The 60,993-nt window shown below is 36.8% G+C and overlaps 5 protein-coding genes and 1 long non-coding RNA gene across 8 annotated transcripts in view; 3 read left to right on the top strand and 3 right to left on the bottom strand.

The window, feature by feature from the left end:
- Positions 1-1,785: 1,785 nt before the first annotated feature.
- On the top strand, positions 1,786-5,530 carry LOC109061765. Its single transcript, XR_006160065.1, has 4 exons — positions 1,786-1,924; positions 2,616-2,670; positions 3,348-3,428; positions 5,399-5,530. It is a non-coding gene; the product is annotated as an uncharacterized LOC109061765 (long non-coding RNA).
- On the bottom strand, positions 5,114-19,263 carry LOC109061764 (gap junction delta-2 protein-like). Of its 2 annotated transcripts, XM_019078854.2 has the most exons (3): positions 19,042-19,263; positions 18,372-18,643; positions 5,114-6,307 (listed from the first exon to the last, which is right to left on the bottom strand). In XM_019078854.2, exons 2-3 carry the CDS (start codon positions 18,440-18,442, stop codon positions 5,479-5,481), a joined length of 900 nt encoding a protein of 299 aa, XP_018934399.1. In that variant the 5' UTR covers positions 18,443-18,643; positions 19,042-19,263; the 3' UTR covers positions 5,114-5,478. The 2 variants fall into 2 exon arrangements, with proteins under 2 accessions (XP_018934399.1, XP_018934397.1); XM_019078852.2 differs by having other exon boundaries at positions 18,372-19,263.
- Positions 19,264-34,489: 15,226 nt separating this feature from the next.
- LOC109085901 (histone H3.3A) lies at positions 34,490-37,779 on the top strand. Its single transcript, XM_019100394.2, has 4 exons — positions 34,490-34,640; positions 35,543-35,686; positions 35,768-35,921; positions 36,370-37,779. Exons 2-4 carry the CDS (start codon positions 35,559-35,561, stop codon positions 36,496-36,498), a joined length of 411 nt encoding a protein of 136 aa, XP_018955939.1. The 5' UTR covers positions 34,490-34,640; positions 35,543-35,558; the 3' UTR covers positions 36,499-37,779.
- Positions 37,780-41,585: 3,806 nt separating this feature from the next.
- LOC109080574 (homeobox protein otx5-like) lies at positions 41,586-45,071 on the bottom strand. Its single transcript, XM_042756424.1, has 3 exons — positions 44,539-45,071; positions 43,335-43,486; positions 41,586-42,919 (listed from the first exon to the last, which is right to left on the bottom strand). Exons 1-3 carry the CDS (start codon positions 44,633-44,635, stop codon positions 42,323-42,325), a joined length of 846 nt encoding a protein of 281 aa, XP_042612358.1. The 5' UTR covers positions 44,636-45,071; the 3' UTR covers positions 41,586-42,322.
- A 6,152-nt stretch (positions 45,072-51,223) lies between these two features.
- LOC109085939 (KICSTOR complex protein kaptin-like) lies at positions 51,224-56,013 on the top strand. The gene is made up of 12 exons (XM_019100428.2): positions 51,224-51,536; positions 51,620-51,702; positions 51,936-52,020; positions 52,211-52,265; positions 52,369-52,447; positions 52,567-52,640; positions 52,713-52,819; positions 52,908-53,030; positions 53,610-53,673; positions 53,760-53,895; positions 54,027-54,200; positions 54,294-56,013. The coding sequence occupies exons 1-12, from the start codon at positions 51,326-51,328 to the stop codon at positions 54,447-54,449; spliced, it is 1,347 nt and encodes a 448-aa protein (XP_018955973.1). The 5' UTR covers positions 51,224-51,325; the 3' UTR covers positions 54,450-56,013.
- Positions 56,014-56,812: 799 nt separating this feature from the next.
- LOC109085950 (heterogeneous nuclear ribonucleoprotein L) overlaps positions 56,813-60,993 on the bottom strand; it is a 12,650-nt gene continuing 8,469 nt past the window's right edge. The window contains exons 7-14 of one of the 2 annotated variants that reach the window (XM_042756419.1): positions 60,328-60,363; positions 60,004-60,072; positions 59,648-59,919; positions 58,886-59,007; positions 58,444-58,645; positions 57,479-57,536; positions 57,250-57,357; positions 56,813-57,141 (exon numbers count right to left, since the gene is read on the bottom strand). In XM_042756419.1, the coding sequence (XP_042612353.1) occupies positions 57,083-57,141; positions 57,250-57,357; positions 57,479-57,536; positions 58,444-58,645; positions 58,886-59,007; positions 59,648-59,919; positions 60,004-60,072; positions 60,328-60,363 (926 nt within the window). In that variant the 3' untranslated portion in view covers positions 56,813-57,082. The remainder of the gene's footprint in view (positions 57,142-57,249; positions 57,358-57,478; positions 57,537-58,443; positions 58,646-58,885; positions 59,008-59,647; positions 59,920-60,003; positions 60,073-60,327; positions 60,364-60,993) is intronic. The other variant, XM_042756420.1, reaches the window with a different exon arrangement.

Raw genomic sequence — 60,993 nt, 5'->3', positions numbered from 1 at the left:
AGTACACAGAATCTCGTAGATTACAATTTGCAACTAGACAGATGTACTGTTACTTCCTCTACAGTCAAAAATCTGGGTGTTATATTAGACAGCAACTTGTCTTTTGAAAATCATATTTCCCATGTTACAAAAACAGCATTCTTCCATCTTAGAAACATTGCAGAAACATTACAGTCTCTGCACTGGCTACCTATTAAGCTCCGTATCAGTTACAAAATATTATTACTTACCTATAAGGTCCTTAATGGTTTAGCTCCTGCGTACCTAACTAATCTTCTACCATGCTACAATTCATCACGCTACCTAAGGTCACAAAATGCTGGACTTTTGGTAGTACCTAGGATAGCAAAGGAGGTAGAGCTTTTTTGCATTTGGCTCCCAAACTCTGGAATAGCCTTCCTGATAATGTTCGGGGTTCAGAGACACTCTCTCTGTTTAAATCTAGATTAAAAACACACCTCTTTGGCCAAGCATTCAAATAATGCATCTCATAATTTTGGACTGCAGTTATATCTGATCAAATGCGCATTATTATTCTTTAGCTTGGGTTAAACTAATTAATTTTACTTGGTTGGAACAGCAGCTACGCTAATTATGTCTCTATTTGTTTCTCTGTTTTGCCACAAGCTCCAATCTGGATCCAGAACACCTGAGAAGAGATGATCCCAACCCCTCAGAGGACCTCAGATGATGCTAACCCTGAGACAACATACATCGTAAAAAGCGCTATACAAATATATACTTGAATTACTATTATTAATGTTTTTGAAAGAAGTATCTTATGCTCATCAAGCTTGCATTTATTTAATCAAAAATACAGAAAAACAGTAATAGTGTGAAATATAATTAAAATGTAAAATAATGGTTTTCTATTTTACTATACTTTAAAACATAATCTATTTCCGTGATGCAAAGCTTAATATCCATCATTCCTTATTCTGTCGTCAGTGTCACATGATCCTTCAGAAATCATTCTAATATGCTGATTTATTATCAATGTTAGAAACGGTTATGCTCCTTTTTATTTATTTTATAACCTGAAATACTTTTTTCAGGATTTTTGATGATTAAAAAGTTGTTTAAAAATGAATATAATTAATAAATAAATAAATATATATATAATATATATATAATATATATATATATAACAATTTAATCATTACTATCACTTTTTACCAATCTAAAAATTTAAACAATTTAAAAAAAAAAATTAACCAAACTATATACAACAAATCAATTTACATTTAAACCCAATTTATTTATTAGAATTAACCCCTTGAGATGTAACATCTCGTTTTCGAGGGGGTCCCATATTTTTAAACTAAGGTAATCTCTTGTTTGTTAAAGATGTTATTATTATTGTTATTATTATTATTTTAATGCCATAATTTGTTCTGTAATTTACCCACAAAAATAATAAAGTGGAAATTTAAGAGACGATCACTACTAAGCAGAAAAGAAGTTAATTTCTAGTTAGTTGAAACAGAAATGAAGCGTTAGAGCAGTAATGTAATCATCAGCAGCATTTAGCAGATACATACATCTGAGGTCCTTTTTTAAACATTAAAAATGTTCTAGAGTGTTTGCTTTTTGTCTTTGAATACAAACTTTTACTTTTGTAGCTATTTTAGTCAGCTCCTAACGCAATGTCATTCATTGTACGCGCAATTTCAAACGGCGCTTGCGCTCTTTTAAACTCGTAATAGACCGGTGAATGATCTGTGCAGAAATGACGCTGATCGACAGAACAAGTTTATACAATGCAATCTCTCCAAAATAGATGACGACAACGCACACACCTGCATTTGGAGTTGTACTTCTTTGCCTGCCTAGCCTACATTACTTGAAGGATGTGTTAGTCACGACATACATTCAGAAGGCGGTACCCACTTTGAAAAGGCAGCATTAATTGGTTTAATTGCAGGTGAGTGACAATTCAACTACATCCACTGAACAATGAGGCTAGTATTTGGCTGCCTGTCTTGAATGGTGTACTAGCATACAGTGAATGTTGCGTTAGGAGGCCTCTCCTCAAACAGCTTAAAATTAATTTAATAACTATTTCTATAAAAGGTTTTCTTCACTGACTATACACATTGCAGGGTTTACAAGTGGGATCCATTTGGATGTATTGTACAGCTAAACAAAAACTGCATTTCTAAAGAGTTTTGTTAGAATAATTGTGCGTAGCCTATGTGTGTTTGGATCCGTTTTTGCCTAAACACATTGTGGGGACCAAAGGAGGAAAACAACTCAATAAGCACAATAAATAATGTCTAAAGAAAATGAATAAAAATGCAGAAAGTTTCAAGTTTGTTAGATTTAGGTGGAGTGGAAAGACTGGAAAAAAAATGTTTGACTCAATATAAAAACAACATATATCAATGTAAAGTCCACACTATTCTTCCCGTAAGAGCGGGGGTGCCATTCGTAATTTTTATGGGTTTGGCTTCATGGTCTCATCCACGTCCAGCTATTTTTAGCTGTACAAAACATTAAATATGTCATTAAATAGGTCTTACCATATTATTTTAATTATCCTTATTATGAACACACTGGTTTGTAGTGCAAACAGTCTTACAGTTTACTGCATGTTGTTATTCTTCTCGTTATAGCGGCTAATGAACTGGAAGTCTCGGCCATAGGCTTACTTATGCGTTGAAGAATAAGGTGAATATTTGTCTTTTAAAATTCAGAGAATTTAATTTGAATTCTGATGGCTTGCGATACAAGTAAACTATAAATATTAGAAGACCTATTTCCAAGCAATTATTTAACAATATTAATTATTTAAAGTAACTTTGAAGACGACACTTATCTGAATAAAACATAGTTGCAATACAGGATCATTTATATTCCATATGAAGAGACATGCCAGCAGCACAGACAATAGGAGCTATACTTAGCTTGTGTAACAGCTCTGACTCATTCCTCATTAGTTAGCAACCATTACATTGTCTTATCTACACTTATTTTCATTTCATTTCTAATGTCTTAATATAGCAGCTTCTCTCTTTACTGGTAATGTTTTAGGCAAGATCAGAAATTAATTTGGCTATTCATGCCTCACACTCACTAACCATTTTTTATGCAAATTCTCAATTAAGAAATCCTATAAAAGCTTGATATTTGCATGAACTCCCAAAATGTGTGGTTGTATACTGAGGTGGATGTTCTCAAAAAATCACATTAAATTGATGGAAACATTTGAATGACATTTAGACTATTTGGGCATGTGATTGTGCTCATACTCGCAACAAAGCTGGCAAGTGAGAAGCTTCTTCAAGTAATCTGTATAGTTGATAAAAACACATAATGTTGCACATTCTCTTTTGCTTCATTTTCAGAAATTCACCTGAAAATGTCAAACATTTGGATGGAAACCTAGCGTCAACCTATTAAGTGAATGCTTTTCCAACTGGGTCAAGGTAAAACACACACACACTTTATCCCTATCATTCAGAGAACATCTATGCAGGTGATCCAGTGCTGTGTATTGGTTTGATAGAGTCTTTGATTTATGTTTTCACTGCCGTCATCCCTGCAATTGCATTCTGGACAAAAAAACCCTCCAGCACAGCATGCCCGCTTAGATGGAAATACACATCTGCACACGCATGCACAGAAACAAGTGACAAGGGAATCTTTACACCATTATATTTCATTTATTTCTTTAATAGTTTATTAATTTATTTTTTATGACATATGTTTATTTATAATTTATATATATCTTTATATTTTATTGCTGCATTGGAGCCTTACTCAGTATAGACTCTTTCTGCCATTCCCATAGAGCTATAGATCTCCTCCCGCATGCTTCAGAATACACCTCAAAAAATACTTGGTGCAAAAAAGAAACAGTCTGATTCTATACACAGCTCGTAACACTATCTAGCCATTCTAATGATGCATCATAACATGCCTTAGTATGGAAATGCCCATAGTATAAAATCACAATTTTTCCTGTGTACATTACACAACAAATGCAGATAAACAACTACATTTTTTTTCCTTCTTTTTTCTTTTTGGCAATCAATGTGTACGTCTTTTTTAAATAATGGCAAAAGCTACACTTCGGTATGCGAAATACATGTATGCTGCAATATCGATATTCTAAGATATGTACAGTAATGAAAGGGAGGAGGAGGGGGGTGGGGGGTACAGAGGAATTCCGGGATTTGGACTGGGGACTGTGGTGTGTCAATGTTGATTTTTGCACGAAGATAGAGTCTCTTATGGCCCAACAGCAAATGTGGGGGAGGTTTATCAGAAGATGAATGTTCATTTTCTCTTCTAGCCTTGTATACTTAATAGCTACATCTATAAAACTATGCAGAAAGAGACAGAGAAAACTAAAGAAAGAAAATGGGGGAGAGGCATAGAGGAGTCTGTGCTGAGGTGCAGTTTTATTCTCTTTTGTTTGTCCTCCTTTTTTTTCTCTTTCTGGTTGTTCAAAACATGAGGGATGTCTCAGCATTGACCCTGGAGAACATTTTTCATATTTTACAATGTTTCTGAGTCACATGCTGAGCTGCTCTCTAGCTTTATCCCTCCATCTTTCAGTCTCTTTTGACATCAAGCAACTTAAATCAGTTTTGTTTCTTAAATGTCTCTTTTTCTGTTGGAAGACTTTTGTTGTTAAGCGAGGCTCAGGAATATCAGTATGTGTGTGAGTGTGTGTGTGGTGTATACGTGTATATTAAAGGGATAGTTCACCCAAAAATTGTATGTTTATCTGCTTACCCCTAGGGCATCCAAGATGTAGGTGACTTTGTTTCTTCAGTAGAACACAAAGATTTTTAACTCAAACCGTTGCAGTCTGTCAGTCTTATAATGTAAGTGAATGGGAATCATGGCTTTGAGAGTCAAAAAAATCGCAGACTTATAAGTGCATAACTGCCACCTATCTCTCAAATGGACCATTGACACCCCTAATTGAGATTGTAGATAGAGTGTCAATGGTCCATTTGAGAGATAGGTGGTGGTAATGCACTTTTAAGTCTGTGATCCGCCGTAAAGCAAGAAGAAGATGCATCACCCGCTGGCTGTTTTTTTTGACTCTCAAAGCTGTGATCCCCACTCACTTCAATTATATGACTGACAGACTGCAACGGTTTGAGTTAAAAATCTTTGTTTGTGTTCTTCTGAAGAAACAAAGTCACCTACATCTCGGATGCCCTGGGGGTAAGCAGATAAACATCGAATTAAAATTTTTTGGTGAACTATCCCTTTAAGTATGAGTCCCATTCTGTTCCCCAGCGCTCACCATTAAAGTCTGAAAAAGCAGATTTATTCTCCATAAAGTTTAGAATGCCAAATCTGATTTACTCCATTCCTCCCTTTTTTGTTTTCACCCTACCCCTCTCTCACCTGTCCAAACTATGCAAAAAATATGCAGTGTCAAGTCTGCAGCACAGGGCGTGGCCGTCGCCTCATCAGCCACTCCCAACCTCGTCTAAGCCCCTCCCCTATTCGCTGTCAGACATAGGCCGATTCGCTAGACTGGGTGCGGCCCAGGTTGGGCACTGAGGAAAGGTGGGACACATCCTTTTTCCGGATCTCACAAATGGACTTTCTGCGAGCCTGGACACCACGGATGGCCGTCTTAATCTTCCGCCAGCCCAGATGGTTGACCTCAGCCAAATTTAGCACCACACAGATCCCGCTAACTGCGAACATGAACACGAGGAAAACTGTCTTCTCCGTGGGACGTGACACGTAGCATTCGACCTCCTTCACGCAAGGGTAGCGGTCACACTCAAACATGGCAGGAACGTTGAATCCATACAGAAAGTACTGACCGGCAAGAAAGCCGATTTCCAGAACATTTCGAAACACCACTTGTATGACATAGAAACGGGAGATGCCCTCCTGCTGACGGATCTTGGCACTTTTGGAGTATGTGGCCCCCGGTGGAATGTTGGGAATGTCTTTCAAATCCAGACAGTCGCTGTCATGTTTGCTTTCTGGGTGCACCAGGATGCCGTTGATGTTACGGAGCTTGCGGCTCGGCCCGTGTCCGTGGTCGATGTACGGGCCGTGCAGGAGGGTGTAACTGCGATCTTTGTGCTTGGCAGACTGGTGCACTGAGTAAGTGATAAAACAGAGGCTGGGTGTACACACCAAGATGATCTGGAAAACCCAGTAACGGATATGGGAGATGGGGAAGGCTTTATCGTAGCAGGCCTGGTTGCAACCTGGTTGCAGCGTGTTGCATATAAACATAATCTGTTCATCCTCATACACCTTCTCTCCCACTATACCCACGATCAGGATCCGGAATATCACCACCACTGTCAGCAGGATCCTTTGGGGTAGAGAAAAGAAGAGACAGAAAGAATCAAGGAAAGGCAGAGATAGAGACGGGATTGAAGAGGGGAAGGAAGAAAAAAAGAATAAAAAAGGATCAGATTTCTTTTTTCATTCAACAGCACAGAGCTATTTTGCATTTCTAACTCCCTCTATCTTACAAATGCAGACACGTGTGCAAAACACAATAAAATACTGAGTAATTACTGTAAGAAGCGGAAGTAAAGCAGGCATTTAACATTTCTAAATTACCTGCTACTCATTTTAAGCTTAAATTTGTAATTTGTTTTTAAAACATTTTTGTAAAAAAATATATATATTTCAGTTTAATATGAAAAAAAAAGTAAGCGAATCCTGTTTTCCCTACATTCCTTATTTTCCCATTTTTTGTTTCATTTTGACCAGCCTGACTCTGGTTCAACCAATGATGTGAATTTGTAGGCGGAGCTATCGATTTGTATGAATAAATGGCAGATGGGTAGCCTGTTTGAAAAAGAATAATCAAGTGTGTTCAACTTAATGTGATGCTGCACAGACATGTTTTTATGACAGTAAACATTCTTTTCATGTAATAAAAATGTTATATAGAGTACATAATAAAAAAATAATAGTAAAATAAAATTTGTAATTGTGATGTTCAAAAACAGCACTCTTGCTCATATGATAAAGCTAAAATATATAATACAAATCATTGAAGAAAATGAGTACTGAATGAAAAAGTGGTTTTGTTGCTTCAAACAGTCACATTTGTAATTGTGATTATTTGACAAAAGGCCATATGGAGCATGTTTGCCCTCATATCTGGAATGCTGGGCCATATAACAGCGATATTGCTAAAGTATATCATATAAGACAAAAGGCCATATGGAGCATGTTTGCCCTCATATCTGGAATGCTGGGCCATATAACAGCATTCTAGGCTACATCACACAGTTAGTCATTGTCTTGAATCATGTTCGTCAGCAACTGCATGCAACATAAGATGACATACAGGGCTGGGCTGGGCTGGGTGTGTTAAATACCTTCATTATAACGTGTTGTTTTTTTCTGAATTAACATGTTATATTGATAGCCCTACTGTTTATTTGACAAATATTGCATCTAATCCATTTCATCTGCGTTAAAGAAAGGAAATCCATCCAAGGGTCACTACGAGAAGCAAAAAGTATTTGACTTGACTCAGTTTGACAAATCTTTCCAAACTGTAAGCTTTGTCAAAGTTGAAGTCAAAAACACCCAATATTTTGGCTAATGTATGGAGCCCTGGATATGACATGCTGTTGAAAAGATATTGTGGCCCCAAATTAAGAATTCATTCAAATGACTTAATTCATTTGTTTTAGTCAAATCACGTTGTACTACTAATTGCTCCTTTGTTTTAATTAGGGTAAATTGTGTCAATGATTTAACTAAAACAAAGGACAGAATTAATACATTGTGAGAATGAATTAAGACAATGTGGCCACAATTTAAGTAAAATTACTAATGCGAGTGGCACCGCAATTACAAACTTCATCTTTATTAATGTACTGAAATATTGAAAATATCTGTGTAGGCCATTCAGGAGCACCTTTCATGTTTTAACATTCATTCACATGTGGGTATGTGTGCGGGCATATGTTCCCTGCTGATGATAACTGGGGCATACTGCATCAAGGCCATCAGAGTTTGTGTTGGGACGACTGTCTGTATATGTGTATCACTATCTCTGCTCTCTTATCAGTTCTTTGTGAACTTGCAAACTTTAATATGTACACTGTGGACAATTAAATAAAGAAACATACACACACGGAAATCCAGACACTAGCACAGACTCAGACACATCTGATCACAGTGACAGATAAGAACAGAGGAGATGAGAGATCACACATGCAGCATACTAATATGACATACAACACACAATATGAGTGTCCTGATGAGAACACCTTGAAGTTTTACACATGGGACTCACGTGAGTGTGCCATTTAGAGCGAAACATCTCCACCCTTCTGCCTCACACACACTGTCTCTCTCAACAGATGCAGCCTGAGCACACAAATCTTCCTCAGTCTGTCTAGTTCTGTTTCTCACACACATCAACACACACAGATCCACACACACTGTTGTGCTAAGACCGACCTTCACTCACAGTAACCTTGCTGTAGAACTAGCCATGACGTTATTTTATTGCAGGCTGGTGTTGATGCATGATCACATTCTCTCTCTCTCTCTCTCTGTCTCTCTCACACACACACACACACATACACACACATAGTGTGAGCTATATAGTACATATACAGTATTTTTCATTTCAGTATTGTATGAAACTTGTAATCATAAAGTACTTAATTTAGGCACTTTTGACCCTGTTAAGCTACTAACTCTGCAACAATGATATTTTCTGTTTATCCTTAAAGAATGATTCATATAGCCCTCAGTCCAAGTCCCTCTGCTTATTTTTAGCATATTGGGTATGTAAGCTTAGTAGCTTAAGATCTGGGTTGGTAACAAAAAGGTTGCATGAGGAGATGCTTGAAATATAACTAGTATGTGCCCTTGAGCACAGAACATAACCTTAGGTTTCTCTACAGAGACTGTTCTTGTAACTTAACATAGTGGCATTATACAGTAAACTTTCATAAATTTGTAGAAACACTGAGCAACAGCCCTGGATGTGTGGCGATAAATAATGAAACAATTATTCTATTTTATATTTTACATTGTTGTGATTCAGTTGGCATACTAAATGTACAAGATATAAACACTAATGTTCAAAAGTTTAGGGAAGTATGTAAGTAATATTTTTGTATTGTCTTTGGAAATGTCTTCACTGTCCTTTGATCAGTTTAATGCACTCAATCTGAAACTGATAAATGAAAGTATTAATTAAAAAAAAATCATATGAACCCAAACTTTTGAAAAGTAGTGTATATTACAGGATAGAGAGTAATAAGGACAAACGGTTTGCTTTCTAATGGTGGAGAGTCACAAGAGCAGTTTCCACCTCCCAGAATTAATGAAAGTGAATGAGTTGAAGTGATGAAGGCAATCCTGATGAATTTTCAGAGTGACTTTAGCAACTGTTTATACAATATTAGGGAAGTGTTGGGCAGTCAATGCATAGAGCTGTTTTGATATTTGTGCATATTTGTATTCTGAAAGTTAATTTTATGAAAAGTGAGTAATTTAATGATTTTAAATTCAACAATTCAAACAAAACATATTCCCACAAAAAAAAAAAAAAGAAAAAAAAAAAATACAAATACACAGCCTTTTACCTTTTTCTCTTTTCATTCTTTTTCTTCCAAACAGGGTTTACAATGTTGTGGTTCATTTGGCAGCAGGTTGATTTGGTTCACGACAAAGAATTCTTCATTAAAGAAAGACATTTTTGAAATTGCTATAGAGAAAATTAATGTGAAAAGAATAATGGGATATAATTTGTACTCTGAATCAGAAGCTATGTTAGCTCATTGCTGTCTAGGATGGTTAGCACTGGTTTTGATGGACATATGGTGAACATTTGTGCTGAGCTAAGTAGGACAGTTATGACTCTTGCTCAACTACACTTTATTGTAGTATAACAGCAAGAGATGTTTCTTGGTTTTAACAGTGTAACCTTTATATAACACTTAATAATAATTACTGTAGGATATGAAAAAAAAAAACTAACATTAGCTCTTTGCACTGTATCAATGGCCAAAGGCCCTGGTTGGTCTTTAAATTAGCAGCACATCCCCCCACTCCCTGCTGCCATTACTATAGCAACCACATAGTGAACCACTCAGCACTCTGCACTATACCAGAGAGAGAGAGCGAGAGAGAGAGAGAGAGCAAAAAGGAGGGAGAAATGATTGATGGAATATTGGGAAAGAGAGGAAAGAGTAGAGCCTGGAATGAGAGAGAAAGAGAGCAAGTGGGCGTACCAAGGGCACAGGAAGGAACAAACCTACATACCAGGAGTGTGGAAATGGGGGATGATGAAAAACACATAGGGACTGAGAAAGAGAGACATCTCAAGGTGAACTAAAGAGAGAGAAAGAAAGAGCTTGAAAATGACAAGAAAAGGAAGGAGGCAAAAGGAGACAAATAGATGGACAGAGGCAGACTAGAGGAGCAACAAGACAAATAGACAGATACAGAGAGACAGATGGAGGGAGATGACTGGGTGCAAGTACCGAGAAACAGCATATTCAGGAAATAAAACATACTGAAGGACTCCTTTTAAAGCACCTAGTGTGTGTGCAGTAACACGCATATTGTGTTGAGCGTCTCAGTTTGCAGCAGTGTAATTTACAGTGAATGGAGCATGTGTGATGGTGGGCTTTGTGTGTGTGTGTGTGTGTGTGTGTGTGTGTGTGTGTGTGTGTGTGTGCGCATGCGTGTGTGTGTGTGTGTGTGTGTGCGTGCGTGTGTGTGTGTGAGAGAGAGAGCAAACAGCTGGAAATGTGTACAGTACACTGACTCTCTCCATGTTTGGACATAAGACTGTCAAGATCTCTGCGCTTTTGTTGTCTCTAAAGTCAGGTTAACCTTTAAACACATTATTTTTTATGTAAGATGTGTGTCTACCTTTCACCCTCCAATCACAAAAAGTGATTTTCTTACGTGTTTTTTTTATTTATTTTTTTTTTTTTTACTAAAGGTTTCTTAAATCAAATTAAGTGTTTAAGCTTAAAAGAAGAAAACAATATCTGCCAAAAAATAAATTTGTCTTCTGTTTCAGTTTAGTTTTTTACACTCAAACAAAAAAAAAAAAAAAAATAAAGAAAAATGCTTTTTTTTCAACCATGTAAAACCATGCTTTTTTTTCACTTTTGGAGCGAAATAACGCTCCAAAAGTGTTGTATTTATTTTTACATACCAGAAAGAATAAGGAAAGTTTACTAGAACTAACTACCAGAAAGAACAAGCAAAATGTATTTATTTTTACATACCAGAAAGAATAAGGAAAGTTTACTAGAACTAACAGCATGTTCTCGCAGGCTATATCAATTATTCATGAACTTTGAGAGTTTTTCTGAGATTTTCAACTCACATTCTCTGTCTCTCTCTCCATCTTCTCTCTTTCTCCACATCAAAACACACTTGTTCTTCAAATAAACAATGTTCCTGGTAAGAAAGCAATTCTTTGCCATGCATTTATATCCTGACCAATTCTCATCTCATTTTGTACAGCTGACCTGACCTGTAACCTGTCATGTGTCCTGGTGCCCCTCTGACTTTCCACAGAAGCACCTAATTATGTCAATGTAGAACCTATGCATTTGATGTGGATGTTTACTGGGCTATCAAAATGAGGACATCACAGACCACTTTTGTTTTTATAAAAAAGCTAATTATAATGACTTTTTTTTTTTTTGCATTTTTAGGATTAAAAAAACATTATGATTTGATTCTCCAAATGAGGGCGTCCTCAAAGAGAGGTTTTTATCATATTTAAATAACTCCTGTAGACACACTTGTCTCCAAAGGATAGCTAAATAAACCCCAAAACATACACACACACACGCACGCACTTATTCAAACATGGGAAACGAGGACACTGGGACGATATGTGTTTGCAAATGACTATCACTCTAGAGATGTACCTCACATGCTCTCTTCCCTCTTCCACTACTCACTCGCTCTCTTTTCTCTTTCTCTGTGTCCTCCTCTGTGTTCAGTAAAGACTACTTCAAACAAGATACAACCAGTAATGCCCTACATCCTATGTGAAAAAAGAAAGAAGACAAGAAAAAAAAATTCCCTAGAGACAAACCAACTAAGTAGATAAAAGGTTGAGATGTAATGTTAGTTGCATGCACCATGACTACAAAAAAAAAAAATAGTTTGATCTACACACGGTGTATGTGTGTGTGTGGGTGTGGTATGATAAGAAAGAATGAAGGGCTGTGATAGCTTTTCTTTTAAATAGAGTTCCTGTAGCTCTGTCTGTAGAGCATGGTGCTCAAAGCTTCCAGAATTTTAATTAAGTCTTTAATGCTCACAAAGGCTGCATTTATTTTATCAAAATAAAGTAAAAACTATTTAAAACTTTATTTCTATTTTAATATATTTTAAAAAAATTAATTTATTTCTGTGATGGCAGCCATGCCACTTAATTTTCTTTAGTGTCACGTGATCCATTGAAATCAGTCTAATAGTGATCAAGTGCTTAAGATCCACTTTCTTATTTATTAGTGAAGTTGAAAGTCATTCGAATACAGTATGTGCTGATACATATTTTTAGAACACATTGTTTGTGTTGAAATTTTGTTGTAACATTGTTAATGTCTTTAGTGTCGCTTTTGATCAATTTAATGAATCCTTGCTGAATAAAAGTATAAAAGTAAATAAAGTATTGTGACCCCAAGCTTTTGAATGGTATTGTATATGTACAAATACTAAAAGTTTTCTTTTAGGAATGGGGTAAGCGATAAATTGCTATAGTATAGGAGGTAATTATTAAGGTTGGAGACTTCTTAATTGTAACACTTAAACAAGCATTTTCTGTAAATTGCTTTTTGAAAAAAATATTTATTTAAAACATGCTATATGGATACTTGCATTGAATTGAATATGGGGCTTGTTTTTTATTTCACTCTCCTTTGTTCTGGAGTGCAATAAATGCTGAGTGAATATATGAGCAACATTACTCTCTCTGCTCACATCTCACAGGTGTCGCTATTAATCATCTGCATTTGCACAGTAGGTGTGTGGATGTGGGTGTGTGTGTTGCAAGAGATTATGAAAGAGAGTGAGAATGATGATTTCTTTCTATATTTAATCTGTTGAAAGAATATCAGTAGTATATGGACGTGTTATAGTTATGAAATGAGTGTATGTGTGTGTTTGTTCTGCTGACCCATATGTTGTCCCCAGACCAAACATTAAATGGAAGAAGGGTATAGATTACAGTGTTGTGACCAATTCAAAACAATGGCAGAAAGAATATTGACTGGAAAACTATGATTGATTTCTGGTCGAAACTTCACAGATCAGCTTTCAGTTGCCACAGTGCGCACACAGCGCCGCACATGCAAGTCGTTTGCATGTGCTTTTGTTCGGATCATTTTTAGTAAAGACAGATCAAACTGCTCTGAACATATTTAGACTCTCTCCCAGCGAGGAAAGAGAACAGAGACTGTGAGTGTGTGTGTTTCAATACAAAAAAACCTGGGACTGAAAGTGGCTGGGCTGCAGTGTGTGTTGTGTGTCTATATGTGTTCTGAGAGAGGGAGGGAGGAGGGATTGCAGCAGCTGATGAATGATAGTAGAGGCTTTTTCTTCATCTGTTCTTCATTTATTCATTCTGTTCATATCATTCCGCCTCAAGTGCTTGATCAGACCTCAAAGGAACAGAGAGAAGAACACACTGATTACCTCACATTTCACCACATTAGCAGAAACCATGTTTCAAACAAAGCAAAACTGCCCCTGCAAAATTTCCACAAAAAATAAAATAAAATAATAAGTTGGAAAATAAGTTTTTTTGTGTGTGTCTTTGCATCAATCTATAATGTGTGTATGTGGGTCCTGATGATTGTGTGGATCAAATGTCTCTACATGTTTAGTAAGAACTGAAATCATCTTCCTCTTATAAAAAGAGCCAATAGTCTCAGCCAATGAAAACAACTTCATAAACCCACTAAATAATGTATTTATAAAAATTTTAACATGCAAAAAGGTGTCTATAAGGGCGCACATAACATTAGCTAATTTAGCAGAATCAATAGAAAGTTCCACCTTAGAATAACAAATGTATGTGGTGCATTTCCCTCATATATAGTGTTTACATAATGTTATGGGAAATAGTTAGCAAACCTCAGAGAACCCCACATAAGGATTCATGAAACGATGGCAGGTCTGCTTCCTATTATGTGTCAGATGATTCGTGATCGATTGTGGTAACCGATTGACTGCTTGTTTAAGCAGTGCTGGACGTGATGAGAAGTTTATTACAATCAGCGATGGTGAAATCAGTATTTCCTTAAGGCTGAAGATTCATTAGATGAAAAAACACTTAAAGACATATCTCTTGTGAGGCCTGTTTGACAACAAATACTGAGTCGGGAAGCACCAAAATTTGGACCTCACGCTGTAAATTTCCCTCCTAAAACTATTAATCAACTGAAAAATATGTTTGTTAATGCATCATTGTTTGTATATTGCTGTTCGTTCTTTCCTGTCTGTTTTGTGTAATGTTTTGTTTGTTAACACATCATTATTCATGAACTTTGAGAGTTTTTCTGAGATTTTCAACTCACATTCTCTGTCTCTCTCTCCATCTTCTCTCTTTCTCCACATCAAAACACACTTGTTCTTCAAATAAACAATGTTCCTGGTAAGAAAGCAATTCTTTGCCATGCATTTATATCTGACCATCTCATCTCATTTTGTACAGCTGACCTGACCTGTAACCTGTCATGTGTCCTGGTGCCCCTCTGACTTTCCACAGAAGCACCTAATATGTCAATGTAGAACCTATGCATTTGATGTGGATGTTTACTGTGCTATCAAAATGAGGACATCACAGACCACTTTTGTTTTTATAAAAAAGCTAATTATAATGACTTTTTTTTTTTTTGCATTTTTTTGCATTTTTAGGATTAAAAAAACATTATGATTTAAATCTCTAAATGAGGGCGTCCTCAAAGAGAGGTTTTTATCATATTTAAATAACTCCTGTAGACACACTTGTCTCCAAAGGATAGCTAAATAAACCCCAAAACATACACACACACACGCACGCACTTATTCAAACATGGAAACGAGGACACTGGGACAGATATGTGTTTGCAAATGACTATCACTCTAGAGATTTACCTCACATGCTCTCTTCCTCTTCCACTAACTCACTCGCTCTCTTTCTCTTTCTCTGTGTCTCCTCTGTGTCAGTAAAGACTACTTCAAACAAGATACAACCAGTAATGCCCTACATCCTATGTGAAAAAAGAAAGAAGACAAGAAAAAAAAATTCCCTAGAGACAAACCAACTAAGTAGATAAAAGGTTGAGATGTAATGTTAGTTGCATGCACCATGAATGAAAAAAAAATAGTTTGATCTACACACGGTGTATGTGTGTGTGTGGGTGTGGTATGATAAGAAAGAATGAAGGGCTGTGATAGCTTTTTCTTTTAAATAGAGTTCCTGTAGCTCTGTCTGTAGAGCATGGTGCTCAACTTCCAGAATTTTAATTAAGTCTTTAATGCTCACAAAGGCTGCATTTATTTTTTTAATATATTTTAAAAAAATTAATTTATTTCTGTGATGGCAGCCATCAGCCATTACTGTCTTTAGTGTCACGTGATCCTTCTGGCTGAACTGCATAATATTTTTAGAACACATTTTGTTTGAAATTTTGTTGTAACATTGTTAATGTCTTTAGTGTCGCTTTTGATCAATTTAATGAATCCTTGCTGAATAAAAGTAGTAAAAATAAATAAACCAATCTTACCAAAAGCATTTTAAATGTACAAAAAAAATACAAATACTAAAAGTTTTCTTTTAGGAATGGGGTAAGCGATAAATTGCTATAGTATAGGAGGTAATTATTAAGGTTGGAGACTTCTTAATTGTAACACTTAAACAAGCATTTTCTGTAAATCTGCTTTGAAAAAAATATTTATTTAAAACATGCTATATGGATACTTGCATTGAATTGAATATGGGGCTTGTTTATTTCACTCTCCCTTTCTAGGAGTGCAATAAATGCTGAGTGAAATATGAGCACATTACTCTCTCTGCTCACATCTCACAGGTGTCGCTATTAATCATCTGCATTTGCACAGTAGGTGTGTGCATGTGGGTGTGTGTGTTGCAAGAGATTATGAAAGAGAGTGAGAATGATGATTCTTTCTATATTTAATCTGTGAAAGAATATCAGTAGTTATAGGGACGTGTTATAGTTATGAAATGAGTGTCTGTGTGTGTTTGTTCTGCTGACCCATATGTTGTCCAGACCAAACATTAAATGGAGAAGGGTATAGATTACAGTGTTGTGACCATTCAAAACAATGGCAGAAAGAAAATATTGACTGGTCGAAACTACAGATCAGCTTTCAGTTGCCAGTGCGCACACAGCCGCACATGCAAGTGTTTGCATGTGCTTTTGTTAGGATCATTTTAGTAAAGACAGATCAAACTGCTCTGAACCATTTAGACTCTCTCCCAGCGAGGAAGAGAACAGAGACTGTGAGTGTGTGTGTTTCAATACAAATAAAGCCTGGGACTGAAAGTGGCTGGGCTGCAGTGTGTGTTTGTCTCTATATGTGTTCTGAGAGAGGGAGGGAGGGAGGGATTGCAGCAGCTGATGAATGATAGTAGAGGCTTTATTCATCTGTTCATTCATTTATTCATTCTGTTCATATCATTCCAGCCTCAAGTGCTTGATCAGACCTCAAAGGAACAGAGAGAAGAACACACTGATTACCTCACATTTCACACATTAGCAGAAACATGTTTTCAACAAAGCAAAACTGCCCTGCAAAATTCCACAAAAAAAAAATAAATAAATAAGTTGGAAAATAAGTTATTTTGTGTGTGTCTTTGCATCAATCTATATGTGTGTATGTGGGTCTGATGATTGTGTGGATCAAATGTCTCTACATGTATAGTAAGAACTGAAATCATCTTCCTCTTAAAAAAGAGCCAATAGTCTCAGCCATGAAAACAACTTCATAAACCCACTAAATAATGTATTTATAAAAATTTTAACATGCAAAAAGGTGTCTATAAGTGGCATAACATTAGCTAATTTAGCAGAATCAATAGAAAGTGGTAGAATAACAAATGTATGTGTGCATTTCCCTCATATATAGTGTTACATAATGTATGAAATAGTTAGCAAACCTCAGAGAACCCCACATTAAGGATTCATGAAACGATGGCAGGTCTGCTTCCTATTATGTGTCAGATGATTCGTGATCGATTGATGGTAACCGATTGACTGCTTGTTTAAGCAGTGCTGGACTGATGGAAGTTTATTACATCAGCGATGGTGAAATCAGTATTCCTTAACAGGCTGAAGATTCATTAGATGAAAAAACACTTAAAGACATCTCTTGTGAGGCATGTTTGACAACAAATACTGAGTAGGGAAGCACAAAATTTGACTCAAGCTATAAAATTTCCCTCCTAAAACTATTAATCAACTGAAAAATAAAAAGTTAATACATAAAATAAGTGAATAGATGGTGACAATGAGATGTTGACAATGAATTGTCATTGCAGTGTGGAAAGTGTCTGTTTATGTATACTTGACTAGATTATATGAACACGTCTTTTTTTTTTCTTTTTCAGAACCGTCACTTAAAATGTTGTTTTCAATTTGTCTGTATAGAAATGAAATGCATAAACTTAAGCATCCTGCTCATACACACACACTTACATGCCCTCTGTGCCACAACCCACACACACACACACAACCTCTCACAGACATGGGAGAAGGACGTACCCTTGATGTGGGGCTACCTGCAGTTAAGGTTAATGAGCACAGCAGAGAGTAGTGCTTACTCAAGTCTGACACACACACATACACAAATGTGCAGCTCCCAATCAGAAAATGCCTTTGTGACACACATGGTTAGTGTGGGTGGGTGTGTATTTATGTGGTAATGGGAGTGTAATATTCTTCCGTGATGTTGTCAATATGCTTTATATCAACTATTCATTTTCAGCAGCCATATTTATAATCTCTATATTAATAGTAAATCTCTGGGTCCCAGTCTTTAAAGCCCATAATGCAGCCTTTTTTTTATTTTGCATTAAAGAGAGAAACTAAGTGCAATTTATCCAGTTTTAAAATGACCAAGAACATATTTCAAAAAATAATTTGTAAATGTTTTTGAAAGAAGTATCTTATGCTCACCAAGACTGGATTTAATTGATCAAAAATACAGTTAAAACAGCAATATTGTGAAATGTTATTACAGTTCAGAATATCTGTTTTAAATTTTAATATATTTTAAAATGTAATTGCAATTGCATCCAAGTTAAATAAAAGATTTATAGATTTTAATATATTAGATTGCACACTCCCCACTCATACATAGGAACAGTCCTTGTGTGAGGTATGTGTATATTGCACTATAGCTCTTACCTGCCGATCATAGTAGAGTGCTGCTGCACTGCAGCCTCCAGCAATCTCTCCAATATAGTCCACTCGCCCATGATGCCGCGCTTATGGCTCTCACTCCTCCTCTGACCTTCAGCCTGAGCTGTCACAACCTCTGCCCTCAGCAACTCTTCCAGTGTCCCTCTGTTGACCTTTGATGGGATTCTTGGGGCTTCTCTTGAAAGCCGCAGCTGTGTGCGTCTGAGCGTGTGTGTGTCACGGTAGCGCTCTAGTGCGGAGATGAGCTAGTGTAGCATCTGCAGCAGAAAATCTGATGATGCTGAGGCACAGAGACTGCATCTCTCAGTCTCACACACACACTGTCTACCTTCACTGTTTTATCTCTCTCAGGGTGTAGGACACGCTGCTTGCTCTTGCATTGTACCCTGTGCTACAAATGCACACTCTCTACGCCTATCTAAGCTTTTTCAACCCTTTCCTCAACGTGCACACTCAACTCAAGCTCACACACACTCAGTCACTTGACGGTCACTGCAGGCTCTTTTTTCCCATTAGTTGAGCAGAATGCTAAAGGAACACACATGCAAGAACACACGGATAATGATGTGGCTCTCTGAATCTCATAGCAATGCCTGAGCGCACCCTCACACACACATACACACAGTATTGGCTGTGCACTAGTGTGTGGCAGTACCAGCAGCAGACGAGGATCGTCAAGGTTACGTCCAGCTGAGTGATGAGCCTGTGGTCATGTATGTGGCAAAGGGCTCAGTCTTCTTCAAACCTCAGCCTCTCTTCTCTCTCTCACTCCCTCTCTTGCTCTCTCTCTCCACACCTTCCCCGTTCTTTTCGCCTTTGTGCTGCACTGCTGTTGCTGCTGATGATACCTTTCCCTCTGCTCCTCCTCCTCTCTCTCTCTCTCTCTTTCCCTCTGTCACATGCCGTAAGCCTGCCACCCACCCTCCCTTCCTCCCTCCCTCTATCCCAGACCTGCTCTCATCTCCCCTCCCCTATTCTTTCGCTCATTCTCCTCTGCTCTGCTGACTGTTTTACTTGTGCTGCAGGAGCGAAACAGGTGTTAACCTTGTGCATGTATCAGGTCATCTATATCTGATCCTCAGTGTGTGCCACACACCTCTTTGGAATAAAAGCTAAAAAAAAAAATATGGCTATTTCTGCAGAAATGATTTTAGCTGAAAATATTTCATAATTTCACTTGTATGTTGTCTTAAGTTCCATATATATATATATATATATATATATATATATATATATATATATATATATATATATATATATATATATTAAAGTATACAAAACAATTGGATGAGCAACAAGATAAACATTGCAACAATATTAACAGCAATATTTACGAAAGGTCCTCTAAGGTTATTTTCTCTACAGTCAAAAACAGAGATGAAAAATGGAGGCAATTACGTTTGTAGGAAAAAAAAGGTGATGTGATACAGGAGACGTAGGAAACGTAGTACCTTTTCAGTTACCCGGAAGAGTGGTTCATAGCATTGCCATAGATGATGCTAAATTTTAGGAAATATCTGACCAATATGTTGGGATTGACCAGTCAGAATAGAGCATTGCAATAAACCAGTCCCAGCGCCAGGACAGTCATGACAGGTGGGCAAATGCATAAAATGCATAAGAATAACACAAACTCTGTCTAGATGGTCTGTCCTCGCTGATCCTTAAGAGGCGTTTTAGCTTCTTGCACCCACAACTTTACATGGTTGTAGCAAATTAGCTCAAAAGGGAAATGTATATAAATAATTACAATTAATTATATGTAATTACAATTATTTACCTCAGCTGCCTGTAGTAACTGTAGCAGAATTAATATTACCATCAATTAATCTGTTCACCCAGTGAACATTTGATTTAATTTCATATCAACTCTAAGAAAGGATATTTTCGTGGCCACAGAAAATAACTTTCTTACCTTACTAATGCATTAGAGCATGTTGCTATAGATTGGATTGTAAAAGGGACACTGTTCACAAGCAATGACAGAACCAGAAACACAATGTTTATACTACTGAACCTCTGTTTTATTTAGTTAAATGTACAATACTTGCATTGCCTTGGCCGTTGAACGAGCGACCGGATGCACTCTTGGATGAAAGTCTTGATGGTTTAAAGGTTTGGTGGTGTTGGAAATGCAATCAAGTTCTTCTGGGTTTAAAGAGTGATGAACTCCAAAAGATTTTATTCTGACTCGGTGGTGGTCAGGGGAGTTTTTCTACTAGACGGAAAGTGATGAGAGAAGAGCGCAGAGCTAGAGAGACATCAGCTGAGATCCGAGGATCTTTGGTGAATGGAAAGACAAGGCCGCAGCCTGGCACAAATGTATGGCTCCTTGGTAGATGTCCAGCACAGGATCCTCATCTTCTCAGAATCTAAAAGAACTGCCCTGATCTGCTGATCATTGATCTTTAAAGTGTGAGGATGTCACACACTCAGGATTTGAGCGAGCCAATGAGGAATGGTACATTTGGGGAGAAATTTTACAATCCTTTGTCTCTACTATGATGTTTTGCATATGAAACTCGACTGGGTGTTCAAGAGAAGAATCTTCAAGATTCTTATAATACTAATATGTCACAAAGTTAGCAAAATGTCATATAAATTAGGAAATGTAAGTGGAGCTCATAGATACCAAACATGTTATGGGTGAGGTTATATTAACTAGTGATCTATCATAACACATGCATAAAACAGTATACCATCAAAAAACACTGTTGTAGGTTTGGGATTGAGAACACTATTGGGATTGTAGGTGAGGGGAGTGAATATCCAGCGCTCTCTCCACCTTCAACACAATGACTGAGGTGAGACCCTTGACCAAGGCACCGAACCCCCAACTGCTCCCCGGGTGCCACAGCATTGGCTGCCCACTGCTCTCCAAAACAGTAATTATACTGTGTGTGTGTGTGTGTGTGTCATTGCTGTGTGTGTGCACTTGAATGGGTTAAATGCAGAGCACAAATTCCAAGTATGGGACGCGTCCTTTCCTTCCTTCCTTTCCAAAACAGTAATTATACACACAATGTTCACTCCATGTGCATGATCATTTACAGAATGTTTTTGCTATGAATTAATGAAAGAAGTCATTTCATTAAACAGTATGTGTCTGTTTTAGAGGGAATTATGTAGGTGAGATTCTCTCTACATACTTTAAAGTCGTAAAGTTTATCAGGTGTGGCAGTGGTGTCTTGGTTACCATGGTAACCAGGGGCCTGGGGGTCAATCACAGACGTCACCCAGTCTGGTTGTTGGGTGAGGGATGTTGGATTATTTGTTAAATATAATGAATAATTGTGTGTCTGATTTGTCTAGGCACTACACTGTGTTGTTTTTAACCAATTTTGTATGTCCATCTGTACTTGATAAATGTTTTAAACAAAAGACTGCAAGGGAAGCACATGTCTCACTCGTCACATGTGAATGAGTTCAGTGAATATTAGTCAAACCAGGTAATTGATCGAAATACTGATTGGTTAAAAACACTGATCCTATGATGTATTTTACCATATATTAGTTAAAATTGCAGGGTATTGCCTTTTTACAGTGTAAAAGTCACAGCTATTATGTTATATTACTTTCTAAATACAGATATTATCCAGTTACTAGAGCTTGCACCCACATATTTTAAAGGTTGGCACTTATATTTTATTCAGTTAATTTTCTCCCATGTCTCTTTCTTTTCTTTTTTCTCTCACTGTCCATCACTGCGGCCATATGATTCTGAGTGCTGCATTTGTTTGATTAATATTTCGGGTTGATTCCCTCCCCCTTCCCTCTTCCTGCACATTCCCTCATTTCACCTCCGCCATGTGACTCAGAGACTAGGGGTGTGAAGAAGGAAATAGGAAAGAAAATTATTCAAACAACATTTAAAGGCTGGATGCCCAATCATTTTGATAGAACATCTACTTGAACTGTAATTTACATGAATGCGTATTTGTATGGGTATCTGTAGCTGCTGTATGATGACTGATACAGCTCAACTGTGTTCAGGCACGTGTGTGTGTTTGTGTGTGTGTGTGTGTGTGTGTGTGTGTGTGTGTGTGTGTGTGTGTGTGTGTGTGTGTGTGTGTGTCGGTGTCATGGTAACACTGTGTATAATTACATTAGTCTTGTACTGCACAGAGAGAGGAGAGGAGTTCACTATCCACATAAACAAGTAATCATTAACCTTTCTCACACTCTCACTGCCTGAGTGACTCTGAAATGAAATAGTTCATCACAGAGCAGCAATGTCATTGTGGGGGGGGGGGGCATTATGGGTAACAACACGGCAACATGCTGACTTTGGCTATGTCAGGTGTTTTTTACTCTCATATTGCACACACGCATGTACACTCAAGATGTTAACGGTGTGGAGGTGGAGGAGGGAGGGTTTTCTTCATGGTCCAACTGTCAGGACTGCTGTTTCAGGGGATGAACAGTTTCGAAAATTATGGGCTGTCATGTTTTGGGCGGCTGTGTACTTGAAGGCAAGAGACACAGGTGTGTCATCTGTGACCTACAACAGCTATTTCTCTTTTTCTCTCTCACACACATATGATCAAATTACATAAACATGAGTGAACAAGGGGGTTTCAATGTGTATTTGTATCTATCTATCTATCTATCTATCTATCTATCTATCTATCTATCTATCTATCTCGTTATATAGTTATCTAAAAAAAAATCCCATTTCCCAGTTTACACAAAACATTATACAGCACCACAATTGTTTTCATCACTGATAATGATAAGAAATGTTTCTTGAGCACTTAATCAGCACAGAATATTAAAACAGAACAGTAATTTGAAATTGTAATAATATTTCATAGTATTATTACATACATAGTATTTTTACCGTACCCAAACTTTTGAACAGTTGTGTATGTGTTTATGGTGAATATCTTTTTGCATGACTCCATTGTGAAATAACATAATCATTAAGTTTCACTGCGTCCTGTCCATTTTTAGGTCTCATTAAATACATACAGTTGAACATAGAGTAGAAGCAAAGGTGGAAAGTAACGAATTACATTTAATCGCGTTACTGTAATTGAGTAGCTTTTTTGTGTACTTCTACTTTTTAAAGTAATTTTTAAAATCTGTAATTTTACTTTTACTTAAGTATATTTTGTTTGAAGTATTGTACTTAGCTACATTTTAAAACACATTAATTACTGAGTGAAAAAAAAAAAAATCGTTCCCTGGAAACTACGGCAGTAATTAATGGGCAGGAGTGCAAACTGGCGCTAAAATCACAAGAAAGATGCAGACGGACAAAACATACTTAAGCTTTACAAACACTGCTGAAAACGAAACTCGAAGGAAATGAAGTGAACCCCTGGCCATATTTATGCTTTATTATGCAGTGCAAGCTGTGCTTACCTAGGGAGACCAAACTAGCATCTTATAAAATCTCAACAAGACATCAACCCTTTGCAAGATGTAGAGGTAAGCTAAATAATTGCATCGTTGCATTGGTGGTTAAAATGAAGCTTTGACATTTTAGCAAGAGGTTTTGCACAAATTAGCCAAAAAGACAGTGGTGCGGAGTGTGCGATATATATCGTCTGCGATAATATCATAATTGTTTTAATTATGTGCGCGCATAGTGCGTTCTTTCACTGTGTGATTCAGTCTGCTAAAATGCATTTAGAATGGTCACAAAATTGAAGATATAGGGGCAGAAAGTTTACATATATCATTTCATATAGTAAATCAAAATCACACAAAGAATGCCGTCTTTTTTTCCAAAAATCCTCATGATTAAATAAAAGTTTTTTTTTTTTTTTCATTTTTTTTTTTTTTTTTTTTTTACAACAGGTCATTAAACAAGTTAATTAAGAGACTTGCGTTTTAGACACCACATTGATTGTTTTTGTTCTATTTCCTCAACAAAAAGTAATTCCAAACACAGCCACCATAGCACAGTTTTGCGTCTCTGAGCAACATGACGGTGTTTTGTTCCTGAATGAATCAATCCGTTAAAATGATTCGGTTCAATCGCAATGACTCACTTATTAACAGTGACTTGCTGACACATACTGGCCATTTTAATTTCACATTTAAAGTATATTTTGATTTTTTTTTAAATAATTTCTTATAATTTCAAATGAGTATTCAACATTTTATGTCTTGTATATCAAAACATTATACATGCATTTGTAACTGCAGGGTAAATGGATTCTTGTTCTGCACTAAACAGTGTGTAAATACATCTAAATGCCACTTCTGATGAAGCTTTTGCATTGAAAAGATGAGTTTGTTGATACTGATTTGCCTGGTAACAGCCCAAATGTCTTATTATTCTAAATAACTGATTCCTTTAATTAAAAACAACTAGTTTGAGAATAATAGGCCTATCCCAGGGGTGTCAGACTCAGTTCTTGTAGGGCCGTAGGCCCATAGCCCTGCAGAGTTTAGTTCTAACCCTGCTCCAGCACACATATCATGTAGTTTTCAAATAATCCTAAATGATTAGATTAGCTAGATCAGGTGTGTTTAATTAGGGTTATATCTAAACTGTGCAGGACTGTGGCCCTCCAGGAACTGAGTTCGACACCCTTGGTCACATTTTTGCCTCCCTCCCACTGTTAAAATGTAACTTTTTACTCTGAGTAAATTGTAAATGAGCTACTTTTTACTTTTACTTGAGTAGAATTTTAGACTGGTACTTTTACTTGTACTTAAGTAAAATTTCATTCATGTAATGGTACTTTTACTTGAGTAGAATATTTTTGTACTCTTTGCACCTCTGAGTAGAAGCCACTTATCTGCTGGGAGTTTTCAGGGATGCCCTAAATTTCATGCTGGGAATGTTCCAAAAGTTGCAGCTAACACTTACATGGCCCTCTGAAAACAACAGTACCTTTATATCATTAGCACTCAACAATGGTACATATACCCACCCACACAAATTTATCTAAAATTACTCTGCTGTGCTTGTTTTTACTTTTATTTTCTCATATTTGGAGCATATGAATAATAATGAGGACCAAAGTCATGTTAGTTTAAGTTAATACAGAAAAGGATTAGGGCCAAGCAATAATAAAAAAATAAAACCATCTCGAGATTAAAGTCATTATAATGTGAGATTAAACTTGTTAAATTAAAAATAAATTTCTTAATAAAATGTTGAGAGTAAAATCATTAAATTTTGAGAATAAAGTCATTGTGTTTTGAGAAAAAAGCCGAAATAAGATTTTTAGAATAAAGTCATTAAATTATGAGAAAAAAGTGTTTCGAGAAAATAATAAAGTTGAGTTAAAATGCTGAGAATAAACACACTGGTGTCGTGTTCATTTGATCTCGTTGGACACAGTGTTAGTCAGCATCTGCAGTGGTGGAGGTCGTAGAGAGTAATGCTCGTGAATGAAGCATATAATGCGGTCGAACAGAGTTCGCTTCCACCTTTTGATGAACTCTCTCTTTTTCATCACATATCACATCGGAAAAGTGGTAATCAATTGCCTAACGAGTGTTTAACAATGATGTATTAATTGGGTAGGTTTATAGGGAGGGCTTTGTTGTACCAATAAGGCAGCATCTATTTAATAATTTTAATAAATAAAATAATTTACACTCTATGTTATTATTATATCCTGTTAATGTACAACACTGAGGTGTAAATAGTATCTGTCACTGTTTATAAGTATAAATAGCATCTAATTACTATTTACACTTATTGCAACGATCTGCTACTTTTACATAACTTAAATAGAATTGCTATATTCACTTAGTGTAAATAGCACATCGCTAAAAAAGCTGCTGTTGTCATAGTGTAAATACAATATATGACTATTTTCACTTAGTGTAAAATAGCATTTAATTTTACTTAGTTTAGATATCATCCGATGTGATATGTAATGAAAAAAGAAAGAAGAGAGGGTTCGGCAAAAGGCAAATTCGAACTCTGGTCGATCACATCACATGCTTCATCCACGAGCTTCACTCTTTACAACCTGCGCCAAAGCAGACGCAGACAAACTTACGTACTCTTCCGTAAGTTAATGTATTTGAAATAAAAATACAATAATTTTAAATTTTACAACACAGACATTTCTTAAGGTACTGAGATTGAATGGTACATATTCTGACTGCAGTTGTTCTCCTATAGCCATTGTACTAATTAAATTACATATATGGATTTTCACAGAAACACAATCTAAAAGGAGGATCAATTGGGATGTATGCTGAGTTAGCATGTGCAAATCTATTGCTTACTTTTTTGGTATCTGCAAATGAGATTCACCTATAGCCTGCCACAGAGGTTACAGTAATGTGAAGTTAAATATAGAGCAAAATTACTCTGCTGGGGTACCAAATCAGGCCATTGGCAGAAACGGGGTTGGAAGGAAGTGGACCCGTGTGCAGAACACTAAAAAGGGACGAACATCATGTGGATGAGATTTTTATGATTTTATAGTATTAATAATATCACTTGTATTTAATCATGTCCTGAATCATTTTAGCCTATAAAAGGCAATCTCTTGAGAATGTCATGAGGATTATAAGTCAGGCTAGAATGCTAAATTCCATTAACAAAGTTGATTTAGCATAAAGAAATTTAATGACTCTAATTATTTCTGTTGCATGTGTGTGTAACCGTACAATATTAGCATTATTGAAACTGAATTTATATTCATTGCATCCCATCAGTTTAACTTTAAAAAGAGACATGACTAATTGCTATTCGCTAGGGTTATTTTAGTATCAGTGATATACTATTATAGATTTTATTTTATTTAAAGTTTTAGTAATTTTTTTTTTGTAATTTTTTTCTATGTCAGTTGATGTTTAATTTATTTAAAATAATGTTTTAAAAAAAAAATTCTGGTTTTAGTTTTAGTTAATAACTCTTCTGTAAAGAAGATCATCATGGAAAATCAGGGTATAATGGCTCGTGAGCCGGAACTCTTCCTCATGATCAATCTAATAGAAGGTGTTAGTTTAGCACTGACGTGGAACATGGAAATTTGGACACACACTGGTGAAAAGCTTTGTGATTTATACACATCGTTTAGACATTCAGACAGATTTGCATTCATCTAATCTACTTATGTCCATGTTTGTGAAATACCACAATGCATACCATAAATGTTTAGATTAGCCATCATAAAAAACTGATTTGTCCAAAATCTGTAGTAACTACATATGTATAGTAATTTGAGAATAGCCGACTTTGTCTGCAAACTAGGACACAGTCCACAATTGAGCCTTTGCAACCCCAGGTTTTAGCTCTGAGAATAAGAACAAAGCTTTGTGTTTTTAAAATATGAGTGCTGGTGGGCAAGAGAGAAACCAACATGAATGCTGCTTGTGGGGGGGGAGGGGGGTTCTTATCTTTGCCATTTAGCAGATGCTCCAAAGCTACTTACAGTGCACTAATTGCAGGGACAGTCCCCTCCATGAAAAAACATAGAGCAAAGTGTTTGGCTCAAGGGCACAAGGAGCCAGTTCTCATCTCTTGCCATCAACTCTCTAGCCTCTGTCTTAGTGGTCCTGGACCATATCTTTATGCTAATTGTGTCATCATTTTAAGGGAAGAGATTTGAATCCATACATACATACAGTGGACTGCCAGGTCAGCAACCATGCCGTTCAGTTTCTGTATCGCAATTAATGCATATTCCACAATTTAAATGCAATTTAAATTTTGTGTTGAATAGAAATTATGATGTTAATAAATAGCTGCCAGGGATGGGAAATTGTTTGAGCTGTATAGCAGTGATGTTTTGTTCAGTTTTTACCACACTAAAGTGCTCTGCGAGCCCAGATAGAGTAGCTGCCATATGCTGTGCTATAGCTGCTGACCATGCTCATAAATATGGTCATTGTTTAACCTTTTCAGCACTCCAGAGCTCCTACTTGCTGGTAACTCAGCATTATCATGCTGCCCAACAACAAGCTTTTCCAGAGACAGTGTCAGTTTAAAATGTGACTGGGTAGGGATATGCTTCAAAAGCATAGTAAATAGTAGGTAAATGCTCTTAAAAGCCACCTCGGAGGGTTTGGAAAAAACCTGTTCCAGAACTGTGGAGATGGAAAAAAGTGTTATGTGAGGAGATGAGGACATATGGGCTGTAACTGGTTTTCACACTGAGTCTCACCTTGCTGTGATACCTGGCTGACCTTTCAGAGCACACAGGCGATGAGCGTGGGTGGAGGATTAGACTGGATTGCTGTTTGCCTTATTTGTGAACTAAAGCTGTAAATATTATATTATTCTAATGGTGTATAAGAGAAATGTAGGGCAGAAACTCTAAACATCATATTCACATCACAAAATAACAAACTTCTCTACAGTTATGTATGTGTACTTTTTGTTTGGTCAGGTGTATACATATATATTTATAAATATTTATATACATTATAATTAAAAATTACACATCACTAAGTTCACATATGAATGATGTTTCAAAAAAGATGTGTGCTAATATTCATAAAACTCAAAAATATCTGTTCAGGAAATGAGGAAGACTACAGTACGTGCTAATATAACAAATATGTCCAACTGCCACAGAGAAGGCTGCATCTTAAAATCAGGGCCATGCAGAGACCTTTGGAGGGGCAGGTGCTCAAAATATAGAAGGGGCACATGGAACACGGCTTTAAATAGGGCTTTGCTCCTTGCTGATACGTGTATCAAAATGGATGCTTCTGTACTGATACAAAAAAAAAATCACTGAACATAAAAGACCATTTTAAGTTTAACGGTTAAAGTATTTTTTCTTTGCACCTCTTAATTACTCTGTAATTAGAAACTGAATTATATTATTGATATTATTATTATTATTGAGTTTACAGGGTATGGTGGTTTTGCTGTTGTAAACACTACTGTTGCTGTTGTAGAAAAAAATGTTTTTGTTTTATTTAAAATAGAATTTTATTCTGATCCTGTCTATCCTAATCCTGTTCTGAATTTATTCATTTTTTTAAAGGGATCATATGACATTGCTAAAAAGAACAATATGTTGTGTATTTGGTGTAATGCAATGTGTTTATGCGGTTTAAGGTTCAAAAGACACATTATTTTCCACATAATGTACATTATTGTTGCTCCTCTACGCCCCGTCTTTCTGAAACGCGTAAATTTTTACAAAGTTCATCGTTCTGAAAAGCATGGTGTACGCTTATTGGTCAGCTATCCAGTGCATTGTGATTGGCTGAATACCTCAAACATGTGAGGGAAATGTTTCGCCAGTTAAACATACTTACATTACATAGACCCTGTGTCCCAGCGCGACAAGACAAGAACAATAAAACCCATTATAAACGAGGCATTTGTTGCATCCATGTGACATAATTACTGATTATAATGACTTATACTGTCTTTTTACGCGTTGTGTTACATCGCGCCGCGTAAACATAAAACCATGTCTGACTCTGGAGAAATGACAAACAATAAGCGTTACTCTATACTGCTCAAAACTCACGTTTGAATCATCAGTGACAAATTCTTTAAATATAAAAAACATACTTAAAGGCTGTGAGTCAGAAGCGCCAGACTGTCCTTACAAAGTTGGAACTGAGGAACGGCCGGCAGGCTGAGTGAGCGGCAGCCAGTGGGCTTGAGAATGGCATGGCCGGCGGATTCCACGATGGAGAGGCCAGCGGGCAACCACATGTGACCAGCATGGATCAGCTCTAGGCATGAAGAAGTGGATATTATCCTCTTTTGGAAGGCCAAACAAAGTAGTTTCGCTTTCACAGTGAAACACACAGCATCTCCACAACGGTGGCAGCAGCAACAATACCACAGTGAGAATCAAAGTTACGCCTCCTTTCTTTGCATGAACATTTGGGCGATATTATGCAAATCTTCCCACATCGTGACGCAGACATGTGGGGGCGTGTTAGAACGAGCCATTTTAGAGGGGTGTGGTTGACTCAACTTTTATAAAGAATATCTCTTTGGATGTGAGACTTTAGTCTTTGCAACTTTACAGATCTTCTTTATGCACCAAGAGCTTGTAACACTCCAAAGAGAAAGGAAAAATTTAAATCGCACCATATGACCCCATTTAATGATAATGATAATAAAAACAGGATTGATAATTATAATTCAGAGAATGAAAAATCCGTAGAAGCATGTTTTACCAGTGTTGTGCTAATTATTTTTGAGTTACTCTACGTTTTTTAAATAAATAGTGTATTAATAATATTTTATTTGTTTGAATTGTTTTTAGTCAGATAGCTTACATAAAAAAGACAAGACCCCTCTACACCCTTTAAACTTTTCCCAATCAAACAGCGAGAACAAAAGAGAACAGGCACCTTTGTTTGTATTGCTGTGTGTAGAACTACGTTAGCTGCATTTTTATTATTTAATAAATATTTAATTTTAATAAAATGTAAATGTGTCCCCCGCACTTTATTGAGGCACTTTATTCTACTTTATAAATGTAGAGGTTTCTAGATTTAAATCTACATTTAAATTCAAAGAGACAGTAGCAATAGTCTTTGCATGACCTGATGTTTTTTTTTGTTTTGTTTTGTTTTTGAATCCAAAATGAGGAGATGTGAGTATCAGGAGCACTGAACTCTCATGCAGTGCATGTTTCATTCATACTCGAAGCCAGAGCACACTCTAGTGCAGAAAGTCCAAAACAGTCTCATAGAAGTAATAACTTATGGCGTGCAGGAAATCCCTAATATTGACAAAAGCATCCTATTGCTGTAGCTGAACTGAATAAAAAGCAGAAACATTTTTACTGATGAAACGTGAAGACAAACACAATTGCGAAAATATATGGTTTATGTGTGTTTTTCTCCAGTTATCTCCAGGTAATAAATAAATAAACTATAAGCTATGAATAATGCAATAGGCTACTGATTGATATCATTTATATAGTCATTTATATCAGTATAGAATTATTCTGTGATTAAAAATGGGGAAAATGTTTTCATAGTAGCCTTTATAAACCAATCATAAAATTGTCATTAAGAAAATATTGAACAAAAATATTATTGCCCCTTGTTACAGCTAACATTACTTCCACAAGCTACTGTTACATACAGCAATATAAACAACAGCTGTGCATGTTCTCTTCACTTCATTCTTGTACAATAATAATAATTGAATAATAAGTAACAGGGACACCATCTGCTAAGAACTCCATTTACCGGCAGCCACGGACGTTATTGAAGGTGTCTGGTAGCGTGCTAAATTACTAAAGGTGTCTGAACGTGAGATCGTCAGGTGAAAGGGCATTATGTGGATCATTTTATTTACGGCTAAATTATTATTCATTAAGTTTACTAATAGTCAAATTGGGCAGGCTTTCACAAAAGGGCGTGTAATTAAAAAAAATCCTTGACAAAAGGGCACTTTGGGCATCAAGGGGAAAAGGGGCAGATGCTCAAGCACCCCCACCCCCTCTGCACCCCCCTCTGCACGTGCCTGCAAGTAATATTGCTGGCTCTTCAACAGCATAGAAGTTTGTATGAATGAATCAGACAATCTGCTTGATTTCATCAGGAGGACAGTGCTCTCTGTTGTTCGTAAAAGGCATTGCAGCTGGTAGAAGCATTGAATGAGCCTTACTGTACTTTCCCATGATAAGCATACAAGGAAGTGGAATAAAAAATACTGCAATAAAACCGCTGAATCAGCAGTATTACCATCTGTATTTCTGTTCTACATTAAGCATTATAGAGGGCATCTCATGTTGTAATTAATCTCACGATAATAGGAGGTGGACTACTGGATGTATGGTAGGTTAATAGTGTTTAGATGTGATCCTAGAAAGTAAACTAGGTTTTGGAAAATATAAGTGTACAGTATATCACTGTGAAACTGCAAAGCCTTATGCATTCTTTCATATCACCTACATTTATAAGGTATTTCTTGTGACCCACCACATTGATTAAGTGTGGGATTACACACACACACACACACACACACACATACACACACACATATATATATATATATATATATATATATATATATATATATATATATAGATATATACATATATACCCTATATGCCATGTTAAATAAAATAACAATTTGCTTCTACCCAGCAGCCATCGACAATCTTTAAATGTTTCTGATGCATTACCCAATTTATACATGAATTACAGAGTGTGTCACATTAAATACTTCAAAGCACTTTAAGCCTGTGAGACTCCGTGATCCATAATTAAATGCTTTCAGGACCCTTGAGACAATCACTCAACACGCTACAAGGGTCTTCAACTGGGGGTCCGCAGTGGTACTGGAGGGGGTCCGTCAAGTAATTTTTCATTAAAAAAAAATAAAACATGGGCATAAAAAACATCACAAAGTCAATTTCAACCAATTTAATCCCACCGGTCACAATAGTGACAGTAAAAAAGGTTTTCATTTATAAAGCTCTAAAAACCTTACTGACTGATGTTTTAGTGCATTTCCTACAAATATGGAAAAAAATAAAGGGTCTCAATTAAATATGTGCAGTGTCACGTGGTTAGTCCAAACTGTCACATGACACAGTTTATTGCTGTTTGCACCATGAGAGAATGAAGGATGCATTAAAGCTCCAAAACAAAAGGCTGGAAAGTATGTTAACATAAAGATAAGACAAAGATTTTTGGTCCACATTATCTTTAAGGTGTCTAGTATTAATATATAAATTCACATATTCAGTTTTGTTGAGTGTGGTCATCGTTGTTGATGGTTACAATATAGTGGGATAACAGTGAATTTAGGTATACAATATAAATCCAATTGCAGTTGTTAGTGAAGGCTGCACTAAAATGTTGCAATGACAAAATACTGCCCTAAATTAAAAGTTCAAATGTTACAAATAAGTTACAATATTGTTGTTGTTATACTGGTAGCACTAATATAAAAAATATATTATATATTTTACAATAAAGTAATAATTTTAAAATACATTGATTGTTGTAGTTTTTTTGTGTTTTATCTCAGTATTCTTAACAGTGTTGTATAAAATGCATAAATAAATATAAAAATAAAATTATATATATATATATATATATATATATTTATATATAAATGTTTTTTAATAAACTTGAACAGTAAAATTAAAATGTGAATTTTTAATAAACTTGTAGCTAACGTTCGGGTAACTGAAAATGTCCGTCTGACTAGTAAAATTAAAACAAATGACTCCAAAAAACCAATAAAACATTATACAACAAAACCAAACAAATAATCAAACTTTAAAAAATAAAAATCAACATTTTTTTATGATGCATTTTAACAAGTCATATGCAGGCATGTGCAACAACAATAATGCGTATAGTTCCGATCCACTGCCTTAACATAATATACATGTAACATAATATTTACTATTATTCATTATATGGTTAGTTTCTGTTAAAAGGCTATTGAAGTCGACATGCTTAATATGTAGCTCTGCTTGACACATCTTGTATCAGGGGGGCCCTCCATGTCTCTATTGTCTTGAAAAACTTTGAAGACCCTTCACTACATTATATCACAGTCCCGAGTGCTTCTTCACATGCGCAAATACTGCGAGGTATATAAAAATAAACCAAATGTGTTTTGGTACATTGAAAATGGCACATCCTTCCTGAAATGTCACTGAAGCCTTAAAAATAGCCAGCGTGGGACAAAGGAATGCAGACTCTGGTTGAGACAGAGTTCCCACATGGCTGGAGGGTGGTTTTGAATGTCAGGCTGAAATAAGTTAAACACTGTATGACTGCTCTAGGATCATCTTTGGCCAACACTCAGATGCATGAAAACCAGATGATGTCTGAACCATACATTAGGCCACAAAACAATTCTGTATCTATATAAAATTAGAGTAGCCTACATGAACTTAAAATACTTTAAATTGAAGGGTTCAATGTGAACGCTATTTTTTGTAAATAAGTAAATCTGTAATAACATTATAAATTATTATTATTATACAACCAGCAGCAGATAAACCCATTAGCCTGTCTCCTCTAAACCTGATGACTGGAACAAAGAGAAAAACAAAGGGATTGCAGTAAAACCTCTTCTGAAACACGGTGCTTTAAATACTTCCTAATAATAAATTGTGTTACATTTGGCTCTAAGCCAAGGAAATTCGTAATGTAAAGCAAATCCATAACGCAACTGGTACTGTAAAAAAAACGGCAATTTTGTGTTTACAGTTTTATTGAGGTGCATTCTGGGAGAAAATGATTGACATCGCGGCCATTTTGGCTCTGGCCGCTCCGCTCCCATTGTGTGTGAGATAGTAAATACTGACGCTGCCAGACGAGCCGAGCACATATTCCACCGCGCGAATTAAAACACGTTCACCTGAGGTAAGTGCCCCAATGCATCACGGTCTCCTCTCTGAAATACTTTTCAACAGCTTTGTGAAACTTTCCTGTAGAATGATGTTTATTTTAAGCGTCAAAACGTTAAAATCTCATCGTCTGAAAACGAGAAAGCCGATGGCGAGGCGCGAGAGAAAACAGGCTCTCCTTTTCGTGTCGGAGGACACACTGAAACCCGTCCCACATTCGTATGTCTCTGTTTACTTCGGTTAAACGGCGTAAATTCGCGTCAGATTTCCCTTCTAAGCGATTATTTAGTTACCCAAGGATGCCTGCTACCGTACTGTGTTATTGGTTTTGCGTTGCATTCAATCGATTTTGAATTTTATTTCAAAGTTTGCGTCCTCCCCTGTGCCTCAGTGCACGGACTCTCTCCAGTTGCCGTTCAAATTGCAGCCATAATCTTGCGGTTTAGGGCGGGGCTTAGACGGACTGATCTGCCCCCACAACTGGGAGAACGGCATGTGATTGGTTAGTTTATTCCGCTCTTCAATCTCTACTGGCTGCTGCTTTATTGTTGTTTTACGGTCGTCTGTGATTGGTTGAAAGGCTGTCTCAGTCCATGCTAAGTGGTTACTCTTATTTATTGGGTTTAATGTGACGTGCTGGAGGAAGTGGCCTGAAATAGCATATGGGGCAGGGAGTCAAATACCAAAATAAGTGTGAAACTAGAGCCGCTATTTTTAGCAGAGATTTTCTCACTTTTATATCTTAGTCCGTCTGTGCACGAGACTCAATGCTGTATGTTACACAGCTAAGAGAAAGCCCTATTAAGCACCTTAACTCAGCTCATTCCGAGAGTTGTTTTACATTCCTGCCAATCATAATCTGCCCATGATTTACTGACTTAACTGTGTTCTAATACTCAGTGTTTGCCTTTCTCTCAGGTGATATTGACTAACAATGGCTCGTACTAAGCAGACTGCACGTAAGTCCACCGGAGGAAAAGCTCCTCGTAAGCAGCTGGCTACCAAAGCTGCCCGCAAGAGCGCTCCCTCGACTGGAGGAGTCAAGAAACCTCATCGCTACAGGTGACATTCCAGACTTGTGACTGTACCCAGAAAAGAAAGAGTTGCAAGGACCCCTGCATTAAGCATCTTTCTTGTCTGCAGGCCCGGTACCGTGGCTTTGCGTGAGATTCGTCGGTATCAGAAGTCCACCGAGCTGCTGATCCGTAAGCTGCCATTCCAGCGTCTGGTTCGAGAGATTGCCCAGGACTTCAAAACTGACCTGCGTTTCCAGAGCGCGGCCATTGGTGCACTGCAGGTGCGTAGTGGGTTTATTATTGCTAACTAAAACTAAAACCATAATATATATTTTCATTAGTGGAAATAAAATAAACACTAACTGAAATTTGATTTTGATAAACTTTACTTATCCCCCATATATATATATATATATATGATATCTTAAACTCAAGTTAAATAACGTATATTATACTCATATAACTTAAACTTGAAATACAAACTAAAACTTTTTAAAAGCTATAGACATATTAAAACAAAAACTTAAAAAAATGACAAAAACACTTAAATTAAAACTTTAAAATGAGAACAGAAAATATAAAAATAAAATCTAATTCAAAATGTTATATATCTAGTCTTGTTTTTTGTATTCTTTAGATGTTGAATTTTTTGCACATGTTCCTATTTGCCTTCTTTTTGCTTGTGTTTATGTTTAATCAACTGACCGATTCTTGTGTATATTCCTGCAGGAGGCCAGTGAGGCATACCTGGTCGGTCTGTTTGAAGACACTAACCTGTGTGCCATCCATGCCAAGCGTGTCACCATCATGCCCAAAGATATCCAGCTGGCACGCCGCATCCGTGGAGAGCGTGCTTAAACTGACCCCTTCTTTCTATCGCCCTCTTTATTTCTTTCTGTCTCTCCACTTGTTCTCCTCCTGCTTTTCTTGGTAGAGTTTAGAGTATCAGTGATGGGGAGTAACTGTGTCTCAGTCTGCTAGTGCTGTCTAAATGACGCGTAGGGTACCTATATGTGCATGTAACAGGTGCTGCTGATCACAAACGCACACATGCACGTACACAAATACACACACACACACACATGCATACATACACATACTCTCACACATTCACATTTGGAGCGTAAACGAGGTTCACCCATGCCCGCTTTAGGGCCACACATTCAATATGCATATAAAGAGGAGAAGTCTCACCCTGCTCTCACACTTACTCCACTGTCCAGAAAGAAAAACAGGGTGGTGTCTGGGGTCAGTCTGCTTAAGGGGAGCGGAAACTTCCACAGCAGGGTGCTACTAAAACTGCCTCAGTCCACCTTATTGAAACCTGTCCCCGCCAGTCCCCCAACTCACATTTTTTTGATCTTACCACGTTTTCCCTCCCCTTCCTGCCCCACTTGATCCTTCCGGTCCTTACATTTCCTGCTTGAATCCTTAGTTGGCCCTTCATAGTGGAGGTGAGTGTGGGGTCGGACTTCTTCTCTGTGTGGGTGTCTGTGGGAGATGTGATCAGCAAAGCAGAATCGTATTCAACTGCAAACCAGCATCTATTGGTTAAAAAAAGTTGTTATTTGTAATATTGATGATTACTATTATTGTTGATATGGTGTCTTTTTTTTTTTTTTTTTTTTTTTTTTTTTTTTACAATGCATACATGAATTGTTCTTTAGAAAAAAAGGATTAATCCGAAGAAAAACAGTTTGAATTCGTTTTCTTTTTCATATTGTAGTGAAAGCCGATCCTGCTCCTCCTGTTATAACTTCAGGCAGCCACAGGGGGGCGCTCTAAACCAGCCTCTCATTCAACTTTACTGTTCAACTAACATCCTGCTCTTCCTTCCTTTCTTTCTTCCTCTTTTTTCTGTCTCTCGTTTTCCACTCTTCCAATTCCAGTTTTGTCAAATTAAATATCGGCTTTAGAGTCACAGAGTGTAGCAAAAAATATTCTTTACATTTAGTACTCTAGTACTGAGTCTTTCACTTTGTTTGGTAAGAACTTTACTCCTTCCCTTTATTTGTGATACACAATGTAACCTCATGTTTGTGCTTCTTTTATTTTTCTTATTTGGAAATTTAAATAAGCTGATCTTTGTATTTTCAAAATTTCTCATATTCTGGTGGTAATAAATAGATGTTACACAAATAGCCTTTTCAGTGTCATTTGTATACATCATACCCAAATACATCATGGCCTAGTGCTATAATCCAGTGTTTAGAGTGTCTTTTAAAGAGAACCCCAGGTATTAAGACTGTGAGACAGTATGGCTTAAAATAACATAAATGGTGTCTCTTACTGAAATATGTAGTAGAAAACCCATGAAATATTTACGTTATTTAAAATATCCACATCGTTTATACATATTTTGGACTATGGGGGCGCCATTATTTCAATGAAGTCAAATGGTTGCACTCGGTGAGCTACTGGCGCTATCTGTTCATTTTACTGCAAAACAACTCGGGATACTGATACGATGCCACATTGTGCGGCTTTTGGTTGAAATTTTCGGTAAAATGAACAACAGATAGCGCCAGTAGCTCACCGAGTGCAACCATTTGACTTCATTGAAATAATGGCGCCCCCATAGTCCAAATATGTATAAACTATGTGGATTTTTTTAAATAACGTTCATCTTTCATGGGTTTTCTACAACATATTTCAGTAAGAGACATCATTTATGTTATTTTAAGCCATACATGTCTTAATACACGGGGTTCCCTTTAAATGTTGCTTCATAAAACTGAGTGGAGTAAAAAGGTGAATTCTGAATCATGCTAATTTTAAAGAAACACGTTCCAGCATTTAAGGAACATTTTCTACTTAATACATGCTAAACAGATGTTCTCTAGGTGAAGCGGTGTTTTAAAAGCATCACAGGGAAGTCAGCTTAGTTTTAGTTGTTTGTCTCTTTACATTAAACTGGAATAGAATGCAGTATTTACAATTGTACAATTGTTTACCTTCAAGTAGTTTAGAATAAAAAGACAGCTCTGTGGTCAGAAAAAAAGGTTAAAGTCTGTCTGCTTTCTATCCACATCTCATCATAGCATAGCAGAGGTTGGTGAGAGGATGGTGGGTATACCACATAAAACAACGAAAAAAATCAAAATGCACATACAGATGTACATCTTTCTGTAGAATTCATTCATTCATATATATATATATATATATACACACACACACACACACACATTGTTATAGTGATCCATTATATATATATATTATATATATATATATCACACACCCACAATAACAAGGTTATTTTTTCTTTGCCTAGTCACTCTCTGCAAGGTTTAGTGATCCATAAATAACAAGGTTATTTTTTCTTTGCCTAGTCACTCTCTGCAAGGTTTTTCTAGACAGAAGTACAGTACTTGCCATTTAACCTGTAACTACTTTGACATACACCTGTCATTCAAAACTTATATTGCCTCTCCATCATCTGAAGTGTATTCACAGTTGCATAGTTCTAAGTGTGTGTGTGAGAGAGAGTCTGTAAAATGGTAAAGTAATGTATCTGTCTGGTTAAGTATCATTTGTATCTACATGCTGGTTTGTGGGTTATGTGTGTGTGTTCATATGTGTGTTGTGTGTGATTTGTTAGATTTGAAGGCTCAGCAGCTTCTCTTTTTGTCTTCTTGCATGAACTACAGACAATCTGTCACAGAGAGAGAGATTAATATCTGGAGAAACGGGGGAGGGTGAGAGGAAAACAGAGTTGACCGAGGAAGACAACACACACAGACAGACAGACAGATAGATATATAGATAGATAGATAGATAGATAGATAGATAGATAGATAGATAGATAGATAGATGTGTACATATATAGATACATAGATAGATACATAGATATAAAGTTAAAGGGGCAAGAAAATGAGGGAAAGAGACCGAACAATAATTTTATAATTATTACTTAATGCTATTTTTAAAAACGTGTGTTACACATACACAGAAATGGTCATATAAAGTAAAACAATGTCACATGATTAAATTTTCAGAAGCAAAAAACCTATACATAAACTTGTGACTTATACATAAACATTTGCAAACACACTCACCCTTCGTCCTGGTAACAGTACATGTGGTTTTATTCAGGTCAGAGTGGGATTATGAAGCACTCAGGAGGGGTGGAGGGGTGGATGGAGAGAGGACAAGTGAGAGAGGGCATGAAAGATGGCACAGAGGAGAGAGAGGGGCCTGTTTAGTTTTACTGAACTCCACATCTTTCACTGTCTTTATACAGGGATACTCATGAGAGATGAACATAAAGAGAAAAGTCAGAGTAATAAGAGTACAGATGGAGAAGTCAGATTAAACTGATCATGCTTAGTAAGTCCCAGTAGAAAGAGCCATTGATGCTTAATAAAATAAGATTGGAAACATTGTTTAAATTGACCCTGGTCAATTGCAGTGAACACTGAATATTTATGGGCATTTTTTTTATTTTTATACTCTATAATTAGATAGATAGATAGATAGATAGATAGATAGATAGATAGATAGATAGTAAAACTACATACAGTGTATACTTTTACTAGTAAAATATATGTGTGTGTGTGTGTGTGTGTGTGTGTGTGTGTGTGTGTGTGTGTGTGTGTGTGTGTGTGTGTGTGTGTGTGTTGTATATACGTTTTTATATGTGAAAGTGAAACAATGGCTATTTTTTTACATTTAAGAAATTTAAGATTTTTTTTTGTGGATGTAGGAAGTTCACACAGGTGTAGTTCATCACATCAACTAGGCTATAGCTATGTTACATTAAATTCTGGCAATCAGAAAATGTCCAGATGCTTTTTATTTTAATTTTGTGTTGTGAAAATGTGAAAATATTATGAAACCTAACTAGTATGATTGTGCTATATTGTGTTTTTTTTTGTTTGTTTTTTGTTTTGTTTTTGTTTTTTTAAAGGCATTTAATGTGAAATTTTGTTGTATAACTAATCTAAAGGCATTAATATATTTTTTAGATGTTAGTGTCAATTTTTTTTTACTGTTGACTGTAACTCTAATACTCATTTTGGGACCAATAAACTGTGATAGATGAGGAAGGAATGATGGAGTAGTCACAGAACAGTCTTAGCAGACAGAGAGGAAACTGGAATCAACAGGAGAGAGGTGTGGAGGAGAGAAAGAGAGAGAGGGAGCTTCAGTAATCCTGTTTAATTGCTTTAGGGTAGTGTTCTGTCGACAGTAAGGAGATTGAGGTGCTCTCTGGGTCATTGGCTAAAATAACCCCACACACCCGGCTACATGGGTGGGGCCACCCACACCACACCACACCATCACAGCAACAACCTTCTGGACCCCCAGATGCCTCCTCTGTGTGGGCCACCTGTGTATCCAACCCCAGGGTGTCACAGTGACTCAAGGAGAAGATGGTGGAAGAATGTGAATCTTGCACTTCATATTTCTAGACCCAAAGTACTGAACTACTTAAAACTAATTTAGAAATGCCTATTAGAGGCATGAATGCATACTGAGTTAAATTTTTAGTACTTATATTCATTATTAATTTAGATCTAGTCCTTATATATTTGTACTTCACATTTTGTAAAGTAACCTCTAAATTTGTAAACATGCACTCTTGTTCAGTGTGAGGGACAGACATGGCCCACTTTATATTAGTACAGTTTAAAGGGACCCCCCCCCCCCACATAAATAATTTGTTCTATGTGCTAATAAAATCTCCAGCCATGCTTTTCTTAATGACAGTAGTACTTTGTCTTGCATAATCAACAAGATTTGTTTAACAAGAGTTGTCTAACTCTGTTTCTCATTGATTATGTCACATTTAATTGTGTAGTTAAACTAAGAGAAAAAAATAAAACTTTTAATGTAGCTCCCATCTGAATGTATTCGATCAAAGCAATATAACAACCATTGTAAACACCAATATTTTTTCAACACAAGTTCACCCAAATAGAAAATATATATCAACCGCATGCATGTAATGTTATTAAATGAAGTTTAATTAGTAACGATTAACTCAAACTAACAGAAAACAACATTATTTGTTATAAGTTAACATAATTTAACAATACATAAATAACAGCAAGCTAAAAGCACAACACAATAACTTCTAATGCCTCTCAGTACAGACAAACCAAACCAATGAAAAAAGTAGAAAGAACTTTGTCCCATAAAGAGCTAATTGTATCTGTAGAGAAACCGAGGTTTCCCTCCAATTACCATATGTGCTTGTCTTTGTGTGATATGTGTGTCTGTGTGTGTGTGTGTGTGTGTGTGTGTGTGTGTGTGTGTGTGTGTGTGTGTGTGTGTGTGTGTGTGTGTGTGTGTGTGTGTGTGTGTGTGTGTGAGTTTTATTGATATTTACTTTAGTGTGTTGTGAAATATGTTCTAGTCTCTCTCTCTCTCTCTCTGTGTATGTGTGTGTGTGTGAGGTAAATGGTTAATAATGATAACTGATCAGTAGACTTGAGGAGTCCCTTCACTCTCAGCCAATCACAGAGCAGGTCTGGATTACAGAGGATCAGTCTTCACCTGTTCCAAAATGGGCACCCCTTTTCACCTCTGAGATCACGTGAATCCCATCTGATTCAGTTCTGTTCATCATCTTAATGTCTCCGGCATTTCAAGCAACAGTTTAGTTTCATTTATTCTTCATCCGTCTTCTCCTAATTCTCCTTCCCTCTAGTTCTTTTTCTTCACTTGCTCACTTTCTCTTCTACAGCACCTGGAATTTATGGTCGAGGCAGTCCACGGTACTGAAGTTGAGCTTCCAGGCCTGCTGGTCCTTGTAGTCCAGGCAGTCTACAGAACTGAAACCCAGCGAGGAGGTGCTGTATCCTTGGGAGGAGAGGGAGGGCGACTGGCTGAGTGAGCCGCCCATGGAGGGCATGGTGAGGGGAGAGAGGGCTCCCCCGCTTGCGGACAGCTGACTGGTCATGGGAGAGAGGTACGGGCTGCAATCCAATCCACTGAAATAAGGAGAGGAGCTGTAGCCCTGGCTATAGGCGGAGGGCTGACCATAGCTCATAGGATAGGGAGCAGGGCGCTGCACACAAGGTGTGCCGGAGCCACACAGTGGGTCAGGAAGGGGGGATAGAGAGGTGGGACTCCACACAGAAACTGGTGCTGTGCCTGTGCTGGCACTAGGGGGCACGGCTGGGGCAGAGACAGTCGCCACTGAGGAGCTGGCACCAGGGTCAGAGGTCAGTTCAGGGGGTGGAGAGGACTTCTTTTTAGGGGGACGGGGCTTGGGCTGACCGCTGGTCTGCTGTTGCTGTTGGCGGCATTTAGCACGACGGTTCTTGAACCAAACCTGATTGAAATAACATTGAGGTTAAAGGTGGAAATAAAAGTTTGGCTCATTTTGCTAAAGGTACAAATGGACTTGTTTCTTTATATGCTGTACAAATCTCATGCTTGATATTCAGGCCTGCAACATTAATGGGCCTCACAAACACTGTCAGAGTTGTGTTTGTTTTCAATACTTGAGTCTCAACAATTTAGAATAGATTCAACTTCAAATGCACACATGGTGTATATTTAGCTGAAGATGTATGGTTTACTTGAATCAGAGAAAAGGAGTGTTAGATGCTGGGATTAATGTATTTTATTTCACTTGAAATGAATGATCTGTTCCTGCTAGTGTTTTATGTGTGTTTAGAATGATGTTAAGCAGTCTGAAAGGTATCAGAGAGATGTTTGTCTCAGTTTGAGGCAGTTAGGCTCACCTGAACTCTGGACTCTGGAAGGTTGATTTTCAGAGCCACCTCTTCTCGCATGAATATGTCTGGGTAGCGTGTTTTGGTGAACAAGGCTTCTAAAATGTCCAGCTGGGTCCGTGTGAAGGTAGTGCGCTCCCGACGCTGCTTCCTTGGATTGCCTATTTATAAAAACATTGAAATTACACAGTAAGAACAACTTTAATTTTTTTAACAGTAAAAGAGAAAACTTTTTGTAATAACATGTAGATGATATCAGTTTTAATCGTTTAATGTGAGCTTATAACAGTTATTAATATGGCTGATACTGGGGAGAGAAAGAGGGAGGGACTTGGAATATCCATTGTCATCATACAACAGTGATAGATAGATAGATAGATAGATAGATAGATAGATAGATAGATAGATAGATAGATAGATAGATAGATAGATAGATAGATAGACAAACAGATATATAGACAGACAGACAGACAGACAGATAGATAGATAGATAGATAGATAGATAGATAGATAGATACAGACAGACAGACAAACAGATATATAGACAGACAGACAGACAGACAGACAGATAGATAGATAGATAGATAGAATTAGTGCTTTATTAATATTTACATTCTGAATCCATTGAGCTTTATTTTTATTCTTCATTCAATATAGTATGATAATTAATTTATTTGCAACAACAGGGAACCAAAAGCGCAAATTTGAAAGCTAAAATCAAACCGTATTCATAATTTGCTATAAAGTAACTTTAGGCTACACAATAAACAAGCAAACATACGATCGCTTTAAATTACAAATTTAAATACAAAAATGTTGGTTTTATATATATATATATATATATGAATATATATATATATATATATAAATATAAACACTTTAACGTTTTACAAAGAACCCTCAAGATGAATTTCAAATATACATTTGACATGGATTTTTATAAAGCCTATAGTTATTTTTGTTGGAATGTGGGTAGTGGGTAGTTTGTTACTACGTGAGCAAATCCAGTTAATGTGGCTATCAACTGGTTATATGATATTCTATTTACGTTTAAATTGTAAGAAAAAAAGGGTACCTCATCTAAAATGAAACAGGAAAGATGAGGTACCTTTTAAGTTTTGCTTTTCCCCTCTCTTTTGAGTTCATTGACCACCAAAATTAATCAAATGTCTGACACAAACACATTATAAGTGATTAATACGAATAAACTGACCTGGGTAGCCGACGGCGGTGTGGAGCAGGTCCATTCCTGAGGCGGACAGTGTTAACCCGTTCATAGCATAATGGGGCTGCTTTATGTAGGACATCATTCTTGGGACGGCCGCGTCTCTCGCACGCTCTCTCTATTGCTCTCTCTCTCTCTCCCTCCCTCTCTCTCACTCTCTTTTTTTTCTCTGTGACGCTTTTTTACGGGTCGGGGGTCGCGCTCTGCTCCTGATTGCCGCGTGTCTGTGCTCGCGCCTGGCGCGTGCGGTGCTCCTTCAGTCTCGCGGCTCTTCAAACACCTGTAGATTCTTTCCCGCTTCTCAGTGTCTTGAACAAGCTTACCCTCTTGCCCAAGTTTAACAATGTCATTAATAACGCCCTGAGTATCAAAGGTTAGCGTGCTCTATTATTGTGAGGTAATAGTAAAAGTAAAGCCTCTTCTACACACAAGTTTCAGACTCTATTTCAGAGTTTTGCCGTTGGTTGAGGCGCGTGTCCCTGCAGGACCGGACAGGAGCGGGACACTATGAGCAATAAGACACCAAGCAGCTAATCAAGGGCCATCTCTCTCTCTCTCTCTCTCTCTCTCTCTCTCTCTCTCTCTCTCTCTCTCTCTCTCTCTCTCTCTCTGTCCTTTTACGTGTAGCCTCTCTTAACACGTGGTATGACAATAGACATTTATTTATTTTACTTAAAATATAAGGTAAAAGTGCAAAATCAATTAGATTATGATGGGTTGCCTGATTGGGTCTGGTTTATGACATAACCATTCGATTTTTGAGCGGTTTGTTTAAACTATAAAACATTTTTTTAAACTAATAGGCTATAGGCCTAGTAGCAAATAAAAACTGTGAAGATATATCGAATTATGGGGAATATTGCCTTTAAAAAATGAACAAGGCTCCGGGCAAAAAAGACCGATGTCTCAAAATGCCGCAGATATTTTATATTTATAATATATTTAACTATATTATAAATAGATTTTAAAATGATGTGTAGGGTGTTTTTATTATTATTATTATTTAAAACGTTTTTTTTTCATGATATTATCTGGGTCTATGTGGTTTTAGAAACAGTAGTAGCCTACATTAATTGATTCATTTGAAGCATCAATGCCTGTGACACGCTGTAAATGAGATGCTTTAGAAAAATGTGTAAATATGAAATCGTTCCGTAATAATAATTATATAAAACATTGATTTTTATTTCTATTTTATATAGCCTATTCTATTAGGTTTACAAATTGTGCAGAAGCTATTAACCATTAATTCCACTTGAATAAGCTGAGTGTTTTTTCTCTGTACTGTATGTTGATCGGCGCTGCGCAATTTTTGCATCTTTAAAGAAACCACACTTTAATAGTTTAAATGTCAGATATTAGACGATAGTGTAATTTGAATCTCACCAATAAGATACCTATAGGCCTACTCTGAAATTGAATTCGTTTGTTATTTGTTGTTTCCGGTTATTATTAATATGTAAGAAAATTAGAATATATATATATATATTCTTGTTGACATTTACTTGTTCAGTCCTGTTAACACTTCTGCATAACAACATGTATAACATAAATAATTTATTTTTCATCATCAGTTATTTGTATATCTGTTAATGTATTGCAATTACGTGATTAACTTCCTTTATCATAATTTCTTAACTGAATACAAAACATAAAAGCCGCATAACACCACTAAAATATTTGACTCCACATTTGACATAATAATGATTTCTAAAACATCTTAAATTTAGCGTTACTCTTCACACTTTATTTTTGACCGGACGCACATACACACAGTGAATAGTCCCTTAACCTAAAGAGAGGAAAGAGACGTTTCTCATCAGGAGGGATGAAGAATAGCTGGAAGTTAAGAAATGTGTGGATAAATGATGAATAAGACAAAATGAAGACCGAATATTATCTTGACCAGTGATGGAGCCCTAATTAAAGAAGGATAACAGTCATGTGTAAGGTTGTTGACCAGTTCTGATGCAGGAAAGGATCCATATTTGCTGTATGGAGCTACCTTAAGTTATGTATTTGAGTATCATGCGTTTGAGTGTAAACATGTTAAGAGAGAGAGGGGGAGAGAGGCTAGAGAAAGGCATTAAATGGCACTCAAGATGAACTGAGTGTGATAGGTTGGCTTAAAACAGACACAGTGCAGACAGGGTTATTTGGCTGTGACTGAGGTAAATGTCATTCCTCCTAAGTACAACCAAGTAACAAAGGGCAAAAAAGAATCTGCATATTCCCTTAATTATTATGACAAGCTTTTCTCTAAATGACAGAAATACTATAAATATGTTAAATAATATGTTTTAGATATATGTAGAAAACATACTTCTTGCCTAATATCTTGCCTAAATATGTGCATGTATTGAATACAAGAATGAGAGACTAACAATTGTATTTGGTGACAAAAAGCAGCAGACGATTAGCTTGCTTTACCACATAACAAGTTAATAATTTCTTTTTTCTTTTTTTAAAGGTAATTTGAAAAATAAATATAAGATGGAAAGACAGCTCATTTGACTGGTCAGATGTTAAGAGGAAATGCAAACCCTGTTCTTATTCAAAATCAGGATTATTTTGCGATACGTATATAAAAATAACATTTTTAAAAGCATTTATATGGATGGGCCTTCACCTTATAAACTCAATAATGTTGACAAAAACTTCCAGATGTCCATCCCTTTAATCAGCCTCAAACCAACGGTTCTTTTAAAAAAAAAAAAAAATGATAATAAAACGATAATAACATTTTGAATATATATTGTGATATTTTGTGAAATATTCAAGTAAAGCACTGGCATAACTACAATTATTCCGTTTGTCAAATTTCAGGACCTACAAATGTATATATATATATATATATATATATATATATATATATATATATATATATATATATATATATATATATATACATATATATATATATTATATATATATATATATATATATATACACAGTAGAATGGTGAAATACACTATTTATACAATTCCAAAGCTCTATAAGCAGGTTTTATAAGTAGTGTTTATTTCATTATAGAATTAATCATTCAACATAGAATTAATGAGAGGAGAATAGACAATATCATTCCCAGACAACAACTGTTTTTTTATGTGTTTGTCTTTTATTTATATGACAAACTAATAATCAGTCTAGTTTTCTTGTAATTTTTCAATCATTTGCTCAGATTATAAAACTAGAACATGCCAGTATTTCAGTGGTTGTTATTGTTGTTTTGTGTAAAAGCAGTTTAAAAAAGAGACAATTTGTTGTTGTTGCTCTGTGTCAGTATAAGATGTTTGTATGTTTATGTGTTCAGGATCTGGGCTTGTGTGCTTGCAGAAGGGGAAGTTTTGTGGAGGGTGGTGCAGTGGGGGTGGGGGGACCAGTCCGTCCATCTGGCAACAACCAGCTACGCAGGCACAAGAGCAATTATGGAAGTGGACTAAACTCTAATCCGCAGGCACACACACACACACACACACACACACACACACACACACACACACACACACACACACACACACACACAAACACAAACACACACACACACACACACACACACTCTAGAACACATTACCACAGAAATACACGGCCGACACAGTGACACTGCAACAAACATTTAATCTGAGTGAAGAGTTGGATAGATGAAATAAACAAAATGTTCCTACGGAAATAGAGGGAAAGGAAGGGAAAATGTGAAGATGGATTGGGATGAAGGAGGGTGAGTGAGGTGACAGATAGAGAGAAAGAAAGAAAGAGAGAGAAGGAAGGAGGGAGGGAGAGAGAGAGAGGGGTAGTGGGCCGCATACTGCATCAGTTAATCCAGATTAGGCAGTCTAAAAAGGAGCGGCTTAATCTGCAGGCCAGCCAGTAATACACAGAGCGCTGTCAGCACCAATCACTCACACAGTTCTAATCCCCAAAGAAACGCACACGCCGGACACACGCACACATACACACACGCTCTCTGAACAATGTGAGTTAAGCATGTATATTTTAAATATTTCTGCACAATCAAACAACAGATTCACCCAGAACTTTGAATATGTGCTAAATGTGTGTACATAACTTTTTCCAACTGTAATCCCTCACAAAGTGACTGATTGCAATCACATTGTAAAACATGTATTAAAAACAACTGGTGAGCAATTTCTAATGCAGTTTGTAGATGTGTTTCTATTGGAAGATGTTGTGATGAGGCAGTTACTTTCTGATAAGGACAATAAGTCCCATTGTGGACAGACTTTGGGTCACAGATTAAAGGGGTTTTAATGTCAGTGGGGCTGTATGCTGAGGGCCCCAATAACTGATTGACAGCTTGACGGGCCCTCTAGTGGAGATTATGTCCATTTATCTTGATTCAGTTCAATACAGTTTAATCCATTTCAAGTTTTGGTCATATGACAAACAAAGGTTTACATTTGCAGTGCATACATACAATAAAGTTAATACAATTCAGTAAGTTATAGAGTTGTACATGAATGTGTGCAAGTGTTGTATCTGATTTTGTGTGTGTGTGTGTGTGTGTGTGTGTGATTTTGACTGCTGCAGTTTACTTGTATCTTGTATGCAAAATTTTATGTTTAGATTGCCTTTGTGATCATCCTACTTATTTTAATACAATTTAATTAAGGCTAATTTAATTTAATTATGATGTTGTTATGCCTAAATTCACTTGTAGCATTTAAAACGATATACAACATTTTCGGTCAGAGTTTTTCATTCACTTCATTGTGATGGCTGCCAGTTGAAATATCGTGTTTTGAATTTGTGGCATTGTACAGTCGTGGCCAAAAGTTTTGAGAATTACATAAATATTGGAAATTGGAAAAGTTGCTGCTTAAGTTTTTATAATAGTAATTTGCATATACTCCAGAATGTTATGAAGAGTGATCAGATGAATTGCATAGTCCTTCTTTGCCATGAAAATTAACTTAATCCCAAAAAAAACCTTTCCACTGCATTTCATTGCTGTCATTAAAGGACCTGCTGAGATCATTTCAGTAATCATCTTGTTAACTCAGGTGAGAATCTTGACGAGCACAAAGGCTGGAGATCATTATGTCAGGCTGATTGGGTTTGAATGGCAGACTTGACATGTTAAAAGGAGGGTGATGCTTGAAATCATTGTTCTTCCATTGTTAACCATGGTGACCTGCAAAGAAACGTGTGCAGCCATCATTGCGTTGCATAAAAATGGCTCCACAGGCAAGGATATTGTGGCTACTAAGATTGCACCTAAATCAACAATTTATAGGTTCATCAAGAACTTCAAGGAAAGAGGTTCAATTCTTGTAAAGAAGGCTTCAGGGCATCCAAGAAAGTCCAGCAAGCGCCAGGATCGTCTCCTAAAGAGGATTCAGCTGCGGGATCGCAGTGCCACCAGTGCAGAGCTTGCTCAGGAATGGCAGCAGGCAGGTGTGAGCGCATCTGCACGCACAGTGAGGCGAAGACTTTTGGAAGATGGCCTGGTGTCAAGAAGGGCAGCAAAGAATCCACTTCTCTCCAAAAAAAAAACCTCAGGGACAGATTGATCTTCTGCAGAAAGTATAGTGAATGGACTGCTGAGGACTGGAGCAAAGTCATATTCTCCGATGAAGCCCCTTTCAGATTGTTTGGGGGCATCTGGAAAAAGGCTTGTCCGGAGAAGAAAAGGTGAGCGCTACCATCAGTCCTGTGTCATGCCAACAGTAAAGCATCCTGACACACCATTCATGTGTGGGGTTGCTTCTCATCCAAGGGAGTGGGCTCACTCACAATTCTGCCCAAAAACACAGCCATGAATAAAGAATGGTACCAAAACACCCTCCAACAGCAACTTCTTCTAACAACCCAACAACTGTTTGGTGAAGAACAATGCATCTTCCAGCACGATGGAGCACCGTGCCATAAGGCAAAAGTGATAACTAAGTGGCTCAGGGACCAGAATGTTGAAATTTTGTGTCCATGGCCTGGAAACTCCCCAGATCTTAATCCCATTGAGAACTTGTGGTCAATCCTCAAGAGGCGGGTGGACAAACAAAAACCCACTAATTCTGACAAACTCCAAGAAGTTATTATGAAAGAATGGGTTGCTATCAGTCAGGATTTGGCCCAGAAGTTGATTGAGAGCATGCCCAGTCGAATTGCAGAGGTCCTGAAAAAGAAGGGCCAACACTGCAAATACTGACTCTTTGCATAAATGTCATGTAATTGTCGATAAAAGCCTTTGAAACGTATGAAGTGCTTGTAATTATATTTCAGTACATCACAGAAACAACTGAAACAAAGATCCAAAAGCAGTTTAGCAGCAAATGTTTTGAAAACTAATATTTATGTAATTCTCAAAACTTTTGGCCACGACTGTGGATATTTTTCATGTGTATTCTTTCAGGCACATTGGACATGATTATGTCATTGCGCCCCCTGTGGGAGGACACGTTTCTTCTTCATCCGAAACAGAAATAAATTATTAGCACAATAGCATCAGCCTCCCATTGTTTTCAGTTGAATGAATTAGACAGAAGGGCAATGAGCAAGAAACAAACTGATGTAGAATATTCGCCCTTTCTCACGTAAGTTAAAAAAAACTAAAGTGTCGCTATCACTGTCGTCGACAGCTGATGACGACACCTTAATGTCGAGAGCTCTGATTTGTTAAGCGGTGCGAAGACGCAGATGATTGGTCAAATTTACTCACAAACCCGCCCATATACGGATGTTGTTTTTGTCACTTGCGTGACAGTCCAGTAAGGTCCTGCTGAATTTATATTTATTTTTAGTTGTGACTGTGCGTAAAATGTTACCGGACATAAAAGGCACGTGTTCATTTGTGGAAGACAGTTTTAGTCGTTTTCCTTCGCAGAGTAACATATACGGACTGTGCCAGGCTGGCGAGCAGGAGTTACTGGCAGCGACTCTGAAGGGGAAAGTGGTGTGCTTCAGATATCAGGACCTGCAGAGGAAGATCAGACCTGTGGCCAGAGAGATTCAGTTCACATATATACCAGGTGACAGCCAGCTCGTTTGCTTCGAAAGACTTTTTGGTTTTAGCTGTCCAACGCAAAAATGTTTATCTTTTCTGTTAATGTAGTTGATGCAGAAATCGTCTCCATTGACGCCTTCAACAAATCAGCTCCTAAAAGAGGACTGGTCGTAGGAATAACCTTCATTAAGGTGCGCTTCGTCATTAACTGACATAAGTAACTAGTTATTACAAACTAGATAAAAAATAAATAAATAAAAAAAAACTCATTCATTAATTTTTCTCCACCCATGAGAGCTGACATTTTCAGCTGTGAACCACTTCCATTTCTGCCCATAAATGTTTAAATGCAGGGGGAAATGTGTGCGTGTTCAGTACATGTATTTCTTTGTTGTTTATATCCTTCTGTCTCTTTTTCTCTCAGGACTCAGGAGATAAAGCAACTCCTTTCCTTAACATTTACTGTGATTATGAACCAGGGTCAGAATTTAACCTAGAGTCTATTGCACGTGAGTCATATAAACTGTTTTTTAGTTAGTGAACTGATTCACTGGCATGTCTTGAGCCCAAGGGGTATGCACAGATGATGTGGTTTAAATTTTACCTATATTAGTATGATGACAGTCTTCATAGGTATGAAGGAACAAATGAGATCGCAATGTTATACTGAATAATCTGAGGCTTCCATCCTGTTGACAGAAAGCTGTCTGAACCTGGAGCTCCAGTTCACACCGTTCCAGCTTTATCACACTGAGTATGTCATTGTGTTTCTATAAAATAAGTCGTAAGGTTTATATGTTGGCATTTTTTATTTTGAATAGATGAAACAGGTTTTTTTTTTTTTTTTTTTTCTTCAGGGTGCATTGTGGAGATGGATCCAGTGAGACTGTGTTTCTCCTCAGTGGGCACGATCAGCGCATACATCTTTACAAAGAGGTCAGCCTGGCTTAGAAATGTTGTCAGAGTAATGGCTTCTTATTGTTAAGAGTTTTCTTGTGCTTGTCTCATACTCTTATACTAAAGATTTGAATTTCCTTCTCAATGTCTGATAATAGAATGCGTCTCTGCACCAGTTTGAGGAACAGCCAGTAGAAAGACTCTTTCCTGAACTGCAGGAGCTGCCAAGCAAGTGAGTGTTTATTTTTCTGCAGTTCAGGTCTTGATGACGATGGTAATTATTATGTGTTTTGTTTTATTGCAGTGTGTTATGGTTAAACGTCTTGAGCATTGAACAAAATCGGCGCCTCACTGCGTTTGGATGTCAGAACGGTTCGGTGGGACTTTCTCTTGTCAACCAAAAGGGACCTGGTGAGTAACACACACTCTCCTCTTCTTCTTAAAATGTGATATGGTGATGATGCAACTTCTGACTTTCTTTGTACATTTGCCTTATTAGAGATTCTCCAAAACTGGCGTGTGAAGCATGACAGTCCCATCTCCACTGTGTTGCTGTTCCCTTTGAAACAGCAACACGAGGGCACTGACACAAACACTGAGGGATCCGGCTCAAATGATCACAGTAATCAACCAAACTTAAAACAAAGACAGTGTCTAGGGCTTTAGGCCTTTGTCTGAAATGTCTAGAGTACAGACAGTCACATCCAGATCACTCTGAATTCACATTTAGATAAAAATCTACAGTTTCATACTTTTGAGGGCTTCATGCAGAAATGTTTGGGGTTGGTACAATTTTTGAACGTTTTTGAAAGAAGTCTCTTATGCTCACCATAAGACTGATTTGATCAGAAATACAGTAAAAATAGTAATATTGTTAAATATTATTACAATTCAAAATAGATTTTCTCTATTTAAATATATTTTAAAATGTGATTTATTCCTGTGATGGAAAAGCTGAATTTCCAGTCTTCAGCATTAAACGATCCTTCAGAAATCATTCGATTGTCCTAATTTTCTGCTCAAGAAACATTTTTGTGGTAACTGATACTTTTTTTCAGGAATTCTTTGATGAATATAATGTTCAAAAACATTTTTAATGAGTTAGGCTTAAATATTTATTTTTATGCAAGATTATTAATGACAGGTAAGATCTCCAGACTATTGTTATTGATCGCTCTTTATTTGGCTTTTTCCCCCACAGGCAGTCAAAGGCAAACATTTAATCTGTTGGTAACCAGTGCAATAGAAATGGCTGTTGTGTACAGGTTAGAGCCTTTTTAGTATGTTGCTTCATGTTCTGCACCATGTCTCTGGTTGAGTGTAAAATAAATGTGTGTGTGTGTGTGTTCAGGAATGTGGAGAAGTATGGACTGAGCAGACAGCTGTGCTTGGCAGAAAGCGACCAGTGCGATGCAGTTCTCTGTGCTCTTGTTGTTGATCTGGACTTTGATGGACAACATGAGTTGTTGCTGGGAACATATGGACAGGTACAGTGCTGGATTTAAAGTACAGAAACACTTCTTGTGGAACAAAAGTATGCCACAATGAAAGAGTTCAAAACTGAAATTCAAGCAGCTTAGCAGTATGCACAATCATGTGTTTGATTCGTGATCTACAGGACCTACTGTGCTACAAATTTCAAGAACCAGTGGGAGCTTTTGAAGATAAGTTACAGTTACTGTGGAGACGGAGTTTTAAAAGTCCCCTGCTGTCACTGATTTATCTTGACCTGGATGGTGACGGACTGAGAGAGCTAGCCGTTCTTACCTTAAAAGGCCTGCATATCTTACAGGTAACTATCACAGAGCTGATTCATTAATATTATTTTGATGTGTTCAGTTAATTAATCCTCTGTGTTTTTGTTGTGTATTTTTCCCCTCCACAGCACAGTCTGAGAACAACAGCGGATCTTGTTCTTCACAGATTGTCCACTTTGGTATCAAGACTGACTATTTCTTCAAAAGACCAACCAATCGAAAACCAAGATAGCGAAGAGGAGTCCATTTCCATCAGCAATGAACAGAGAACTGCAGCCACCTGACACTGACTTTTATGTGACATTTATTTATTTTTATTTCAAAGGTGGCAAAGGAAGGTGAAGTGTATGAAGAGTTAAATATCTAATTTTCTTTGTGTATGAATGCATGCTAGAATCCATCTAACAGGTGTTTCTGCAAGCATAACTTATCCAGTGTTTTGTTGGTAGAATGGTGTTTCCTGTAGAGTGATGTCACCCTTCATAATGGTTTATAATGACAGACCTACTCTTCCTTGAATTTTGCACCAGTGCAATGACTATAGTTGATGCTGCTGATGATTCCTTGCTGGTGCCATGTTTGCTGCCAAACTTATTCAGTCTTCAATCAGTCCTAATGATCATAAGTAGTTTTTGTTCAGTGTGACCTCATTTCTGTGCCTATTGGCTTTGGGAAACATGTTGTTCACTTAAATACATTTCTAACAAAAAAAGATATCATTTTGCCAGAACTTTGAAGGACACTATGTACAAATTTGACAAATGCAGTTTTCTTTCCCATGTTGATTAACTTCCTATTAAAACAGGAATTCAGTATGGGACTGAATGGCTTGTCTTTTTTTATTTACACAAACTGGTAAAACTTTTAGTTCTTACTTGCTATAGCTAGTAAGCATAGCAGGTGACATTAAGGGTAGGGGATATTCACATCTTATTTTTTAAGAATAATGTTGGTCCATTTTTAATCTACTGAAAGATAAACACTTGATTTGGTTTCATGAGATTTCAGGAATCTTCAAAGCTCTTCAGGCAAGTGGTGTTGAGGTTTTGCTGTATCCCCAGTAGAGGGCGCCTTCAGTTAACATTGCGTCACATTTAAAAGCTCCTGAGGTCAGGCTTGACATGTGACCTGGGTGTTTGTGCAGTCTGAGACTGCTGTCATGTTTGGCTCTCTACGGGTTTGCAGCTAGGTACTATTGGACCCCCATCCGTTTCAGGCTCGTAGATTTGGACGAAGATGTCGTGTTAATGGTCTGTGGGTGAGAGGATTTTAGTCTTTTTTTGGATCTTCAGCTACAGATTTATGATGTATTGGGAATCCAGCTGTTTGGGAATCCAACTGTTAAGCTCTGCAGTTAATACTAGTGGCCTCTCAAAAGAGTAGCTGAAAGAAAAAACTCTGATGATTTATCAATTTTAGCACAACAGACAGTTCCCATTACTTTATTCATTTTTACCTTAACTATATTTTGTAATATACAGTGGTTCAAAATGTCACAAGGCTGACCAGTGAAGACCATGTATCGTGCAAGAATACCCAAAAGCACATTTTGTCTTGTTTTCTTCTGTTGTTTTTATGCATCATATATGGTTTGGGAGTATATCATTCCTAGGCTTTTTGACATATGTTGTAATTAATTTGTGTTATTTATATTTCTGTGTTTTTGTTATTTAGCTTGTGTTTTTAATTTTATGTTTTATTTTCTACATCATTTAGGTGGAGGCTATAAATAAGCCCTTTGGGTTTCTGCCTCTTCCTGCACAGTATATGGATTGTTCTTTTTGTTTTTTGTTGTGCTTCTATTGTACCTATTTTAGCTTTGTTCAAAATAAACTAAACTAAACTATATAACATAGTCTGTGAAGTATTGTTTATAAGGAGAAAACGTCTATTACAATTAGGAGACAACTACCATTCAAAAGTTCAGGGTTGGTAAGATTTTATGCATTTGAATGATGTTTTTTTTTTTTGTACTCACCAAGGCTGCATTTACTTGACATTACAATTTTATGATAACTTTTGTTTTAATAAATTTTAAAATATAACTTAATTCAGCAAAGCTGAATTTTCAGCAGCGTTCCTAGACCTAGACTAATATGCTGATTTGGTGTTCAGGACACATTTAATGTTGCGCTTCTTAATATTTTTGTGAAAACCATTATTTTTTTTTTCAAGAGTCTTTGATGAATGGAAATTCAAAAAGAACAGCATTTATTTGACATCATAAATGTCTTTACTGTCACTTCTGATCAATTCAGTGCATTCTTGCACTAAATATTCATTTTTAAAAACTCTTACAGAGAACCAGCGTTTAATAAGTTGTGAACAAATGTACTACACTTCAGAAATAATGTAAAATAATTAGGGTTAACTCTAACTTTATTATACTAAGTATAATTATAACGTTACAGATCAAAAAGGTTAACTGAATTCTTGCAAGTGGTGTAACCAAAATGTGAGCTCAACATTTTTGTTTTAATAGCCTAGACACCCTGTCCAGTGTATGGCTTTACTCTAACCACATATCACAAATGTGTTGATTTCCTGGATTTTGTGTTCAGTTGCTTGCCAGTCTGTTGTCTGTTTCTATCGCACAACAGCAATCCCACTGTTACAAGCTAATATGCACAAGACAAACTCTTCACAATGATGTCTTCACTAATTTAATACATTGTCACACAAATTTACTGTTATACAAGACCGGTCAATTGAAAAAAAAAAAAAAAAATTATTAATAGCAATATTAAAAAAAAAAAAAAATTAAAAGATACAAAACATTGAGTCCAGTCTTATTCTGGAAATAAAGGTAATCTTAACAGTCCCATTTCTTTCCCTCCAGGCCATCAGTTAAGACATGCTATGGTGCTGAGCTCTAACGGTGACTGGGAGTCAAAGGTTAGTGGTTGTTGTTATGGGTTCAGTTGGCGTGCTGTGCGGTTGAAAAACACAGTTTAAGAGTGTATGGGTAAGGCCCACCTGAGGAAAAAGAAAAAGAAAAGGTTTAAGGAACAATGGTTAGCGCAAACAGCTCAAACTTAGAACAGTATAAAAATGTGCAGCAGCTAGCCACGTAGTTTCACTTACTAGGGTTCGTCATCTGGTAGTGGTTCATCATAGCAAGAGCCTCCATAGCATCATTTACTGACTCCCACTCCAACAGACCAGATGAACTTCTCTCACCTGGAGTTCCACCAACACAAGAGCACACACACATACACGTGTATTTACGTAGAACCAAACATACACCACTTATACACTTTACACACAGTAAACTGACTGTTTATATACAAACACATTAAACTCAGTAACTCACTCTTGCCAGTGAACAGTTTGACGCTGGCTGGATTCTTGATTCCCAACTCATCACAAATCTGTAGATAAAGGTCCAGAAAAGATTATTAAACTCTTAATTCCACAAACTCCTACATCTTTAAAGCACAAGACACTTTATGTCCAAATTTGAAACAAAAATGTAATCTTTTCTTCCCTATTGTGAGATACTCGAGTGAAATGGCTATTGGATGGAACAGAAAAAAAAATTCAGAGAATTATAGCAAGGGGCAATGTTTTTGATTAAAATTACAAACATTTAAAACAAACAAAAAAACATTTATACAGATAAATCAAACATGTTCCATAAAAAATATGAATTTTATATACATACATATATAATAATTAGCCGGGTTTCCATCCAGAGTTGCAAATGTAACTTTTAAAAATTGGAATAATCAACACACAAACCGTTTCCATCCAACTAGTCATAGAGAACAAAATAACTACTTCCTGATAAACTGGCACTAAATATCACTAAGAAGCCACTGAATACAATAATTTTCATATTGAATAAATTACTCGGCCTCGACACAACACAATAAATGCAGTCATTGCTATCAGAGATGGATGCCTGCCGTTTGGGAACGCAGTCAAGCAAGACAATTATACAGAAATACTTTGCCCAGGCATTAAAGAATGACCACACAAACATTTCAGATGCTGTGAAGATTGGTCTGCTGGTTAGTCAGGTTATGCCGTCCAATAGTGCACATTACTTTTTTTTTATGCGAATGGAGACATTTGTTTGCAAAATGTTTCCATCTCCCATTATTTGCATTAACCCTTTTTCACAAACAACCTCAAGTGAGCATACAAAGTGTTTTGGTTTTTTTTGAATTAAGGATTTATTTTTTTTTTTTTTAATTGAGCATGTCCATCACTTGTTTCTGATGCAGTACTTCAAAATGTGCATAAAAAGAGCTAGTGACAGATAGGACCTCTGACCTGACTGAAAGCTTCAACAGTGCAGTCTGGTGGACCGTTGAAGAAGTGCAGTACATTGCTGGGCTGCTGGATGCGGTTCTTGGCTGCCTGCTCAGCGGTGGTGAAACGGTTGTTTCTGTTGCCGTGGAAATCCTTAAAACTACAACTGCCATCTTCTAGTTGGTATGACTGTCCCGGCATTATGGCCTGTTGTTTGGATACACTGCAGATCAAAGGACAAACAAATGAAAAAAAAAAAAAAAAAACTAGTACACAGATAATTTATGTAGTCTTCAACTGAGAAACAACTTTGTGGTTTGGGCCATTTACTAAATGTTAAATGTAAATTATTTTATGTAATGTTATTTTAAAATAATAAATCTTTAAAACTTTACACAAAAATACATATTTAAACAGATATATAATGGAAATGCATGCTCAAAAACACTTCCATGGTACACACCAGACATTGAGTTTTTGTCCGAACAGCATGTTGTTGTTAAGGTGTGAAATGGTTCTATCAACGGCGTAGCAGTCTCCCATCTCCACCATTGCAGCACCTGGTTTACTCTTCATAAATTTCACCTGAGCACATACAGAAATATTCAATAAAATAAAGAGACAAACAACTACATACACTACTGCTCAAATGTCTGGGGTCAGTAAGTGTTGTTTATTTTTTTAAGAAATTAATACTTACTCCAAGAGAACACATTAAATTGGTCAAGTCAAGGAAATCTTGTGTTACATTAAATGTCTTTGCTCTTTCAAATAAGTGCTGTTCTTGTGAACTTTCTATCATAAGAATCTTGAACAAAATCGTTTCCTGGTTTCCACAAAATATTATTCAGTACAACAGTTTTTAACTTTGATAATGTTTCTTGAGCACCAAATCAGCACATGAGAATGATTTCTGAAGGATCATGCGACACTGAAGACTGGAGTAATGATGCTGAAAGTTCAGCTTTGCCAAAACAGGAATAAATTAAATTTTAATGTTAAAATAGAACAGTTATTTGCAAACGTTATCATATTTAATATTACTGTTTTTACTGTATTTTTGACCAAACAAATGCAGCTTTGGTGAGCACAAGAGATGCCTTTCAAAAACATTTTTTAAAAATTACCAACCTTTTAAAAGGTATTGTTTATGAAATGATCACCTCCAAACCCACAGGTTTTTCAGCTGAGGATCATGAGCTCCACAACCCCATCACCCACTCACCCTTTCCACATTGCCGTAGAGACAGAATATGTTGAAAACTCTGTCTGCATTGATCTTGGTGGGCTCAAGACCGTACACCATGATCACAGGAGAGTCAGCATGAGCGCTGTATTCCGGTGCAGGAGGTCCGTGTCCGTACTGCGCCCCACCATACCGGGGTCCGCCACGGCCACGTCCCATTGGAGGCCCCATGCGCCTGCCCTCGTAGTGAGGGGGTGGGGGAGGTGGTCCATAAGTTTCATCATAGTGACCATAGCCACCCTGAGGACCACCTAGAAAATATTTTTAAGTTAAATACACACCATATGCCTTCAGTGCCTCTAGTTGAACCATTAGATAACGTGTATCAGACTGACCATATTCAGGTGGATGATCCCCCAGCAGTGCTGGCTGCCTCTGCCGCTTGTTTGGGTTAGCGTTGGGGTCTGAGAAAGAGAGACAGAACAACAATACAACATCTCAACTGCTATGAACATAAAGAGGGCAAACACAAAAGAAAAGGGAATGAGGTGCAGTTCTGGGAGTGACATGCAGTGAGCATTAGGTGTTAATACTACTAAGTGACTGCAATACTAAGCCATAATGGAGATTTTGAATAACATATCAGGTTGATCAAAGACAAATTCGGCTAAATCAAAGAAAGTTTTTCATTCTCTCAGACCTCGCAACCAAACACACACCTTGTGAACTGTTCCAATTGCCATCTGCATCGGTATCTGCACAGACAGGTATACACAAATCAGATTAAATTAAGTAATAAAATTATACACACAAACATGACTAAATAACTATACTTCCAAAATTATGCATTTGCTCATTACTCTTGGTTCTGACTAAAAACCGACATGTACTAATAAATTAGAGGTCTGTTCCAGAGAAAAGTGGTCTGAATGAATAAACACTTTCAGTTCTAGATATGGTTACAACAGTTTGCCTGCCTGCAAGGCCAAGACCAATGGTCTTCTCCAAAAAGATGACACCCAAACCACATCGATGTCATAATACAAAGGTTCACAGAAAAGAACAGCAGAGGCTACTACAACAGTACTTACATATTTAACACATACCGACATATTTTAGAGACAGGAATTAAATTTTATAAAATACTAAAAACTTTAGGAAGAGGTTTAAGGGTCTTCATGTACAAGTCAAAATGAAACACTGTTTGCATCTTAATCTGACCTATTCCAATGTTCTGTTATATATTTCACATGGAAATGAAATGTGCATTTGGAATAATGTGCACCAATAAATCTTGCAAAATCAAAGCCCAGAAAAATGAATTAGAAAAGTCCATTTTGAATTCATGTTGACTCAAGCTAGACAAATGAACAAGGCTGCTGATT

This window comes from Cyprinus carpio, chromosome A5, assembly GCF_018340385.1.
Source record: "Cyprinus carpio isolate SPL01 chromosome A5, ASM1834038v1, whole genome shotgun sequence".
In the NCBI taxonomy this organism is placed as follows: domain Eukaryota; kingdom Metazoa; phylum Chordata; class Actinopteri; order Cypriniformes; family Cyprinidae; genus Cyprinus; species Cyprinus carpio.
The sequence above is the reverse complement of the archived record's forward strand: the minus strand, read 5'-3'. Positions and strand labels throughout refer to the sequence as shown.

Bases quoted from the DNA above. Each gene is read 5' to 3' on its own strand.
- LOC109061764 (XM_019078852.2), bottom strand. From the start codon at position 18,442: ATGGGCGAGTGGACTATATTGGAGAGATTGCTGGAGGCTGCAGTGCAG. The intron at 6,308-18,371 runs GTAAGAGCTATA...TCTACCCCAAAG, and splicing joins CACTCTACTATGATCGGCAG to GATCCTGCTGACAGTGGTGG.
- LOC109085901 (XM_019100394.2), top strand. From the start codon at position 35,559: ATGGCTCGTACTAAGCAGACTGCACGTAAGTCCACCGGAGGAAAAGCT. The intron at 35,687-35,767 runs GTGACATTCCAG...TCTTGTCTGCAG, and splicing joins AAGAAACCTCATCGCTACAG to GCCCGGTACCGTGGCTTTGC. The intron at 35,922-36,369 runs GTGCGTAGTGGG...ATATTCCTGCAG, and splicing joins CGGCCATTGGTGCACTGCAG to GAGGCCAGTGAGGCATACCT.
- LOC109080574 (XM_042756424.1), bottom strand. From the start codon at position 44,635: ATGATGTCCTACATAAAGCAGCCCCATTATGCTATGAACGGGTTAACA. The intron at 43,487-44,538 runs GTCAGTTTATTC...TTTTATAAATAG, and splicing joins CACCGCCGTCGGCTACCCAG to GCAATCCAAGGAAGCAGCGT. The intron at 42,920-43,334 runs GTGAGCCTAACT...TATTTCAATCAG, and splicing joins TTCCAGAGTCCAGAGTTCAG to GTTTGGTTCAAGAACCGTCG.
- LOC109085939 (XM_019100428.2), top strand. From the start codon at position 51,326: ATGTTACCGGACATAAAAGGCACGTGTTCATTTGTGGAAGACAGTTTT. The intron at 52,641-52,712 runs GTGAGTGTTTAT...GTTTTATTGCAG, and splicing joins CTGCAGGAGCTGCCAAGCAA to TGTGTTATGGTTAAACGTCT. The intron at 54,201-54,293 runs GTAACTATCACA...TCCCCTCCACAG, and splicing joins AAGGCCTGCATATCTTACAG to CACAGTCTGAGAACAACAGC.